General features: G+C 34.5%; 5 protein-coding genes and 1 pseudogene across 11 annotated transcripts in view; 1 reads left to right on the forward strand and 5 right to left on the reverse strand.

Moving 5' to 3' along the window:
• LOC140883536 (cell division control protein 48 homolog C-like) overlaps window positions 1-2,530 on the forward strand; it is a 3,950-nt gene extending 1,420 nt beyond the window's left edge. For both annotated transcript variants that reach the window (XM_073290047.1, XM_073290048.1), the window contains exons 4-11: window positions 270-419; window positions 730-846; window positions 933-1,031; window positions 1,250-1,318; window positions 1,431-1,492; window positions 1,587-1,785; window positions 1,882-1,995; window positions 2,099-2,530. In XM_073290047.1, coding sequence (XP_073146148.1) covers window positions 270-419; window positions 730-846; window positions 933-1,031; window positions 1,250-1,318; window positions 1,431-1,492; window positions 1,587-1,785; window positions 1,882-1,995; window positions 2,099-2,146 — 858 coding nt within the window. In that variant the 3' untranslated portion in view covers window positions 2,147-2,530. The remainder of the gene's footprint in view (window positions 1-269; window positions 420-729; window positions 847-932; window positions 1,032-1,249; window positions 1,319-1,430; window positions 1,493-1,586; window positions 1,786-1,881; window positions 1,996-2,098) is intronic.
• Window positions 2,531-15,536: 13,006 nt separating this feature from the next.
• LOC140883439 (probable protein phosphatase 2C 10) lies at window positions 15,537-23,298 on the reverse strand (annotated as a pseudogene).
• Window positions 23,299-24,602: 1,304 nt separating this feature from the next.
• LOC140879849 (probable protein phosphatase 2C 10) lies at window positions 24,603-28,372 on the reverse strand. Of its 3 annotated transcripts, none has more exons than XM_073283780.1 (6): window positions 28,120-28,372; window positions 27,704-27,807; window positions 26,320-26,547; window positions 25,645-25,921; window positions 25,146-25,300; window positions 24,603-25,059 (listed from the first exon to the last, which is right to left on the reverse strand). In XM_073283780.1, exons 2-6 carry the CDS (start codon window positions 27,731-27,733, stop codon window positions 24,925-24,927), a joined length of 825 nt encoding a protein of 274 aa, XP_073139881.1. In that variant the 5' UTR covers window positions 27,734-27,807; window positions 28,120-28,372; the 3' UTR covers window positions 24,603-24,924. The 3 variants fall into 3 exon arrangements, with proteins under 3 accessions (XP_073139881.1, XP_073139880.1, XP_073139882.1); XM_073283779.1 differs by having other exon boundaries at window positions 28,035-28,372; XM_073283781.1 differs by lacking the exons at window positions 27,704-27,807; window positions 28,120-28,372 and adding an exon at window positions 27,515-27,593.
• Window positions 28,373-30,161: 1,789 nt separating this feature from the next.
• LOC140880183 (calmodulin-binding transcription activator 2) lies at window positions 30,162-40,779 on the reverse strand. Of its 3 annotated transcripts, none has more exons than XM_073284389.1 (14): window positions 40,631-40,779; window positions 39,782-39,901; window positions 38,931-39,046; window positions 38,702-38,790; window positions 38,018-38,060; window positions 36,686-36,815; window positions 36,373-36,480; window positions 36,127-36,273; window positions 35,978-36,036; window positions 34,625-35,185; window positions 33,662-34,344; window positions 32,650-33,229; window positions 31,662-31,985; window positions 30,162-30,698 (listed from the first exon to the last, which is right to left on the reverse strand). In XM_073284389.1, exons 1-14 carry the CDS (start codon window positions 40,671-40,673, stop codon window positions 30,582-30,584), a joined length of 3,120 nt encoding a protein of 1,039 aa, XP_073140490.1. In that variant the 5' UTR covers window positions 40,674-40,779; the 3' UTR covers window positions 30,162-30,581. The 3 variants fall into 3 exon arrangements, with proteins under 3 accessions (XP_073140490.1, XP_073140492.1, XP_073140491.1); XM_073284391.1 differs by lacking the exon at window positions 30,162-30,698 and adding an exon at window positions 30,832-31,176; XM_073284390.1 differs by lacking the exon at window positions 30,162-30,698 and adding an exon at window positions 30,832-31,488.
• Window positions 40,780-41,371: 592 nt separating this feature from the next.
• Window positions 41,372-45,450, reverse strand: LOC140880699 (uncharacterized). 2 transcript variants are annotated; one of them, XM_073285367.1, is made up of 10 exons: window positions 45,239-45,450; window positions 44,464-44,674; window positions 44,071-44,196; window positions 43,827-43,973; window positions 43,272-43,401; window positions 43,121-43,162; window positions 42,448-42,615; window positions 42,323-42,365; window positions 41,794-41,871; window positions 41,372-41,655 (listed from the first exon to the last, which is right to left on the reverse strand). In XM_073285367.1, exons 1-10 carry the CDS (start codon window positions 45,307-45,309, stop codon window positions 41,583-41,585), a joined length of 1,089 nt encoding a protein of 362 aa, XP_073141468.1. In that variant the 5' UTR covers window positions 45,310-45,450; the 3' UTR covers window positions 41,372-41,582. The 2 variants fall into 2 exon arrangements, with proteins under 2 accessions (XP_073141468.1, XP_073141469.1); XM_073285368.1 differs by lacking the exon at window positions 45,239-45,450 and adding an exon at window positions 44,783-45,210.
• A 618-nt stretch (window positions 45,451-46,068) lies between these two features.
• Window positions 46,069-48,529, reverse strand: LOC140884783 (uncharacterized). Its single transcript, XM_073291642.1, has 3 exons — window positions 48,321-48,529; window positions 46,963-47,119; window positions 46,069-46,422 (listed from the first exon to the last, which is right to left on the reverse strand). Exons 1-3 carry the CDS (start codon window positions 48,510-48,512, stop codon window positions 46,289-46,291), a joined length of 483 nt encoding a protein of 160 aa, XP_073147743.1. The 5' UTR covers window positions 48,513-48,529; the 3' UTR covers window positions 46,069-46,288.
• Between the last annotated feature and the right edge of the window lie 11,499 nt (window positions 48,530-60,028).

The raw sequence follows: 60,028 nt of genomic DNA on the forward strand, positions 1-60,028 counted from the left end.
AACTCCAAACTTGCGTGCTTTCCTGCCCTGCCGTCTTTCTTTGGTACGAAAAGAGAAGGAAGTACAAAATGCTGTGAAATTCGACGATTTGTGATTGGGCCTCGTTATCTTTTAGCTTTCTGTTTTTCTTTGTTGGAGTGATTGCCTGTAATTATATGCCCTCGTCCTGTTTACACATCATGTATTATTATTATTATTTTTTTACGTTTATAATAGTTTCACTCACCTTGTTTCTCTTGTCATGTCGTATCCTTTTTTGTTTTCTGCAGAAAGCTGGTAAAATGGTACAACCTCTTATAAGAGAAGGTTTTTCTGTCTTGCCATGTTTGAACTGGGATGATGTTGGAGGTCTTGGTTATCTCAAAAGAGAACTAAGCATTGAGATAGTTGATCGATCAAAGCGTCCTGAAGTTTTTGAGGTGATTAATTTCATTGCAAGTGTGATTGAGGTGATTTAGATGGATGTTTGCTTTGAGCTCATGATGAGCTGATATTGGGCTTTGAGTTTCTCAGCAATATTCAAAATTTTTGAATTTTTATATGCATAGTTATCATGTTAATGCCATATCCGGCAGATTCAATTTTTCTCTTTCTTTTATGTGTTCCCAATGGGCTTATGTTGATTGCACGATGATATTTCACCTTCTTGACAGAAAATGCTCCAACTTGTCATATTTATTCTAGGACTTTGAGGAGTTTGATTCTTGAAATAGATTTGCTATTGTACAGGAGCATGGGCTTGATTTATGGGCTGGAATTCTGCTTTATGGCCCTCCAGGAATTGGGAAGGCACTGGTTGCCAAGGCTGCGGCAAACGAAGCTGGCGCGACCTTTATTCACATTAAGGTTCCTTCAATTTCGTCTCCCATGGTATAGCTATGAGTGCATAAATTTTGGTTCCTTGCAGTAATATTTTCTTGGTGTATATCAAGGGCCTGGAACTGCCAAAAAACTATTATGGGGGAAGTGGTTTGGCAGAAATTTTCCGTCGTGCAAGAATATGTTCTCCATGCGTAATTTTCTTTGAAGAGGTACACTCTCTCTCTTCTTTACTTCCATCTACACTCCTCCATCTTGGCCAAGTTTATGCCTTTGGGTTCCTTTCTGCATGTTGGGCGTGCTTTGTGTGTGTGTATATATATATGTATATTAATTGTTTTGGCCGATCTTCATTTCTTCCCTTGATAAGTGAGTTTGAACTTTTATGGATATGTATGTTTTCTTATATACCTAATTCTTCTTTTACTAGGTACATACATTATTATCAAAAGACCGCGGCAAAGAAAGGGGACTTGTTGCCAAGCAACTGTATTATACGGTCAATAACGCACACCTTTACAAACAACACCCCTTTCCTTTGAGTATAATCTCCATTTATTTGCCTACACTTAAATTATGGGTTTGTAAACCAGTTGCCTGTATCATTTCAGCTACTGCAGGAGTTCGACGAAGGAAAGAACCAGGGTCTCTTCTTGATTGGTTCCACAGATAGGTAGGGATTTGTCTTGGATCATTTTTGTGGATGAGAAATATATATTTTCTTAGGTCTCTCGTCTAAAATGCCTAATCTTACGACATGTTGATAGGCTTGAAGCTATGGACCCATCAGTTCTTAGATATGGAAGATTTGGGAAGAGATATTATATCCCACTTCCTAGTCCCGGCGATCGTGGAAAGATCATGGCTGTGCTTGCTCGGAAGAACAATATACATACCGATGCTGATCTTGTAGGTCTTGGGATGCACAGTCTTGTAAATTTCAGCGGAGCTGATATATCCAAATTGGTATGACAATTATTTTTCAGCAAACATTTTTCTTGTTTCTTGATTAGTCCTTCATGATTTTTTTTAAATATGATTAATTGCTTCCGGAAATGACAGTTGAATCAAGCTTTCGTTGCTGCATCAAAAAGAGGTTCGGCTGACTCGCGTATCGTGAACAATGAGGATTTTGTAACAGCATTGAAGAAGATCTCACCCACCATTTCTAAAGAGGTGTGTCTGCTTGACTTTATCATTTAAATTATCAACGGTATAATTTCTTATTAAAAATTTGTGTTTTTATTTTATTATTATTATTATTATTTTTATGATGTAGGAAAATCAGCACTATGAGAGTGTAGCAAAAGAATTCAAATTGCTGTGAAAAGGAAATCAATATACCGACATTCATCTACCGAGGCCAGGAGGAGATCTACCTCGTACATACGCAAATCTGACATTCCTTGAAGCATTAGCCTGCACCAAAACTAGTGGTTTCCTTAATATTTGTGGGTCAAATCCTTCCTTCACCTCCAGTTTTAGTCCATCGAAGAAACAATTGAAATACTAAATAGAACAATTGAGAAGCTAATCATTATGGTCAACTTTACTACTGTGTTAATTTCCATATCTACTTGCTGATAAAACACAAAATTGTTTGTTTTACAAGTGGCCCTCTTCATATTTGTGGGACAATCCCGACTTATTTTACTCGTGTTTGTTTTTGGGATCAATCTCCTAAAGCATAGTTCCAAGCAAGTTTGATTTTTATATTGTCTTTAATGTATTACTTATATTTAATTCAAAAAGTTGTTATGGAAAAAAGTTTCATTTTATTCTTAAATTTAGCTCACATCTTTTTTAATTTAAATTCTAAATGATTAAATAATCTTCATATTTCTAAAATATCTGTCATTTTCTCTCCATCTAATTTTTTTTTTGAAAATTATACACATACTCTACAAATTGTAACAACTCCTCTGTACTTTATTTCAAAAAATATACTAAATAGTCATATTTATTATATTTTACGGCCCAATTTTTTTTTAAGAGTAAATTATGGTAAAAATAAAGAAGCTAAATAACAGCACATCTATAATATAACATATATATGTTACTTATATAGATGAATAAAAAATTATATTAATTTTGTAAATAAATTATTAGCTCAAATAAAACTTTGATAATTTTGATTTCTTTAATATTAATGTAAGAATATTGTTATGATTTTTTTTAAAAGATAATATTACTAGAACTTTCAAACTTACTAAAATTACAATGTTAGCATTTGCTTACTTTTAAAATACAAGATAATTTATTTTTTGTTTAATTTTCATTTTCAAATTGGGGATTTTTTTTTTTGGAAAACTAAAATAAAAAATAGATTTTCAAAATTAATTTTGATCCCTAGAATTTAATGAATATCATAAATTAACCCTCACAAATATATTAAACCATAAAATAAATGACAATGACTAATTGTGTTGTAATTTCCAAATTTTATCATCCTTGTTTTTTTGTTTTGTGATGTAGAAAAAGGACACTACGAGAATGTGACGGAGCTTCAAATTGAAATGATACTTTGTTGGATCATATAATGCGTACGGAGGGAGATGGATACATAGTTCGAAATTTTCTTCTTTTTTCAACGATTCAGTTGAAGTATCAACTGACCTTTTTTTCCTTTTTTTGGCTGTCAAATATCAATCAACATAGTATGTGTGGACTAAAGTTGACTGACATATTGAACAAAAGATGAATACATCGATTGAAAATGGAAGTAACACATAATGTTTCTGAATGTTCGGAGATTAAAAACTCCTACGTCACTCCTTCTTTTTTTTGGAAAAGATTCGCTAAAAGATTTGAGTATTACAATAAAATTGCAAGACTCCGATTTAGTTAAGGACTTAACACTGTCTTGACTGAAACTTCTAGTACATAACTTAATTCAGTACATAGTCCTCGACTGCTTTACAAATACAAAGTGTATATGTAAGGCCCGAGATTATTTGATTTTGTAACGTCCGAAAATTTGCTACGTAAATCCGCATGCATAACTAAGAGATTTAATAAGTTTAAAATAATGTGAAAATGTGTTAAATTGTTTTTATGAGTGATTATTTAAATTATGTGATTTATTTTCATGTTTTAAATATTTTTTCGGCATTTAAATTTGTTTTCTGTGGTTTATGAATTTATTTGAGAAAGTTTATTTTATGATCGCGTAGGCGGGGCCGTGGATGGACGAGATGTTTGTTTTCACCCAAAATATTTTCGGAGATTTTTAGGAGCCTTAAAATATTATTTTAAGGTATAATTTGAAGAAAATTATGGTATTTATATATATGTATATTTAGATGTCCGTTTTTACCCAAAATAAATCATTTTAATGACTTTTATTAAGTTTTAAAAATCACCTATTTTATTATTTCGGGATTTTTAAGTTTTTAGCAAATTATCATGTATTTTTTTAGTTTAAATTTTAGTAATTATCTACCCAAAGTATTTATTTAAATATTTAACCTAGACTACCCAAATATTATCCTAAGATTTTCTACCCTATCTCACGCCTCAACTCCCTAGCCGCCTCCCTCAACCTTTCTCCATCATCTTCATCGTTCCAGCAAGATTTTCACAGCCCCGTAGCCGAGCTTTTAAGATTTTATATTGGTTGGAGATCTGTTCGTCCCGGAGAGCCGTACGACGCGACATAAACGTTATTTCTTGCAAATATTCATCAAGGCACGTTTGAATCCCTTCTTGAACATCATTTAAGTCATATTATTCTGATTTTAGCATGAAAATTATGATCTTGCATGATATATGTGGTTTTAATGAAGAACATTCATGAACATGCATAGAACCTACGTTTTTAAAGCTTATGAATCAATTTTATCACATTTTTCTGTCATGGATTGTTCTAGCTTGCTGACCAACGGGTTGAGGGTTGATATAGGGTCCCTAGGGTCGTGTTTGGATGACGGTTCAGTGGCTTTAATCGTTGGTTTGGGCTAGGTTCATGCTGGACGCAGGTTTAGACGCAAACTAAGCGGTTTGCGTGCGAGGGCTCGTTCTTGGTCCACAGGACGAGTTTTAGGTTGGTTCTAGTTGAGTTATAATCCCAAGACCTTTGGAAAGTTTTTCCAGGTGGTTCTCCGGCCGGTGGTGGCCGGAGATTGGCGGCCGAATGGCCGGAATCAGCGGTCGCGTTCTGCACGAACAGCAGCAGAGGGGCTCTGTTGTTTTGGTTCGTTCTCCTTCTACAGGGCTCGGTTTAAGGTCAAATTTGTTGGGTTAGAACCGTCTGGGTGTTGGCTAAGTATGGGAGGTGGTTTCACATCCAAAGGTGGCCTGAGCAGGCAGCACGATCAGATTTTCGGAAGCCGCTCAGGGCTGCCTCGAGTTGGGCTTAGGGAGAGGTAAGCTAGGGTTGTGTCTGGTGTTTTGGTAGGCCGGGCTCGGCTTTTCGGGTCCGGGTTGGGTCTAAAATATAATGGGTCAAGTTAGTTTGGTTCGGGTTTGGTTTATATTAGTTGGACTCGGGTATTTTTATTTTGAATTAAATAAGAGATTAAGTTAATAATAAATGAGTTTGAGTTCGAGTTAATTAATTAATTAGACTAGTTTGATTTTAATTATGGGCTTAATTAATTAATGAAGTGAGCCCACTAATTTGTCATGGGCCGTGTGATCCATGAAAATTATTGGACCAAGTTGTGGCGGGTTTAGTAATTTTATCGGTCAAATTTATAAGTTAATGGTTAGTTAATAATTTTATTAATTTAACTTTAAGTTAATAAGTTGATGGGCCTAAATTATGTTTTTAGTAAGCCCATTAGTTTTCCATGGGCCTGGGGGCCCATGAAGCTTAATGGGCCTTTCAGGTCGGGCTTTTGGGTTTTTGAGTCAGTCTAAAAATTTATGGGTTTAAGTTAAGTGGTCAGCAGCTCAAACAAGTCCTTGGAAAAATAAACGTCCGTAAATATATATTTAATTCATGCATGCATTTTTATTAGATATATAAGTATGATTTTTAAGAAAATAAATTAAATATATATTTACGGACAAATTTTCATGAAATAAAGAAATAAATGATATTTTTTTAAGTTCATGCATCATGTAAGAATTTTTATGATAAATTTAAATGTATGTTAAGAAAAATATATTTGTATGGAAGTTGAAGTGAAGGTGGAAAGTGATGTGGTTGGAGGCCGGGATACCTGGGCCCGGTGACCTTCCTAATGATGTATAAGTATGATGAGCTTATGAATCCAGCTGAGAGGGCTGGTGAAGTGGCAGCACAGAGGTGAAAACCCCACCGCCGCGTACGTTGGTTTATAGATTGATCAATCGCTCAGTATGATGCCACCGACATGGATACGACCTGTTGAGAACTAAAAAATTATGATAAGACATTTTATGAGATTTATTAAATATGATGTTTATGTTTAGCATGATGATGAAGCATTATAATTATTTATTCATGTTTATATGCATAATATTTTAAGAGCATGCACGTATAATTATTATTCACGTATTTTATATGATGTGTGCTTGTGTGTGGTTTTATTTTGTTATATAAGGATAGAACGTGCTGAGCCTCTAGGCTCACTAGATTTAAATGGTGCAGGTGAGCAGAATGTTAATGAAGTTAATGTGTTCCCGACTGGTGGCGAGGACATATGAGTATCCAGGCGGCTAGAACCCGTGACCATTGCTCTAAGATGATTTTTATGTTGAGACTAGAACATATATTTCCGCATATGTATTATTATTATAGATTTTTAGTATATGCATGGATTTTACATTTAAGTAATTATTTTCTAAGTTTTCATGAATTTTTGTGAAAGAAATATTATTTAGGAATTTTATTATGACATTCTTATAAATTATTATTTAGTAATTAGTTTTAAGTATTTAATTGCATGCGTGTACCTTTATTGTATTTTTTGTGTATTTTTATTTTAAATTAAGTAAAGTTATTTTTAAGTACGATATATATATGTATGGGCATATATATATTTATATTCATTATTTTATAATAAGAGATTTAAAAAAAAAATTCAGTAGTAGTTTTAGGATGTTTCATTTGGTATCAGAGCAATGGTCCTTGGAGGGTTACTAGTCTGCTACACGGAGCTCAGAAGCCGCACTGCCAGTTTGTAAGTTTTAAATGTTTTAAATTATGTTTATGCATGGGACACATGATTTTTGTTTTAATGATTTATGAAAATGATAATTTTAAGTTATGAAAGTCTTAAAGTTAAAAAAAAAAAAAAATTAGTTATGCAATGCGGTTATGTAGAGAATTTATGGAAATTACAGTATGTTTCTGAGACACGTTACACACCAGGATGACTAGAATGATATTTGTTTAAAAAATTAAGTTTGATAATTTATGAGACGTAAGTTTGACATTTAGATTTGTAGATTAAGTTATGATTTTAGATTTTAAGTTTGACAAGTTAGGAATTTTTTTTTTCTTTTTGAGATTTAAGTTGAATTTTAGATATATAAATTAAGTTATGTTTTTGGGATTTAAGTTTAAAAAATTAGTTTTGAAACATTTTAGTCATGTGTTATTAGACGACTAAGTTAAATCAAATTTCGAGGACGAAATTCCATTTAAGGGGGAGAGAATTGTAACGTCCGAAAATTTGCTACGTAAATCCGCATGCATAACTAAGAGATTTAATAAGTTTAAAATAATGTGAAAATGTGTTAAATTGTTTTTATGAGTGATTATTTAAATTATGTGATTTATTTTCATGTTTTAAATATTTTTTCGGCATTTAAATTTGTTTTCTGTGGTTTATGAATTTATTTGAGAAAGTTTATTTTATGATCGCGTAGGCGGGGCCGTGGATGGACGAGATGTTTGTTTTCACCCAAAATATTTTCGGAGATTTTTAGGAGCCTTAAATATTATTTTAAGGTATAATTTGAAGAAAATTATGGTATTTATATATATGTATATTTAGATGTCCGTTTTTACCCAAAATAAATCATTTTAATGACTTTTATTAAGTTTTAAAAATCACCTATTTTATTATTTCGGGATTTTTAAGTTTTTAGCAAATTATCATGTATTTTTTTAGTTTAAATTTTAGTAATTATCTACCCAAAGTATTTATTTAAATATTTAAACTAGACTACCCAAATATTATCCTAAAATTTTCTACCCTATCTCACGCCTCAACTCCCTAGCCGCCTCCCTCAACCTTTCTCCGTCATCTTCATCGTTCCAGCAAGATTTTCACAGCCCCGTAGCCGAGCTTTTAAGATTTTATATTGGTTGGAGATCTGTTCGTCCCGGAGAGCCGTACGACGCGACATAAACGTTATTTCTTGCAAATATTCATCAAGGCACGTTTGAATCCCTTCTTGAACACCATTTAAGTCATATTATTCTGATTTTAGCATGAAAATTATGATCTTGCATGATATATGTGGTTTTAATGAAGAACATTCATGAACATGCATAGAACCTACGTTTTTAAAGCTTATGAATCAATTTTATCACGTTTTTCTGTCATGGATTGTTCTAGCTTGCTGACCAACGGGTTGAGGGTTGATATAGGGTCCCTAGGGTCGTGTTTGGATGACGGTTCAGTGGCTTTAGTCGTTGGTTTGGGCTAGGTTCATGCTGGACGCAGGTTTAGACGCAAACTGAGCGGTTTGCGTGCGAGGGCTCGTTCTTGGTCCACAGGACGAGTTTTAGGTTGGTTCTAGTTGAGTTATAATCCCAAGACCTTTGGAAAGTTTTTCCAGGTGGTTCTCCGGCCGGTGGTGGCCGGAGATTGGCGGCCGAACGGCCGGAATCAGCGGTCGCGTTCTGCACGAACAGCAGCAGAGGGGCTCTGTTGTTTTGGTTCGTTCTCCTTCTACAGGGCTCGGTTTAAGGTCAAATTTGTTGGGTTAGAACTGTCTGGGTGTTGGCTAAGTATGGGAGGTGGTTTCACATCCAAAGGTGGCCTGAGCAGGCGGCACGATCAGATTTTCGGAAGCCGCTCAGGGCTGCCTCGAGTTGGGCTTAGGGAGAGGTAAGCTAGGGTTGTGTCTGGTGTTTTGGCAGGCCGGGCTCGGTTTTTCGGGTCCGGGTTGGGTCTAAAATATAATGGGTCAAGTTAGTTTGGTTCGGGTTTGGTTTATATTAGTTGGACTCGGGTATTTTTATTTTGAATTAAATAAGAGATTAAGTTAATAATAAATGAGTTTGGGTTCGAGTTAATTAATTAATTAGACTAGTTTAATTTTAATTATGGGCTTAATTAATTAATGAAGTGAGCCCACTAATTTGTCATGGGCCGTGTGATCCATGAAAATTATTGGACCAAGTTGTGGTGGGTTTAGTAATTTTATCGGTCAAATTTATAAGTTAATGGTTAGTTAATAATTTTATTAATTTAACTTTAAGTTAATAAGTTGATGGGCCTAAATTATGTTTTTAGTAAGCCCATTAGTTTTCCATGGGCCTGGGGGCCCATGAAGCTTAATGGGCCTTTCAGGTCGGGCTTTTGGGTTTTTGAGTCAGTCTAAAAATTTATGGATTTAAGTTAAGTGGTCAGCAGCTCGAACAAGTCCTTGAAAAAATAAACGTCCGTAAATATATATTTAATTCATGCATGCATTTTTATTAGATATATAAGTATGATTTTTAAGAAAATAAATTAAATATATATTTACGGACAAATTTTCATGAAATAAAGAAATAAATGATATTTTTTTAAGTTCATGCATCATGTAAGAATTTTTATGATAAGTTTAAATGTATGTTAAGAAAAATATATTTGTATGAAAGTTGAAGTGAAGGTGGAAAGTGATGTGGTTGGAGGCCGGGATACCTGGGCCCGGTGACCTTTCTAATGATGTATAAGTATGATGAGCTTATGGATCCAGCTGAGAGGGCTGGTGAGGTGACAGCACAGAGGTGAAAACCCCACCGCCGCGTACGTTAGTTTATAGATTGATCAATCGCTCAGTATGATGCCACCGACATGGATACGACCTGTTGAGAACTAAAAAATTATGATAAGACATTTTATGAGATTTATTAAATATGATGTTTATGTTTAGCATGATGATGAAGCATTATAATTATTTATTCATGTTTATATGCATAATATTTTAAGAGCATGCACGTATAATTATTATTCATGTATTTTATATGATGTGTGCTTGTGTGTGGTTTCATTTTGTTATATAAGGATAGAACGTGCTGAGCCTCTAGGCTCACTAGATTTAAATGGTGCAGGTGAGCAGAATGTTAATGAAGTTAATGTGTTCCCGACTGGTGGCGAGGGCATATGAGTATCCAGGCGGCTAGAACCCGTGACCATTGCTCTAAGATGATTTTTATGTTGAGACTAGAACATATATTTCCGCATATGTATTATTATTATAGATTTTTAGTATATGCATGGATTTTACATTTAAGTAATTATTTTCTAAGTTTTCATGAATTTTTGTGAAAGAAATATTATTTAGGAATTTTATTATGACATTCTTATAAATTATTATTTAGTAATTAGTTTTAAGTATTTAATTGCATGCGTGTACCTTTATTGTATTTTTTGTGTATTTTTATTTTAAATTAAGTAAAGTTATTTTTAAGTACGATATATATATGTATGAGCATATATATATTTATATTCATTATTTTATAATAAGAGATTTAAAAAAAAAATTCAGTAGTAGTTTTAGGATGTTTCAGATTTAATCCAAAATTATTTAATTTTAATACGAGAATATTTAATTTGGAAATATTTAGAGTTTTGATTTAAATTCTAATATTCTTAACTTATTTAGGATTGAAATTAAATTAAAAAAGAGCCGAGAACTGAATTGTAATTTTTGAAGTTTTAGGGGTTAAGTTTTAATTTTACTTGAACATATCCGATTAGTAGTTGGATTATCAGCATGTAAACATGTAAAAGTTATATTCAATTCAGAAAACAGAGCAGGAGTCGAGACCTTCTTCATTTTCAATTGATTTTCAATTTTCAAAACTCCGTAACTTTTGATCCGATTGTCCGATTTTGATTCTGAAACTAGTTTTGGAATCCTTGCGACGAGGTATTCGATCTAGTGTAAGTCTTTATTGATTCATCATGTTTTGAAGATTGAAATATGTTAGAGATCAAAATTTGCTGCTATGCACGTGTTTTTGAGATTATATATTGTATCGTATAGAAACCTAATCGAAGAACGAGTGTTGTATGAGGTTAATATGCGTTCCAGCAAATGTTTCGAAAGTTAGGCATCTGATTTTGCCGAGTTTTGATGTTATTTAGCTGGTATATGATGGTTACAGATGATTAGAATTGATTTCGATATTGTGTTGGTTATCGATTTTCAATCGCTACGCCGTCGGTTTATGATTTGAGGTTGTTTCGGTGTCCTATGATTGAGCTGAGGATTTAATAATGTTATAACTGATGTTTCTTGGTTATAATCATTATATTTCAGATTAGTAAGAGCTTGATCAATTCATGAAGTCCACCTTCGACCCGAAGAAGATTTGCTTGAGGTTTGAGGTTGTGGAATAATGAAAGCGAGCAGATTTTCATGTGAAGTTGAATAGATTATGATATATGAGCTATTGTTATTATGTTTCAGATTTGAAGCTTCAAGAACCGATACAAAACGAGAAGGTGTAAGACGACATCGCAAGTCAGAGATTTGTAACTCAAGAAAGAAGCTTCTTGAGTTGTCCCGCCAAAATCACATACTTGTTTATTGTTTTGATTATGTTTTGTTGTTGTCGATCAATCTCAGGTAATGGATCTTTAATTCGATATGATATGATATGATGATATAAGATATGAATTGATTTTTATGCCAACGTTAGATGAACCTTATTTTCGAGTCTAATGAGACGACGATAGATTGATATCCATGTCAAGATCGTATACGAATCTTGATGGCAAAGAGTGTGATATGAATCAATTATTTATATATATGCATTTACTCTAATCTCGAGTTGAAATGTTTAGAGTCGATATGATTTTATTTAATGCGTATATATGTTGATTATACTGAGATTGTATTTTCACCGGATGTTTCCGGCTGTTGTCTTATTTTGTATGTGTGCATGACAACAGATGGGGCAGGAGGTGGCCAAAGTCAACGAGGGTAGCTCATGAGAGAGTCTAGAGATGTGGACTCGGGTTGTTTGTTGTATAAATGATGTATTACCTCCTAGAAAGCATGTTAGGAAACACTTATGAATGTTGTTCTTGAGAAGTTGATGAACACCTTGTATAGTTTCATGCTTTTTTTGGATTCCAAATGATTGGTTTGATGTATCAACTTGTTATAAACATGTTTAGATCTTGTTCTATATATGTCTACATGTTTTGGGATATCATTATGTTGGATTGGAGTGCTTAAAAGGATCAAATTTTGCTGTAAGAAACCAGAGCAAAAGACTGCTCAGAGTTGAGCTCGGTCTGCTTTTTTTAGCAGACCGGGCGCAACTCAATTTTCCCCAACCCAAGAGTTGGGTTAGGGGGGGGTGCTCGGTCTGCTGTTTTTGACCGACCTTGCGCACCACTCTGTGCTCGGTCTGCTGTTTTTGACCGACCCCGCGCACCCCCCTTTGAAAAAAAAATTTGTTTGATCTTATTCCTTCATTGTTTAATTAATGATATTTAATTACTAATTGCCCTAAGAATGAGATTAGCAACTCAAGGCCCCACAACAGGTGGTATCCGAGCTGATGTTGCTCTTGGACCTAGATTGATTGAAGTGACTGAGCGGGGTAGATCGAGTCTTCTATTCTGATTTATTTATTCTTGAAACAGGTTTATTATCTGAACTGATTTACAGCTTTAAGAATTGCATGCTATCTGTTTATCTGATGTAATTGGAAGCATGTCTTGATTGCGACTGAATCAGAACTCGATCTCTTGAGATGACATTATCGTGCTAATCAGAGGATGACTGAAGCAGGTGACTAGACAGACTGGCCCAATCAGAGATTGAATTATGTACTAATCTGTTTGATAATCAGATATGCCTCGAAGACCGGTGACTAGACAGACTGGCCCAACTCCGTTTCCAGAACAGGCAGTGATGAAACCGACAGTGCCACAAGCAACTGAAGCACCGAGAGTAGAACCGATAGTGCCACCGATAACAGAAATGCCTAAAACTAAACAGAGTAGTACTTCGAGAGGTATGTGGGATATGACTGCTACTCCAATGGAAACTCTGCTGAAACGCTTTCAGTCGTTTAAACCACCAACATTGAAAAGAACTGAAAACTCTGTGGAATGTGAGAGTTGGCTTGAGAATATTGAAGAGTTGTTTGAACTCTTGACTATGCCGACGATCGTCAAGTCAAACTTGTTATACACCAACTACATGAAGTTGCCAAAGGTTGGTGGATAGCAACACGAAGAGCACTAGAGCATCGAGATACGATCATTACATGGTCTATTTTTAAAACTGATTCTTCCAGTATCTTATAGGAAGGAGAAAGGAGCGGAATTCGCTAGCTTGCATTAAGGGCAACTGAATATTGAACAATATGTTGCTAAATTCACGAGTCTGTTGAAATTTGCTCCCCATATAGCAGACAGTGATGAAGCTCAAGATGATCAATTCATTAACAGGTTGAATCCAGATGTTTTTACTCTCGTGAATGTGGGACGATCGAACAACTTTGCCGATACTCTTGATCATGCAAAGGGGGCTGAAGCTGGGTTGTTTAGGCAACGAGGAGCACTGTTTGTGCCAGCACCAGCTATACATGTACCAATTGCTGATCAGCCACAGATTCGAACACTGCCTCGATTTGAAGGAGGAGGTTCTAGCAGTGATAAGAATAATTTCTTCAAGGGAAAGAGTAAGCAGTTAAGCGTTCAGGAGGTAGTTCATCAAGTTCGAGTGGATCTAAAGCGTTTAGAGCTGGACATAAGTCTAGTGGTTCTGAGGTATATTGCGCCAAGTGTGGAGGTCGTCATGCCAGCGACCAATGTCGAGGAGTGTTTGGCAGTTGTCACATCTGTAATCAAACCGGTTTTTTGACTGATATAAGCCCTCCAACTTCATCCCATTTGACATTTGGACAAACAGAAAATGGTCCTCTAGCCACAGGATAAAACTTTGCAGTTCCGTCCTGCAAGCATACCAATAGAAATATTATCATCACCAAAAAAAGGGGTAAGTACATGATAATTAATGAATTGGATGTAAATCATGATAACCTCAAAAGGATCCAGATCCATGGTAATTCTTCAATTTCCTGCATAGGATGAAAGCATCAATTGAGAGACAATAAAAGAAGAAAAAGCAGGAAAAAAAAACTTGTGTTTGGATGAATTTATTTTAAACAACTTATGTGTTTGACTTTATAAGATTTTTTTATTGTCATAAACCAAAATGATATAATAATATGAAAGTGATGTAAATATTATATATATATACAAAAATAATTTTAAAATTGTATGATAAATGTTAAAATTAAATAAAAACTATTTTATATTTTAATTTATAAAAATTGTATGCTATGAATATTTAAAAAAAATATGTAATAGTTTTAAAATTACTCAATAATATGTTAATAGTTTATTTTTTTAATTAAAAAAATGATGGAATAAAACATTATTTTAAATTATATATATACTATTTTATAATTAAATTTATAAAAAATCGTATGTTTTGAATTTTTTTAAATATTTGATATTATAATATTTTTAAAATTACACTATACTATCTTGATAGTTTAATTTTTTTTAAAAATTATAAGAATATTATAGAACAAAACATTATTTTAAAATTTACATATATCCACTCTTCTCTCCCAGAACAACTATCTCCGGTACGCCCTTCTATCTTCTCTTCCCAGGCACGAATTTTCTCCGAATCGATTAGAATTTTATTTTGGTTAATTTAATTTCTTTTGATATCATCTATTACAATTTATAACAGTGCTGTAAAAAAATTAAACATTGATTCATAACATGGAGGGAGCCATATAATATGAGTATATGAAATAATTGCCTAATTTATCAACACAAAATGTAGCCGCGTGCTTCTCTTTTCGTCCATCAATTTTGTGATGTCTCTTTCCATATAATTAACTAAAATATTATTTAAAATTTTCGTTTTTCAATCAATTAATTGATAATATTTTGATTGGAATTACCGACAAAGTTAATGCAAAAGAAATACAACCAATATATATGTATCAATTCCAAAATATTAATAAAAAGTTTGTCTATTAACTTGTCATTTTACTAATATTTCATGTATAATAAAAATTATTTTTTACTCCATAATTTGACGATATATAAATGACAGTCCATTTTATGATGTTCCGTGGCCAAATAGCACAAACAAGCAAATATTTTAGTTTTACCGCTAAAATTGAAGTTCTCCCATGTTGAGAGAGTCTGAACTAATATTATATACTGAAACTTATGGATACCATTTTCTTAAAGGGTATGAAAATAAATCAAAATAAGATTAAAAAATTAAAAAAGAGCTTGAAATTAATCATGTAACCATATTATTTTTAAAACTTATAATTACAGAAAATACACTCAACTTTCAAATTCGACTAATAATCTTGAAATCTACACATGAACCATGAAAAGCAAGACAACATCACAAACACCTTTCAATACAGAAGCCGATCGTTTCTGTCCAATCCCGACATACATACAATCCGATCGAGACCTTTGCGGTTTCTGTGACAGTTCAAACATTAGTCTTATCGTATTCCATGCCAATAATATACAAAAATTAAAGCTTATGTTTCCAATCTAGAACCAGACAACGATGCAGGAGATATCATCTTTACTGTCTCGATTCAGTGCTTCTACGGCCAATTGTTTGGCAGCCTTGTGCGGATCTTTGATCTTCTTCGCAATATCTACGGCTTCTTGATTCGACATCACCTGTAAATGGGGTGAAATGTGTGTTTTGAGGATGAATAAAACAAAAATTTCAAAGAGGATAATAGACTAGAGGGTGGGGATAAGCCATCACTGGCAAGAATGAGGAGCTCGGTGTCATCATCAATATCAGCATTGGTGACGTCAGGGTCAGATCGAAGGTGAGTTCTTGTCTCCAAATGCACGGGAAACGGCTAACTGCCCGTTTACTCTTGCAACATCTCCTGTTAGAGTGAGTTTCGAGTCTTAGTTATGCAAAGAATCAAGCTACATTATTACATGACACATGCTTGACAAATGAGCAACACATGCATGGTTGAGTTGGCCATCATTATTGAGTTTATTATGTAAGCAATGATGTAATTTTCTTTTGTTTTCTACCCCAAACTTCACCTATAAATACCCATCCATTCTTCATTTCTCAAACACACCAAAACACAAAATCCTCTCTTCTATAAACTCAAAGTATAGAAGTGTTGAAGAGGATTTAGTGTGATATTTCTTAAAGAGAGTTTATCCTTGGAAGGAATAGGATTAGTTGTGAGAAAGTGAGTTTGTAATCTCAATTCTCTTGTCTTATTTGTCATCAATAAAGAAGTGATCTCTTTGAGTGTTGAGTGGACGTAGCCCAATTGGGTGAACCACTATAAATATCGGTGTCCATCTTGTTCGAGTTGTTAATTATTTACTTGTAATATTCCGTTGCAATATTACCTCAAGTTTATGCTATTCGTTGATATCCCCAACAACTGGTATCAGAGCAAGGTTTTCAAATACTATTGAAAGTTCTCGTATGCTCTGTGGTTGCAGCTGAGTCTGACCTTCCACATCAGAAAAGACTTTCAAGATAGTATTACGAAAGCGAGGTTCTCAAATACTATAGGAAGTTCTTGTATGCTCTGTGGTTGCAGCTTAGTCTGAACTTCCACATCAGAAAAGGCTTTCTAGACAGTATTAGGGAAGTAACTCTTTTGTGTTCGTGCTTAACGAATTAATTCGTTGGTAGCAGTCATAAAAGATGGAGGTACGTACAAGTAAGATGATTAATCTTAATGGCTCCAACTATCAACTTTGGAAGAGCAAGATGAAAGATCTTCTATTTGTCACCAAGATGCATCTACCGGTGTTCAGCGAGTCTAAACCAGATGATAAATCAGATGCCGACTGGACCTTTGAGCACGAGCAAGTCTGCGGTTACATCAGACAATTTGTCGATGATAACGTGTACAATCATATTTGTAATGAGACTCATGCTCGTACACTTTGGATAAAGTTGGAGACATTATATGCCTCCAAAAGCGGCAACAATAAATTGTTCTACCTGACAAAGCTAGTTCAGGTTCGATACAAAGAAGGAACTCTGGTGGCTGATCATCTAAACAAAATTCAAGGGTTCGTGCAGCAGTTATCAAGTATGGGCATAAAACTTGATGACGAGGTGATTGCCCTGCTTGTGCTAGCTTCATTACCAAAGTCGTGGGAGACATTGAAGATATCACTCACGAACACAGCCCCAGGTGGAGTTGTGAGCATGGACTTCATCAAGAGTGGCATCTTGAATGAAGAAATGAGGCGGAGATCCCAGGGAGCTTCTACCTCACAGTCAGATGTTCTGGCTGCGGAGTCAAGGGGAAGAAGCAAGTTCAAAGGAAGCACACATCAAAAGCCAAGAAGGAGTAAATCCTCGGGGAGATACGCCCACATAAAGTGTCATCGTTGTGGAGAAAAGGGGCATATTAAGAAATACTGCCCACAATCGAAGGACAAGAACAAACATGAATCCAGTGATGAACAAACAAACGCCATTGATGAATTCAATGTCGTTCATGAGACGGAACAAGAGTCGGTAAATCTGGCAACTCAAGAGACTACCTGGATAATCGACAGTGGAGCAACCGTCCACGTCACATCCCAAAGACAATGCTTTACATCCTACACACAAGGGGATTATGGTGTGGTCAGGATGGGGAACAACGACATATCAAAAGTCGTTGGAAAAGGAGATGTGAACTTGACTACCGTGGATGGCTCTACACTGATTTTGAAAGACGTCAAGCATGTGCCAGATATGCGCCTGAGTCTTATATCAGTTGAAAGACTCGATGAGGAAGGTTTCTGCACCACCTTCCGAAACGGGGTATGCAAGATTTCAAAAGGATCACTTGTTGTAGCAAAAGGATCAAAGATGTCGAAGCTCTACGTAGTACAAGAGAAACATTCTGAAAGCATGTACTACACAACAGAAGAAAACTCAACAGAATTGTGGCACCGACGTCTTGGCCACATAAGTGAAAAGAATCTTACACGCCTTGTGAGCAAGCAAGTTCTACCCGGTATAAAGCAGGTTCATATGAAACAATGCACTAACTGCTTGGCCGAAAAACAGAACAGGATATCATTCAAGAGTTCACCTCCTAGCAGAGCCGATAAAATCTTAGATCTGGTGCACTCAGATCTATGTGGCCCAATGCCATCATCTCTCGGAGGAGCAAGGTACTGGGTAACTTTTATCGACGATCATTCTCGGAAAATTTGGGTATGGACACTCAAAACAAAGGACCAAGTTGTAGAAACATTCAACAAATTTCTAAACTTGGTTGAACGGCAAACAGGCACAAAACTCAAATGTATTTGAACAGATAATGGAGGAGAATACATTGGATCTTTTGATGAGTTATGCAAAAAGAATGGAATCCGACACCAAATGACACCACCAAAAACTCCACAACTCAATGGATTAGCTGAAAGGATGAACAGAACCTTAGCGGAAAGAGTCAGAAGCATGCTCTCACATGCAAAGCTATCTAAGGAGTTTTGGGGTGAGGCCGTGGTTGCATCCGCATACATATTGAATCGTTCACCCTGTGTTCCTCTCAATTATGATGTTCCGGAGCAGGTGTGGCAAGGCAAGGATGTTTGCTATGATCATTTGCGGGTCTTTGGCTGTGTTGCTTATGTTCATGTACCGAAGGATGAAAGACATAAGTTGGATGCCAAAACAAGAAAGTGCATATTTATAGGCTATGGCGAAGATCAACTCGGTTACAAGTTTTACAACATAGATCTCAAAAAGCCTATAAGAAGTCGTGATGCCGTATTTCAGGAGAATGAATTCTTGGAGAAAACTGGAGATCAGAATTCCAAATCTGATACAGATCTTGAATGGTGGCCTTCAACAGTTAATCCACCACGAGTTGAAGATGAAGTGCAGAATGATCAGGAGGAAATTCAACCTGAGGTTAGATCATCAAATGATGATGATCGTGTTCACATTGATCCACCAGCAGAGAGTTCTCGTGGTGCCATGACCACACGTTCTGGAAGAACCGTGCGATCCTCAACCAGATATTCCCCAAATGAATATATTCTGCTAACTGACGGGGGAGAACCAGAGAGCTTCCAAGAAGTTATTACCAGTGAACACAAGGATAATTGGATGGAAGCCATGCAAGATGAAATGCAATCTTTGCATGAAAATGATACGTTTGAGCTGGTGATTTTGCCGAAAGGCAAGAAAGCTTTGAAAAATAAGTGGGTGTTCAAGTTGAAGCACGAAGAGCACAGTAGTCAACCAAGATTCAAAGCGAGGATTGTCGTCAAAGGTTTCGGGCAGAAACATGGGGTCGACTTTGACAAAATATTTTCACCTGTGGTGAAAATGACATCCATCCGGATTGTGCTAGGGTTAGCAGCTGAGCATAATTTGGAGGTGGAACAAATGGATGTCAAGACCGCATTCCTTCATGGGGATTTGGAGGAAGAGATCTACATGGAGCAACCAGAGGGTTTTGCAGAGAAGGGAAAAGAGGATCTTGTCTGCAGATTGAAAAAGAGTCTATACGGTCTTAAGCAAGCACCGAGACAATGGTACAAAAAGTTTGAATCTGTAATCACTCAACAGGGATTCATGAAGACAATTGCGGACCATTGTGTGTTTGTCAAGAAAACCTCTGATGATGATTTGATGGTGCTTCTGCTCTATGTAGATGACATGTTGATTGTTGGCAAAGATGTTTCTGAAATCAAAGGCCTAAAGAAACAACTAAGCAAGACCTTTGCGATGAAGGACTTGGGGCCAGCAAAAAGGATTATTGGCATGGAAATCCATCGAGATAGGTATGCCAAGAAGACCTGGTTATCGCAGGAGAAGTATATTGAAAAGGTACTTCAAAGGTTCAACATGGACCAGGCTAAAGCGGTTGGATGTCCTCTTGCCAATCACTTCAAGTTGAACTCAATGCAGAGTCCTACAGAGGATGAGGAAGAAGAAATGAAAAAGGTTCCATATGCTTCAGCAGTTGGAAGTCTGATGTATGCCATGGTATGTACTCGGCCGGATTTAGCTCACTCTGTCGGTGTAGTGAGTAGATTTCTTTCAAAACCAGGGAAAGAACATTGGGCTGCAGTAAAATGGATATTGAGATATCTACGAGGCACCTCTAAACACGGACTAAGGTTTGGAGGATCTAAACTTGAGCTTGTAGGCTACACAGATGCAGACATGGCAGGAGATATTGACTCTCGGAAGTCAACATCAGGATATTTGATTACATTTGCAGGGGGAGCTGTGTCGTGGCAGTCAAAATTGCAAAAGTGTGTAGCATTGTCAACCACCGAAGCAGAGTTCATTGCAGCAACTGAAGCATGTAAGGAATTGTTATGGATGAAAGGGTTCTTGGAGGAGTTAAGTTTTGTGCAAGATCAATATAAGATGTTCTGTGACAGTCAGAGTGCAATTCATCTTGGAAAGAATCCTTCAATGCATTCAAGGTCAAAACATATTGACGTTCGTTATCACTGGATACGAGATGTATTGGAGAATCCTTCAATGCATTCAAGCCTTGTGCGGATCTTTGATCTTCTTCGCAATATCTACGGCTTCTTGATTCGACATCACCTGTAAATGGGGTGAAATGTGTGTTTTGAGGATGAATAAAACAAAAATTTCAAAGAGGATAATAGACTAGAGGGTGGGGATAAGCCATCACTGGCAAGAATGAGGAGCTCGGTGTCATCATCAATATCAGCATTGGTGACGTCAGGGTCAGATCAAAGGTGAGTTCTTGTCTCCAAATGCACGGGAAACGGCTAACTGCCCGTTTACTCTTGCAACATCTCCTGTTAGAGTGAGTTTCGAGTCTTAGTTATGCAAAGAATCAAGCTACATTATTACATGACACATGCTTGACAAATGAGCAACACATGCATGGTTGAGTTGGCCATCATTATTGAGTTTATTATGTAAGCAATGATGTAATTTTCTTTTGTTTTCTACCCCAAACTTCACCTATAAATACCCATCCATTCTTCATTTCTCAAACACACCAAAACACAAAATCCTCTCTTCTATAAACTCAAAGTATAGAAGTGTTGAAGAGGATTTAGTGTGATATTTCTTAAAGAGAGTTTATCCTTGGAAGGAATAGGATTAGTTGTGAGAAAGTGAGTTTGTAATCTCAATTCTCTTGTCTTCTTTGTCATCAATAAAGAAGTGATCTCTTTGAGTGTTGAGTGGACGTAGCCCAATTGGGTGAACCACTATAAATATCGGTGTCCATCTTGTTCGAGTTGTTAATTATTTACTTGTAATATTTCGTTGCAATATTACCTCAAGTTTATGCTATTCGTTGATATCCCCAACAAGTTACACTATTGATATGGAATGTACAGAAATGGAGAACACACTCATAGAAAATCTGTAAATTTCAGGAGAAGAGGAGATCGCGTGTCTACTTTTTTTCTCTTCACAAGGAAATTCAAATTTCTGGGCAACTAGAGCATAGTTCTACATGCACTCAAAATTTGTACAAGTATGATTACTTCAGCGATCTAGAACTAAAACATTTAGGTCGGGAAATTAAATTTCTAATAAAATTAGCAAGAATAAAAAATTGTTCAAAGCAAGAATTGGTTTCCAAGATTCTCCTGTCCACTCTGAAAGCATGATGGCGAAATAGGTACTCAGGACAAAAAAATGAAGTAGCCAGTAGTACCAGGCATGTTAGAGACAAATCCGCCTCTGTTCTCGATTTCGTCTCTCTCGCTCGTGATCAATAAACATCTGTATAGCTTGTCCCCTCCGAGAGAGAACAGCTCGGGAATCTCCAACATTGGCCACCCAAAGCCGTCGGCAATTGATGAGAATAGCAGTAGACCCCCCTCTACCCATTGTGCGAGAGAATTGCCTGATCCGTTCTTTCATATGCTTTTGCAATAGACCTGCAGTATCAGCCCAAAACTCCTCCTGGAACCATGCGACACACGTCCATTAGACATTTTATACGACTTGAATAAGTTAGTGGCAACAAAAACCAACTATTTAAAATATTGGTGTATAGTCAACAGTAAGAGACCAAATGCAAGTTTTATAGAACAGGAGCCTCTGAAAAACAAAATTTTAAAGGCTAATTTATTTTGAAATAAAATTTGGCCTGCCATAGTACATAAATTATCAATCTTCCCCACACGCCATCTTGAACAACTAATGCCACTCACACACCTAGCAAGCTTGGATTTGAGCATGTTAGAACAAGTTTTTCTAGTCTTTCTAAAATCAACCCCAACTAATACTTATAATTACAGATGGAAATCCCAAAAATCCGACAGTTTCTTTGACAAATTAGCTAACCTCTTTCAAGATGTTTGAAAACAAATGCTTCTGCAAGCACGCTATCACCAAGATGGCCATCAAAAATAGCGAATAGTTCAAGCTCACGACGTTGAAACTGAACAAATTTAGCAACGGATGATTTGCCTTCCCTTTTACTAAACTGACTCCATACTTGACAGGCCCAAGATTGCTTCTTCCCTTGCCAGAGCCAAATGAAGAACTCTGCAGAATGAAAAGAATTTTTTAAGTAAAATAATTCCAAACAATACAATATCTAGAAACCAAATGATGGGAATACTTTTATTTTAGTTAAATTCTTGTGACTGTCTAGTTAGTTCAAGTTAATATATTTGTACCAGATCTAACACATTAAGTATTTAAATATCACTTATGAATACCATATTTTTAATGTTTTGTAATGATTTCCATCCAAATAAGATAAATGTGTTATTAATATCAATATTTTTTTAGTACTCGAAAATCATATATTTATACTATATCTAACACAATTTATACTCAAAATTTCGTATATTAGTACTGTATATCTTATATTTTGTACCGATGGTCATCTAAAAAAACAAATGTGTCGTTATATCAATATTTGATTACATATTTGAGTACTTAAAAATCATAAATTAGTACCAAGATTTGAGTCGATACTCAAATATTATGTAATTGTACCATATTTTTCATGTTTTGTATCAAATTTCATCCAAAACAAAATATATGAGCTCAGAGAATTTAAACAAAGTTTTTTTCTAACAGTAACCGATCACCGGTTTAGGTTTAGGTTTGGATCACTTGTTTAGGTTTAGGTTTGGAGACTAAATCATAAATTGCCGATCTTTTATTCTCAGATGTATACGGAGCCAATAACACAAGCACTAAATTTTATTTTTTTTTGAGGAAATACAAGCACTAAATTAGCAGCAACCGTAAAAAAATATAAAAGGAAAAAATACTAGATGGATAATCTTAAATTCATAGAAAACCAAGCAAATTCCAAATAATTACAGTCATTCAACTATTCCAAACAATTTCCACAATCCACAATCCACAATCCATTTTGAGTTATTATATAGAATCACACTGCCAAATATTGCTATAATAATAATTATTTAAAACAAAAACAAAAAAAAAAATCACTATGCTAAAGTGATGAATATGAGCATATTTTTATATAATTAAGTATATAAATAGAGTAAGTAGCTCAATTTGTATGAGTCGAATTTTAAAAGGATCAATTCTCAATTTTTAAACCTTAGAAGGGTTAATTTGCATTTTTAAATCCTAGAAGGTTAAATATCATTTTTAATCCCTAGAGGAGTTAATTTGCAATTAATCACGTTTTTTGCCTATAAATACCAATCAATTTTTTCATTTCAAGGTAATTAATTTTTCATTTCCAAAGCTCTCAACTTTTGTTATTGCGGAGCAGGTCGTTGACTTAATGTCGGAGGGTTATCACCGAGTGATCATCCGACGCCTCTAACGTTTGTTTGTGAAGCAAGTGACAAGTTCAAAAGGGATCATTCAACTTATTCAAACGACTCAAGAAGCAGGAGATCATTCTGACTTATTCAAATGACCCATTGAAGCAGGAGATTACTTAATGTCATACCTTCTGATTTCAAGGATCATCCGATTCTTTTCTGATTAAGGGAAATGATTATTCTTCCGCATCATAAAGGAATCTTTCGAGTTAAGATTTTTTTTCAGTTTTAAATTTTAACTCAGAAATGTGATTTGAATTAATGTAATCAAAATGTAGTCTAGGCATTACACAATATAAATTTTGTGGTTTCTCTTCGACTAAACATGGAAATGGATGTGACTTCTCACGTTAATTTAATCTATATTTTTATTTCATATAATCTATTGAAATAATTTTATACTAAAATACATAACTATAATTTTTGTTTTGTTATAAGTTGAATGTATCTTTCCATCTAATTAATTAAAATATTATTTTAATTTTTATCTTCTATTCGATTAATTGAAAAAGATTTTAGTTGGAAAATTTTTTTTTGCTTGAATTAGTGACAAAGTTAATGAAAAAGAAATGCAACCAATATACATGAATCAATCAGAATATTAAGAAAAAGTATGCATACCAATTTACAATTTAACTAACATTTCACGTATCAACAAATTAATTTTTTACTCTATTCCCCGCTTTATTATATGATTTCACGATAAATGACAGTCCGTTTTATGATGTTCCGCTGCCAAAGAAATATATTCATGCCCTTTTTTTAAAGGTTATGAAAAATAAATCAAAATAATAAGATAAAAATGTGCTTGAAATTAATCACATAACCATATTCTATTTAAAACTTATGACAGAACATACACTCAACTTTCAAATTCTTCATGCAAATTACAGACGAATGATCTTGAAATCTACACATAAGAAATAAACCATGAAAAGCAAAACAGCATCACAACATCTTTTAATACTTACCATTACAGAAGCCGATACCGATCGTTTCTGTCAAATCGTGACATACATACAATCCGATCGATCAAGATCTTCGCGGCATTTTCAAGATCGATGGTTTCTGTGACATTTCAACATCTGTAGTCTTATCATATTCCATTCACAACACCAATAATATACAAAAAAAAAAGCTTCTGTTTCATCCTCTAGAACCGGACAACGATGCAGGAGATATCGTCTTTACTGTCTCGGTTCAGAGCTTCCACGGCCAATTGTTTGGCCGCCTTCTGTGGATCTTTGATCTTCTTTGCAATATCTACGGCTTCCTGATTCGACATCACCTGGAAATGGGGTGAAATATGTGTTTTGAGGATCAATAAACAAAAATTGCAAAGAGGGTATATGACTAGAGGGTGGGGGCGGAGACCTTCCATAAGCCGTCACTGGCAAGAATGAGGAGCTCAGTGTCGTCATCAATATCAGCATTGGTGACATCAGGGTCGGATCGTAGGTGAGACTTTAAGTTCTTGTCTCCAAATGCACGAGAAACGGCTAACTGCCCGTTTACTCTTGCAACGTCTCCTGTTAGTATAAGTCCTGAGTTTTAGCTACATGATTGATATGGAGCGTACAGAAATGGAGAACACACTCATACAAAATCTGTAAATTCTGGAGAGGAAGGAATTCAAATTTCTGGGCAACTAGAGCATAGTTCTACATGTACTCATAATTTGTACTAGTATGATTAATTCAGCGACAAAGAACTAAAGCATTTAGGTCGGGAAATTAAATTTTGATCAAACTACCAAGAAACAAATAATGTTTGAAAATATGATTCAGTTTCCAAGATCCTCCTATCCACTCTGAAAGCATGATGGCGAAATAGATACTTGGCGCAAAAAAGTTGGTATAGCCAGTGCATGTACCAGGCATGTTAGAGACAAATCCACCTCTGTTCTCGATGTCGTCTCTCTCCGTGTTCGGTTCATGATCAATAGACATCTGTATAGTTTCTCCCCTCCTAAAAAGAACAGCTCGGGAATCTCCAACATTGGCCACCCAAAGCCGTCGGCAATTGATGAGAATAGCAGTTACTGCAGTGGACCCCCCTCTACCCAGCTCGGGATTGTGCGAGAGAATTGCCTGATCCGTTCTTTCATATGCTTTTGCAATAGACCTGCCAGGATCGGCCCAAAACTCCTCCTGGAACCATGCGACACACGTGGAAATAAAACCATTAGACATTTTATACAACTTGAATAAGTTAGCAGCAACAAAAACCAACTATTTAATATATTGGTGTATAGGCAACAGAAAGAGACCAAATGCAAGTTTTATAGAACAGGCGCCTCTAAAAACAAATTTTTAAAGGGTAATTATCTTGAAATTAAATTTTGCCTGCCATAGTAGATAAATGATAAATCTTCCCCACACACCATCTTGAACAACTAATGCCACTCACCCACCTAGCAAGCTTGGATTCGAGCATGTTAGAATCAAGTTTCTGCGATAGAGTCTTTCTAAAATCAACCGCAACTAATACTTATAATTACGGATGGAAATCCCAAAGATCCGACAGTTTCTTTGACAAATTAGCTAACCTCCTTCAAAATGTTTGAAAACAAGTGCTTCTGCAAGTATGCTGGCACGCTATCTCCAAGATGGCCATCGAAAATAGCGAATAGCCCTAGCTCACGACGTTGAAACTGCACAAATTTAGCAACATGGTAATCCTCCATAGGATGATTTGCCTTCCCTTTTACTAAACTGACTCCATACTTTACAGGCCCAAGATTGCTTCTTCCCTTGGCAGAGCCAAATGAAGAACTCTGCAGAATGAAAAGAAGTTTTTAAGTAAAATAATTCCAAACAATACAATATCTAGAAACCATATGATGGGGATACTTTTATATTAGTTAAATTCTTGTGACTGTTTAGCTCAAGTTTAAAACTCCTTCGCTGCCGCATTAATGTTTTCTGTAAAACACTAAGGTTTATATTTGGTGTTCTGAGTAACCACATCTGTGTCTCGGTTAAACTTTTGTTGTTGCCATAAAATCAGTAAATGAAGTGCAAATTTATTACAGATTCAAGTTAAATTTCAGAGAAAACCACTGGTGCTGTACTTGAAGATTCTCTCACAAATTAACATTTAATTAGATTTGTAATCATAAATGTTGGATCGCAAGCAAACTTGAACCAAGCATCAGATCTCAGAATGAAATCAACAGATGTTTCCTCCAATTTGTGTCCTACATGATTACAGGTCCACAATTTTGTGGCTATACATGAACTCAAAAGCAAAACTATTAAATCCTTGATCATGTCAACATGTCGAAGGCACGCCATATTAATTAAAATCCATAATAAGGCGTGCATGTAGCCTAAAGCTGCAGTAAGGCTCAGCCGTTGTGATTAGACACAAGCCAAGGCGCAAACCTGCAATAAAGCAAATGTGTTGGATGTAAAGTACGAGCCTTGGCCGCTTTAAAGGCTCAAAGTGCAGCACAGGCGCGCCTTGAAAAGGTAGGGAAGGAGAACTCGATCTGAATGGAAAGGAATAGTGCTTCAATTTGGCTAATAGGCTAGTGATTAATATTTATTATCGTTAAATAACTCGTAAATTACATAATGAAATGATATTTTATTCCTTATATAGCTTAGCTTCGATAAATCACGTGCCTCGCCTGACACGTTGCTCTATGCTACTTGATCTCTACGTGCCTTTTTAACTCTCTAATAACTACAAGGCAAGTGTAAGCACATAATCCATCACGACTCGGTTCATGCGTAGACCTGCAAGGGCAGTCAATCCTTGAACAAAATAGATCCCCAAACATAAAGTTGCCTCCTAAATTAAATATCTGATTCACCTTAGCGCTTTGAATTCACTAAAATCGACAAAATATGCAAGTAAACATCAATTCCAAGATCATCAATCCTTTAAAAAAGCTTAAAAAACAGAAAAAAATAAAGAGACCTTACCTGTGAGGTGAAGCAGCACAAACTATCCATGAATAAGTGAAATCCTCACCCTTCTCTCAAAATCAAACATGCACCATCTAATTACAGGAGTAAAAATCCACACCCTGCAAACATGATTGAAGAAATATTGATCATCAACAATCACACACCCAAAAACAGCAACAAATTCAAGATTAGCTAAATCTTCAACAAGAACGAAATAATAAGACAAAATCTTTACAAGGGCATTCCAGAAAAAAGATTCAACATAAAAATCCTTACAAGGGTATTCCAGAAAAAGATTCAACATAAAAATCTTTACAAGAGCATTCCAGAAAAAGATTCAACATACCGATCCACCGGTCTCCAAGCCAAGAAGTCAAAAGGGATCGAAGTATGTGGGAACTATTTAAATGAATTACAGAATTACTTTAAACCTGATCCTCCAAGAAAATCCTCTGAGCTTTTCAACAAGACATATCCCTATGCCAAAAAAAAAACTATACGGGGACTGAAAATTCAAGAAAAACAATAAATGATAGGTGGAGTTGTGGATATGCGCTGAAAATGGGTCATGGATTAGCTGGTGCAGAGGCAAGAAATGGCTGCCGAAAGACCAAAGCTTTGGGCTTTGGGCTCCCCCACGTTGACTTTGTTGTCTTTACTGTTTCCTTTTTATTATTTCTTGTAAGCAAAATGTTACGAGCGGCAAGGGACATTGTTTGTTTGTTTCTTGATGTCATATTTTTGAGATGAAAAGGGCTCCGCTGTTGTACTTTTTTCAACGTGGAACCTTGCTTTTAATCCTGTTTTACAACCATTATCAAATTTTATATAAACCCTTTTTGAAATTATATTTGTATTAATATTTCTTGGTTTAGCTGGAGAATTTCTCAATCCCAATGGAAGAATAACCTTTTACTTTCTTCGTGTCCATCTTTCTTTTCTCTTTATAATATAATATAAAGTGTATAATAAAACTTTAAATTTTGATTTTTGGAAGAAGAAAGATGAACTAAAAGTTTGGAATAAATTGATAGACAAAAAAAAATATCGCATGCTTGTGAGCGATGCTTGTATTTTAGAAAAAAATAAGAAGCTTCACTTATCTCATTTGTTTTAACAATATGATATTAATAGTCAATGTATATGTATCAAATCAAATTATATGAATACATTTAGATAATAGTTCATCGTTAATTTTTTTTAATCAGAATTACATACTTTTTTTAGAATAACATACGCTTTTTATCCGTATTAAATATATAATCCATTTTTCTTATTTAGTATTAATACGAAAATAAATATATATATAAATCATTTTCTTATTTAATATTGTTTTATTTATTTTTTTATTAATTTAAATTTATATTACATACGTTAACTATTTTTTATTATATTAGAATATTTAAAATTGAATTTTTTTAAAAAAATTTACTTTTCTAATAACTTTCATAATTTGGGTAGGAACATGCATAAACTTAAACGTAGAGAGAGAATATAATAATATAATAATAAATGTTTTTCAAGTGGATCCATTACATGAAAGTCAAATTAGTTTTTTCCCCATTAATGTCATAATGATGAGTGCAGATAGAAAGTTGGCAATCCTTAAATGCATAATAATAATAATAATAATAATAATAATAATAATAATAATAATAATTGGAAAAAAAAGGAGTTTAGAATCTCTAGGGATCGTTAAAAATTCACAATTTAAAAATTCACAAATGTTTATAAAGCATAATAATATGTTTTGGACTGTAAATTGGGAAAATTTCTAAAAGCACTTTGGGCTTGATGAAGTTCGATAGAGATTAGAGTCAACAATTGATCCAATTTGCAAGTACCCATGTCTTTAATTAATTAACTAATTTAATTATTTTATATTTTATTATATAGAAATAGATGGGAATGCTTGCAACGGCATATACATAGATACTTAAATGCATATCTCATTATCTCTACTATATTATTAAAAAAATTAAAATAGAGACCTTGTAAGTAAATTTTCACCAATTGGTGAAACTTTTAAAAAATTACTCTTTCTTATAAATTAAGTAAAAAGATTTTATTGGCGAAATCTTTTCTTGATAATTTTTTAAAAACAATCTTTCTCAATCTTATTGATGAGGACAAGAGGGGTAATTGTCCTTGAAATTATTCTATTAATCATCTTTTAAATTTGTTTCTAATCTATAGTACCTACCACCCCCCCCCCCCACCCCCCCTTCTTTTAATTAGGGTTGTAAAATACTAAATATTATATTATCACATGTGAACTTATATTTTATTTATTATTTTGTGTTAAGTGTTGTGAATAACTAGCATACCTGCGGTAATCGACAAGCTATTGCATTTTTGGTAATCGAGTTTTTAGATAATTTCATTTTCACCCATTATACATAAATCAAAACAAGAAAATTGTTGCATATGTAATTTAAAAAAACAAAAACAAAAAAAAAAAAAACAAAAATCATCTAATAAAAAACATCGAACTTTATCTATACTAGAATTTGCAATACAAACCAAATATTTCCTCTAGATTACAGGATGAATAAAGGGCGAAAACAAACCAAAGGGAAATGCTAACAGAAATATCAGCGAAATACATATGCACAAAAATATTATCATACACAATCAATAAAGTAGGTCCAAATCTCTGGTTCCAAATGATTTTTCATCTCCCCCTTCATGTATAAAGACAAGTGATACGCGTCCGCAACAACAGAGATATCATTTATCTTGTACATGAGACGTAAAATGAAACAGTGAAACCAAGAGAGATGGAGCGCTACAAGGTTAGCCGTTATGCCCCTCACTATACATATATACAAAGAGAATGAAAAACAGCAGCAGACGGGCAGGCAGACGCAATGTTGGTAATTTAAGAGCACGTTCATTCGAAGGCAAGAGACATGAAACTATCATCATCCAACAGAGTCTCCAAGTCGAATAGATCGTCTTCAGGATAAATTGTATCTACAATGTTGTCTGGAATCCTATCTGAAGCTTCCTGTACAAGTTTGGGGATGAGTTCAGAGAAATGGTGAGAGAATAGTCTTCCGTGATTGAATATGTAACAAAAATTATTCAAAAAATTTGAAAACTAAAGAGAATAGAAAAGCTGAAGGCAAATAAAATGAGAGTTTCCGCATCAACACCTCCTCATATCACTTCTAAGTATTTTGTTGCATAATTTGGTTTCATGTCATGTTCTTTGCTATACATGAATGATATGCGCCAACTCACATTTAAGATACAAAAATTTTAAGCACGTGTTATGCATACATATGCATAGAAATAAACACGAAATGACATTTGAAACAAAAGATCGGAAGTACTTCCTAAACAATCACTTCATCTCCGTCATACTTCAAGCCAAGATACACCAGGAATACTCAAAATTCTAATCACATGTGAACAGCACGTGGCATGACTTTCAAATCCTTCTCTCAAGGAGACAAAGAACAGGTTCATGCAGTAACGAAATCCTTGGGATAAAGAAAAGCCATCGTGAGAAAAGCTGTTAGTAGGGGTTAAGACTTTATTCTTCAGTACTGGATTTCCTATCAATATTTATTCATAATACCTCCTCAAATACCATCTTTAACATTCTTAATGCTTTACACACCTCTCTAATCATGAACAAAATCGATTTCATCCCGAAGCCTTAAAGATGCTAGATATGAAAAAGTTGGGAAAACTGTCTAAAAAACTTGTGAATAGGAAGAGAGTTTTCAAGCACTCAAAATAATTGTGGCGGCTAGTGTTTTCTTCCCAAGTGATTGCAAACCAAGCATCCTCTGGAACAGCCATAAAAAAAAATTTGCTTAGGACAATATCCCAGAAATTTAAGCTCAAAAGTCTATGGAAAGCACGTTTACAAATAGAAGAGCTGGGAAACAAATGGGTTCAAACACATGGAACCACCACATAGTTGGGTGTACATTGGTTTTATAAAAACAAAAATGGTTACCTTATTTTCACGGAAAACTTCAGCTGAAGTCAGCAACCTACGGTACTGAGCTCGTGCTTCGGGATATTGAACCATGGACTTCACCCTGTCAAGTGCTTTGTGCGTCCTTTCTTCAGCTTGCTTTCTTCCTTCCTTCAGAAAGTCATAATTATCTTCATGGAGCAAGCTGGCTAGTGTATTCTGCTCTTTCAACATTGCATCAGATCGGAATCCACGCAGTCCCTTCCCTTTGCGTCTCCATCGTAAAATCACCTTCTCCATAATTCCCACTGACCATATAATAGGCTTAAATTTTTTCCTTGCTTGATGCCCCCTTACATGAGCCTATGCCACCAAGGAGAGTCAGTTTTAGAGTAGTTGATTTCACTTTTACACAACATAAGGCAAATGGTTCATGCTAGACTATTGGATCTATATTACATTCAGAAAAGCTGGAAAATCATGCTCGATGTTTGGTCTAATTTGGGAGTCTTAAGGGAAGAGTTCAGAGAAATATTTTGGAAGAATGTTTTGAGAAACTGAACTGTGTATTTGCTTTGCATCAGAGAACTAAAGTTTTTAATTTAGATTTCAAATCATACTATGATTGGTTGGATAAATCTTTGTAAAAATTTTAAATAGTATATTTTAGATTAAAACATAATATAATTATGAAATACTTAAAAGTGATAAAATAATTAAAAGTACTATTATATTGGAAGATGTGAAAACGAACGAAATTTTGGAATTAGGAAAAGAAAAGAAAAATTAATGATAAGTATGTTTCATTTTGGGAGATAATAAATTGATTACGAAAAATGAAAACAATCATAAGCTGTTTTTCTGCAGTGGCTTTTATTTTTAAATGTCTAAACATTGAAACCATTTCCCATATTTCCTCGAATATTGTCATATTTAATAGATGTGGAAAGCAATTCCTGAGAAAATATTTTAACATTATTATAGAAATTGAAACATATTGTCTCTATAAATGAGAACAGAAAAGCACCTGGATTTTGACAATTTTCTGTCTTAGTAGCAAAAATTCTTTTCGCATCCTCCAACCACGAAACTTTTTCTGAATGCGTGTAGCAGCAGTATTGGCCACACCAGCAGAATGACCTAACCTGCTTGTTTTAGCTGTTACAAGGGAAACAGCCTTTTCATCTGGAGACAACTCTTCAGATCCCTGTCTGTTAAGCTGTTTCCTCTGAAATGATTGAATGCGGTAAATTTGATGGATCCGAGAGGCAGCTTGAGTAGCATTACATACAGCAGCAAGTGAATCCTTCAATGAGAGTGTATCCGGTACATCTTTTTCAGAATCAGGAACAGCCACCCGCTCCGCATGCGTCTGTATAGCTTTCACTGCCGAAAAATTGACACTGCCATCTTTCTGTCCATCAGTCACACCAAGAGATGATAGGTGTTGAGTCAAGGAAGTCTCAGCTAGGAAACCAGATATCCCCTTGTGTCCACTGGCAGCAGCCAAATCTGCAGGAGCTCTACCCAGTGGATATTCAGATGAAGGATCTGTCAGAGCTCCAGGAGATGCACCCAAAGAAACAAGGGCTGCAACTGTGTCCTCCCTATTACAGCAGGAACATATTAAAGCGAAACAAAAATTTATTTTTTTTAGAAAAATGAGTAGGAAATATCATTCCGAGGTAAATCCAGCACATGAGTAGGACATATCATTCACATTACCTTTTTTACAAATATTTTATTTCTGATAGTCTTCTAATCAGCAAAGAAATAATGACTTTTGAATTTGTCATTGGACAAGCATTCAAACCTCATGTAACTAAAATTTTGCAATAGAAACTGTAACTGTTTTCGATGGTAGAACCAATGTTCCTATACATACGCAAATGCAACAGCAAAAGCCAGCTACATGAGTTCTACACTTTCACAGAGCACAAACAATTCAATCAACATAAAAAGCTTCTGCTGTACTGGCCTGTTTCTACTCAAACGGCATAAGCAAGCAAACCAAAGAAAAATGACTTCAACCACTCTACCTGCCATAGAATGAAGCCCAATGTAGTGCTGTCCATCCATTCACATCACGAAAATCTATACTCACTCCTGAAACTATAATTGGTTGGAGGGCCCAATCAAAACCAAGAGCAGCCGCTAAATGCAATACACCTTGACCCCTTTCATCGACAAATGTTAGCCCCCTACCTTCCATTACTTGTTGGAGAAGCCAATCATAAAATTTCTCTTTAAGAGACTTTTCAAGGAGCTGTTTCCCAATCATTTTCAGCTGCGACATGCCATTTATTGACTCCAGCTTGGCATCCATTCGCTTTTCGTTCTCCACAGAAGAAATGACAGCCTTAACTAATCGCTGCTTTTCAAAAACATCATCCACTGAATTGACCAGGCTTTCAACAGGTCCCACACAGAGTAACTTCTCAAACCGTTGCTGGAGATGCATTACGGTTGCATCATGTCCGCTGACATCACTATTTCGGTCTGACCCAAACCTAAATTCAAATTCTCTTATTTCACTACAAGCCAACCTGTTCGAAGAAGTTACATAGAAAGGAACAGGTCCAGGATTGTGCGGCGGAGCATAGCAAGTGAGAAACCCATCTGCTAAAACCACCGCTGGCACCTCCACTGCTCCAAACATAATCGACCATCTGCATTTTGCCAACTCCTGTTTGCTTTTGAGAAAAGTTCCGGCAACCAAAACCTGCTTGGCAGTAAAACAAAATTTTAATAGCACAGTAGGTGCTACTGTAAATATGCACCTCAAAATGACATTTTTACTGCAAATAATTCCAGGTAATTCAAAAATAGAGAAATAAAAGTATAATGAAAACAGAAGAGAATGATGATATCAAAAACCAAAAAGATAGCAAGTCTGAACCATAATTTCTATTTCTAGTGGTTAAAAGAAGATATGTTCTTGGTCAATAAACTTTCAGTTTGCTACTAAGATTGATGTAAGAGATAAAAACTATCACAAATACCTTGGTCTCTGAGTTTGAATATGCCCAGTTCGGCAAAAAATCAATAATGCTAAAAAGCTGATCCTGGGAAATAGAAGGGTTCAGTGTTTCTATGTATTCCTGCAATTGACCTTGCATATTGGAGTCATCCTCGCTTCCCATAAGACTCCATGAACTTCCAGTAGTTGACTTCAATTGCAATTCATCAGCTTCTCCAAGTTCTTTATCAACCCAACGGGAGAAGCTATCAACTTTCTTCAAGCTTTCTTCAGCTTGTAATCCATTCATTATTGGGATTTTCAGCGAGAATGAGTAGTTATGATTCCCATGGATACTCCCAACATTATCCAAATTTGAGTTTATTGCATTTCCATATTCAGCATCTGAAATCAGCATTTGAAGATTACTTTGCTCAGACTGCTCCTTATGCTCATCAGGATATGTGTAAATCTCGTTCTTTTGATTTGGTAGAAGAGATTTCTCCTCAAACAAAGTACTTCCAGGAACATGAGCTAAATTCAACATCAAATCCTGGTTAACATTTGTACTGTTCAAATGAAATGAACGGTCCTCATAGGAGGGCTGCAAAAAAATGTAAAATAAAAAACAATCATGAACAGTAAAGCAAATTACATCCGATAAAATACAAAGCACAGAAAGGAACACGTGCATGTAGCAGTCAAAAAATATCATCGGTGGAACGCAAGACAACTGCTTGTGTTTACATTTCCAGAACTGAAACCATATATGTTAGCGACACTACTAAGGTTATTTACTAATTACTGTCATTTTCAATACCGGCGACACCTAGAAAGAAACTTTACAAAGAAATGAAAAGCAGAAGGGTTGACCACTGAATGTATATGTAATGATGCATAAGCACAATTTGTTTTCAATATTTATAGGGAGTCCAGCAGTGTATTATTACTAGCAAGCAATGGTATCACATTACCTAACAATGCAAGAGAAAGCATGTTCAATGGCCTCTTCTAGCTTAAAGAGGGCCCATGGTAACGATTGGTCGATTAGGTTTAAAGTTTGAGGGTGTTTTTCATGTTTGAGAAATTGTTCACTCGAATGTCATCATGACCAGCCTGAATCTCCATAGAACAGAAGCAGTATAAACCAAAATTAAATTGAGAAGAATGAGCATAAGAGTGCATCTATTTTTGTAAGGTTCGAACAAAATAAATGCAGAATTTGCATTTCAGGAAGGTTCTTCCACACGAAAAATCAATTTAATCAGACCAGGGAGACAATTAGAGATGATTTAGCAAAAGTTCGTGATGGTGAGTGCTGAGGCCTACCTATTTACATATTTGATTATAGGTGGTTTACCAAAGTCCAAAAACACACAGTATATGGGTAGTGTACCTGCCAATTGGCTTGGATAGGCAGAGAACACCCAGATACCTGCTCATTAACATCTTTGCCTGTCCAAAACAAGCACATGATCAAACTACTGCACTTGGAAATGTCCGAAACTTGATGAAAACGGTTAGACTAGATATACAACACCAAACCTGTGATAGGGAGTCCGTAAACCTGTTGCCATGATGCCAAATCAGGTATTGTTTGAGATCCAGATATAAAACTGCCTCCACTAAATTCTCCCTCCCCAGTCCCCTGGGAAAGTAACTTGTAATTTCCGGCAGCAAATTGCTGATTTCCTTTTAACAGAATATTTGCTACAAATTTTAGCATCTGGCTTGCTGAAAATGTATGACAATGAAAAGCGCTTAATATGTATGATATAAACAATCAGATACCTGAATGCTGTAGCAGATCATTAAAGCTTGAGATACCAGAATGGCTGTCATCTGTCAATGGTGACTCTGAATATGAATGAAATCTGGAACTTGCTTGGTGATTATCCTCTGTGGTAGATTATAAATTGCATATGAATCCATAAGAGCAAAAAGGAACAATTAGTTAATGAGAAAGTTGTAGGTATCAATCTCAATCACAACTAAACAGAACAATTAGTTGATGAGCGGTTGTTGATATTAATCACAATGACAATCAAAGAGTGACTATTCAAAAAGACTCCCAGGAAACAATAGAGTGGGGAAGCATAACTACCAGATTCAGCATCTTCGTATGCTGAGGACATGGTGCTGGTGGGACTTGTTCCACGAAATGACATTCCATTGTCAGAATAGGATGTCTCTGCCTCTATGTTTCTAACATAGCTGTTATTTGTCTTATTACTCTGAATAAGGAAAAGACACGAGACCACAAAATTTCATTAACCATCCGATATATAATACCCAACTTTGCAGCTACAATATCTTAGAGTTCACAACAAATTAACTGCTTCATAGTTCACATCAAGCCATCGAGTTCAAAATGATAATGAAAGATTATTTACACCTTTAAAATCTCAATCCATGCAATTTATGTATGCTTTCTTTTAAGTGGTTAAAGGCTTCAAGAGAAATTTGTAAATTATTTGCTCAATGGTAATGTAATTTCACATTTTGGATGGAATTAACAAATAGGAATGTAAACGAATAAAGCCGGCTAGCGAGCTTTTAAAGTTGACTCGATAAATATTGATTTGTATTTGAAAGTATCGAATTCGAGTTGAACTCGAACATGTTCGAACTTTTTTTAAGTGAACTCGAGCCCAAATTATTTAATTCGATAGTATATGAATATTCTATTGCTATAACATAATTATATATTAAATAAATATATTTTAAGCCTTCATTTCCGAGTAGCTAGAGTATTTCGAGACAAATTCAAACTCGAGCCTTGATTTGAAGTTTAACCGAATTCAAACCAAAAAGATAAAAAAATTTAGCTTCAAATAGAACTCGAATGTCTCTTATCCCAATATCCGAGCCAAATTCGAGCCTTTGATTTGGTTCTTTTATACCCCGAGTGACAAATTCAGAAATTACAATTGATATTACCAAAATTGTGACAAATATTTAATATAAATGTATTGTGTTTTACTGAGGATGCTCTGATTCCTACCATGTTCGCCCATTAAATAGGAATTTCAGCCTTTCATTTTGTAATATCACTTTGTTCAGCATCGTATTTCTATATTCTATAAGTTGTCAAGATGGAGGTAAAAAGGAAGTGATGCGGTGTTGTTCTCTTGATCAAGTCTGCAGTTACAGGAATTATCTCACAAAAGGAAGCTGCACAAAGGTTTTGAAAGTTTCTTCTCTGGTGATTTGCGGCCATAAGCATAGAGCAAATTGAGCACAGAAGAATGACCAAACATCTAATTTGCCACATGAGGTGGGGATGTTTGGTATAAATAACACATTGAAAATACAAGAGTAGGTGTGGATGTGAAGTGTATGCAAATTGATGACCATATAGTATTTGAGGGAAACACTTAAGAAGGAATACAATACTGCTTAAACACAGCAAAATAAGAACCAAATAGAGCCTGACCTTAACTTCCAGATAATGGACAAAAACTATGTGCATGAGATCCCTGCACCACCATAAAACTTGGTAAGAAACAACAAATGCTTCTGAGATGTTTAAAATGATAAGATCGTCTGAAAGGACTAGGTGTGTCTTACACTACCATCAACTAAAATGAAAAAATAAAGCAAAATATATATCAGCATCAGAAGAGACAAAAATCTCTGCAGAATTGACTATAAGAAATAAAAACAAATAAGGTGCCAAGGAACTAATTGAAATTTTATGGCATCTGATACACATAGCTAGATTCATTCCCCCCCCCCCTCCGAAAGGGCATTACACTTATTCTGAGATTGAATAAAGCTTGCAAGAACTCATGCAGCTTCAAGGTTGATAATTTCCAAACATAGAGATGCAATTTCTCAACAATTATAAATCATTAGAAAATATTTCAGGATTTAAAATTAAACCAATCAAGATGTTGTAATAAATGTCCCATAGTTCAGATTGGAAAACCAATGTTGAAATTGATTTTGAAGCAAATGTTCGCAGAATAAAAAGCGTGGGGCAAAAAGATAAACAATTGGTAAAATTTGTGGCACAATCCATGAAAAATAGGTCAAGAACCCTGTGCAGTGAGAAAAACCGCCAGAGTTTGTTAGATCACAGAAATTTAGTGAGAAATAGTTAGAAGTCAAGACTTACTGCTCAAGTAACCAGTAGCTTCGCCTCTGAAAATGTTCGTTATCCTCTCCATGGGCGTAGTAGCAGTGTAACATATCAACACTTCCAACCTGAAGTTGGGAATATCCGGAAAGGTTACCAAGTTTTCTAACTTGCTTGACCAACCGTCTATGTGTTTCAACACACAGTCACAAACTAGTCTGGATAGGCAAGGTATGCTAAAACAAAATGATCATCTATCTCTGCTTACCTTCAGTTTTTCATGGGCTTCCTTAACAGTTTTCCCATCTTTTTTCTTTCTCCAGTTATGACCATCCTTCCGGAAGTACCTTAATACCTTCCGATTAAAAAGAAAAACAGAACCGCCTGACAAGAAGCATGCATCAAGGTAAATAAATGCTTGGCTATTGATTCTTCAATAAAAGATGGAAAATTACATACTTACACATTAACAATTGAAGACAAATAATGAAAACAAAAGCAAATTTATTGGCATAAAATAGAAGCTTGGCTACAAGAATCTATTTTATGTTCTTATTCTTTCATGCTGCACATGTAAAACATAGATACCATGCACAAATGCAGTAGCGCCAGTTATCAAGTATCTTCTTAAAGCACTTGAATATTCAAAACGATTTTTCACACATCTCAACATTATCTGGAAGCACTTGGCAAAATCCTAGATCAGATAGGAAAAACTAATTTTGGGGAAAAAGGAAAATGCCTAGCAGATGACTTGTCCATTTTGTACCTCTCAGTAAATGCTTTGTGATCAGCATTTTCAATAGTTGTGCACCTCTAATGTAAAGCAAAACAAAGTCTTCAGTAATGATAATTGGGGATTACAGATTACAATAATTTTTTTATGGCAGTAAGAAAAGGCTCCAATTGATGTTAGGACTGTCCCGGTAAGATTTCTTATGCCCCTTCAAAATACATAAGGGACGTTCTCAGCTTTCTTGTTGTTTAAAGAAAAATAGATTTTAAAAAATTTCCATTATCAATGGGTATCCATATGCTTATAAAGATACTACTCTGCTAGCTTTATTCACACAAACAATACAATGAAAGAACGTTTCTGAGATGTTTAAAAAGACTTACTAACTGGCTTATTTGGAGGCTGTGGAGAGACTTTGTATTTTTCATAGCATCTCAGTATTTCACAAATCTCAGCAGGTCTCAGCCACCGGTGTCGGGCTTCTGACAATATCTGCTGAACGTCTGCAAAACAAAGACAAGAAATCACACGTGCTTCCCAATTATCAATCACCACAATGCACCAAAACAATTTTTGATGGATCAAAACCAGCAATGCTTCAACAGCTTGTTTTATTTGGCGCATTTCTGACTGGTAGACAATATTTGTCCACTAAAATAGACTTGAAATGGGGAGGAATTGAACAGGTGGGAACAGGAAAGGAAAGGAAGTCAAAACATTAAATAGGGGTCTGTGGACAAATTTAAAGTCAGTCCCTTGGTTCTCCGGCACTAAGCAAAAATGTGACCTTGGCTCAAAATATTGAGAATTCTCAGACATCAAATTCTTCCCATTTCACATGAAAGAAAAATAATCGATCAACTCCTGAAACAAAAGCATTCCGATGCAGTTATAGCATGCAGAAACTCGCTTCAGACCGATCAGCCTGAAGTCGAGTTGTGATTTTAATCGATAATAACTCAGCGTTCATTCTTGCAGCACCCATTTCCAAGCCACTTAACGTTAACGTGTAGTGATAAAATTTTAATCGAATAACAAAACCCTTTTTTCTATAATCTAAAATTAAATCTAATACACTTGTCGCCCTTTTCTCCAATTCGAAAGTTGAACCCACCCACACCACTGGTTTCAAAGCTCGTATAACAACCCTATAAAAACTCATTTCGACCGACATCTAGAAGCTACTCTCACCAAAATGAAAAAAAAAGGTCGGGTTTTAGGTAAAATCTTACCCAAACGGTGCCCTAGACTGTAGGACGATCCGGTTTCGGCCATTGATGAGTCGATGAGAGTGGTCCGCGACGAATATATAGTTGCACGCGCACACGGTGAGAAGAGAGAGAAAACGCGTAGGGGCGAAGACGGGAGGAATGCGATGAATTTGCTTTGACTTTCAACTTATTTTGTACGTTACCGTTTACGCCGTCACTTCTCACTCCTAGTTCTCTGCCGCCAATTATTGGACCCCAAGTGGCAACCCTTTTTTTTTTTTTTGAAAAAAGTTTAAAGCTAAGCTACTTATTAAAAAAAATTATATTTTTTATAATGACCTCGTGCTGATAAATAAATTTTTTTCTTGAATAATAAATCGTTTTAACATTTGATATTTAATAACATAATGGATCATAACATTAAAGGGTTTTATATTCAATAAATAACATTGATAGCATAATTATTTTTTTGCTTTTGCTTCAAAACAAAAGTGAAGATGTTTGCTTTTGCTTCTACGATCTATAAGATGCGAAAAGTTTTGGATATGAAGATGTTTTAAGGTAAAGATGTAATTTTTTGTAAGATTAAAAAATTTTGTGCTTCTTTGCCTATACTTTCTTTTTCCGATGGCTTCTACTAGTTTTTTTTTTTATCTACGAAATTTATTTACCACTTTAAAAAAAATAAGGAAATTATTTATTTTACTGTTGAAAGAGATGATCCTTCTCAACACAGATAAATTATTGTAATAACTAATAAAGTAAGGTTTGAATTCGATAGAATCTATAAATGATGCTGCTGGCCAAAGAACAGTTAACCAACTATTCATCACATCCTAAAGTTACTTTGGAGGAAAGCAAATTACACAGCACACATTGCATTATGTTCATCCCAACATGTCTTCAGCCTCTGGTTTCATACATAGTAATCGAACATTATGCGTAAGTTGTATTCAAAACACGCTCATCTTTTTCAACTCTCTGTGATCACATCAGTTTCTTGAGGGATCTCTTCATATGTCCCTGATTCTTCGATATACGAATACCTGTATGCAAACATATGAGCGCACCACATTACAAGGTTGGGCACTTGAAGCCTCTGCCATCACAGCACAGCAAAAAGCTAGCACACAGAAGCAGTGGCGATATAGAAGCCAAAGAAAAGCAGATATTGTGGCACTAACCATTTCCCCGAAGCAGCACTGCAATAATACCCTGAAGATGGATCGTAATAATAACCCGAACTGCTGCTATAATAATATCTGCGTATAAGAGAGATCGTGATGACAAAGCTAAAAGCACAAAAGATCTCCATATTACAATTAACAATACAATTTCAAGCCACTAATTATGAAGTTGGAATAAGAAATCTTAATGACTCCCAGTATTAAAGTATGGGTATGGTATGCAACGTGATACATCATGCGGGCAGTTGGCAAATGGAACGTTCAAAGATTTTACAGTTTCTTTATGAGCCAACACCACTTTAGTAGACAGAGTGGCATAGACTCGTCTATACTTAAAACGCAATAATAAGCGCTAGCAATAATTGATTAAAGTATTCCTTCCAAATAAAGCCGCGACTTAAGCTTGCATAAGGAAACAGTTACGGTTTAACAACCAGACAAGTAACAAATTTTTCATGTGATATCATGCAGGCTGCAGACAAATGACAAGTGTGCCCGGATGAATAGTTTTAAGATGCAGACATACCCAGAAGACTCATCGTATACATAATCATTTTGCAGGGCTCCACCTGCAATCCAGACTAGCAATGAGCAACAAAATACAGCTTGGTTTCTCAGCTATGTGCTTCTAGATATGAATCATTAGCATACTCTCATACGACTGAACAGAAACTGATGCACTTCCTGCAGAGGCTGAATTTTCAGCAACAGCAGTTCCATCATCGTCCACAAACATGTCAAAAAGATCATCAGATTTCTCCCGGCCCAGGTCTCCTGAAACTCCGTTATTCCTTGCCGCAGCTAATTTCTCATAGCCCTCTGGAAATAGTCAACAGGATATAATAGAAGCCAATGCTATATATAGCTGAGTAATAGAGAAATGTCACCGGAAACGCTGAAGTTGCTATGAAGTATGAATGCTAACAACACTCGAAAATTAAATAATTAATAAAAAAAGTTAGCTTAGTAAAAAAAATCCTCACTAATTACTGGTATCTCAGCCTTAGCCATGGAACTGCCATGTGTCTAACAGCCAACTGTCATTATAGACTTCAGTTGTTTACCTTCTAAAGTGGAATACACAAATTTTCTTTTAATATATTTTTCTTGGGGAGGGATCGGAGGTTCAAAGCTCATGCATAAAAAAATTTAGATAAAACAGCTCTTCTTAAAAATAAAGAAATAAACAACCTCAAATACCGCAATCATATAACTGGAAACCAACCAAATCTATGAAAAAATATAACATACATCTGAATCCTGATTTGGAGGAGAATTATTTCCAGGAAATTTGCAATTAAATGAGTTGAGCAACAATATATACCTGCTTCCCGCTGGAAACTTTCTTGTTTTTCCTCATACACGTCTGCACAAACAAAAGGGCCAGCAATTACACATAAATATGAAAACAATATAATCTTCAGCTGCATATTTCTCACAATATTCTATTAGAAAATTTAAAGAACAAAACTAACTGTAATCCCCATTGTCCATCAATTTAGCAGCATCGTCAGTAAGCTGATCAAACAGCTGTTTAGTTTCTGCAGACATTTTCAGCTTCTTATCAGTTGAGGTCCCCTTTAATCTCCTCAAACCTCGCAGAACCTATCAAGAGTATGGCTGACATTGAGATTAACAAAGAATATTTAATAACTTTAAACACGTTGAACTCAACCACGACATTATGAATCATCACTAAATTTCAAATTCTCATTCTAAGAAACAATGTAAAGAAATAGTCAAAAACAGGCATCTCCATTGTCATGCTATCTGTAACACTTATATTCGACAACTTCCTCATAGCTCTACATTTGACATCACCCCAAACAAAAGAAACAGAAAGAAAGGGACTAAGTATTATAATACCCAAAAAAAGAGTATGAAGTGAAAAATGGAAAATTTTGTCTGGTGGTCTACAAACTCGTCTGGAAAGGAATGACACTCATAAATTTATGTTCAACATGATCTGCTACCTATCAATAGCATGATATGTTATCAGTAAACAAAATGGAAGGATGGTAAAAGATCACCGTTTCTCCAGGCTCGAGAACATCAGAAATTCTCCTATTTACTGCTGCGAGCTCATCTGTTGTAAGATCACGGGCGTCATTACTTTCTGGAATAGATGTCTTTCCAGTATATTTTTCGTAAACATCGACGCTATCAAGCCACGCATCCTGCAAATATTTGCACAAGAACCATGAACAAGTACAACCAGGTGACTGAATATGATAAGTTACTGCCTTGATTTCAAATTTTTAACAAGAACATTACCTTGATCTCATTCTGATCTATGTATTCAACGTAATTTCCGTTTTCATCAAAGTATCCATCTTCTCTTTCTTTATCCAGATTGAAAGGCTCGATTGATACTCCCTCGTCAACAAATGCTTCATCGTCCTGCCAAAAATAACTTCCTGTCATTCACACATTTTATGAAGCCAAACACACTTATGATAACCAAAATCAATCTAGAAGATCTTGTATGAGACCGGTATATATTATCGGGGTGAAAATGTCAGGATGTAAATGCATGGTAAAAATAGCTAATAGCATTTAACAGCTGCAAGAGAGTAAACAAAGTCAGCAACCACGAGATGTAAAAAGCCAATTGCAACACTTTAGCATAACATTAATTAATTTTAAAAGAAAAATAGAAATCCATACCTTGTATTGAACTTCGGCTTTTCTTATGTCAGGGACTAAATCATTGTTTTCATCGTTGAGAAGTTCAGCATTAATTTTGGTTCGCCGCATTGCACGATCTTTGGCAGCAAGACGTGCCTCTTTTCCACTATGAACATCTTCAACAACCGGATCTACCACATAATCTCCCTGCTTGATCTTCTTACCTTTTGGAAACCTCACTCTTTTCTCCCTGAATAAACAAACACCAACAAAAAAACACACGAAATTTACCAGAATCTGAAAAGGGAACGGAGAAAAAATGGTCGAAAATCAAAAAGAAAGATTCAGTGAACATTACACTTGTAAATAAACAATCAAATAGCATTATAACAACTATCAATTGTCTCAGTCAACGAATTTCCCGTTTCGGAGCAGGACCAACAACATACAGATCATCACACTTAAATCATGTATTTGTCTCTTATCCATCCATGCAAAGAAGAGGTTAACACCGTGGGCCCAGCAAGAGCCAACCCCAAACGGAAAAAATATTTCCATTTTCGAAAAAAATAAGCTGAAACACCAGACACCTCACTTTACCCTCGAGCAGATTCTGCCAACCCTAAGAAACAAAGAACCCTAACGCCAAATAAGGGAAATTAGGATTGAGAATTCTTTTACACGTTATAAAAAAAATAGAATATTTCTGCTCCCACACTAGAACCGCTACCACTCAATAGTTAACCTAAAAATACAAGCTTGATGCACATATATGAAGGAGAATACACTGCATAAAAGGCAGGGAGTTGCTTACGCGGGTTTCTCGGATTCATCGTCTTCCAAAAACGAGCGCTTCAGGCTGCCGCGCGACGTCTCTTCCGCCATTTTTCTTCCTGGTTTCGGTGAGAGGGAGAGAAAAAGTAGGATTCGATGCTTAATTTTTACGAAGAATCCACGGATACTTCACACGCATATATATACCGTATACGTGCGTGTGTGTGTGGCTTTTCTGGGACGCAATCGATTTGTGAATCCGAACAATTGGAATTTCAAGCCTTTTCTATAAGTTTTAATTTTAATTAATTTTAATTCACCATATATATATATTGTGTATTATTTCTATGTTGATTAATTTAATTTTAAATAAAATTATATTTTTTCTTCTCAAAAAATAAATAAAATTATATTTTAAGATCAAATATTTTTTAATAATTTAGAAAATATTTATAAAATAAAGAAATCGAATCCATTGAAGATGGCCTATTCAACAAAGTATAATAAGTGCTTGATTAGTAAATTAGGTGAATATTTAGTCAATTGTATTTGTATGAACTTCAATTCCCTCTATCAAAATTTAACAAACGAGTTTGTTGCATAGAATTTTTTCAGTGTGGTTTATATGATTAACGTGACTTATATGTTATTATGTTGACCCGTATTTTTATCAACACGCATCCAAGTGTAACAACTATAAGTTCATGTACCACAAAAAAAAATTGCCATGAAACAATGTTTGGGAAAAAAAAATGTTAGTATGACATTGTGATCGATGTAATTATTTCGAAAATTTATATTTAAGAATATAATTGTTGTTAGATTTTATTCTTTATTTTTAAACTTTACTGTAGTTAATTTTTGTCCTAGATATGATCTAAGAATTACTGAATCAGCCATATTACATCATATATATCGAACAAGTATCTAAAAATGGTTTCGTGTAAATGTGAACTTTAAAAGATTGACAATACAACACTTGGATTCTCGAATAAAAAACACGCGTAGCCTCGGTAAACGATTCTTGAATGCGACCATGAAATTTCCATATGCATAAATACACAAACTTCTTCAAGGCAACTGGGCAGGCTCAGCTGTTTCTTGGATGTGATTCTCTGCCTCCAAGTGTTTGAATTATGGCCTCTAGAAGTTTTATCTCTTTATCTCGCTTTAATATCTCTTCTTGCTTCGTGCGCAACTCTTCCATGTGCAGTTCAAATACCTCTGCAGCAGAACACAACCATATCAATGTGAAGTTCGTTTTTCATTAATCTCAGTTCCCTAAGACCTGAGTGAGAATTACACGACCACTTTATATATTTACTTATCTGGGATCAGGACCAGATGTAAGTGTACAGAAATTATATTGGACACATAATGCAGACAGCTGTAAAGGCATATACCAAGACTGACAGATTTTTTCTGATCTCTAGGGTAGCATTGCACCATTTCACAATGGACAAAAGAAAATAAGCAGTCTAAGTTTGCATAACAAAAAACTAAAGAATCTGTGGAGTTTACTAGTCCAATTCATAACAGCCCAAATAGTGACTTTTTCTAATTACTCTTGAAGTTATAGTAGACCAAAAATAATACACCTGAGGACGTAAAAATCATTATCTTTATCTTGCATAAAATCCTCGTACAGATTTCAATGTTTCGCTGCTGACCAAAAATTTATTGAGTAAACTGTTAACCTCAACAAAGAATTATATAAAAGGATTCCCTTTGTGTAGCCACAATGAAGGAGATAAAGAAACATACTCGTAGTGTTTTCAAGTTCTTTTGTAATCTCTTGTTCACGTATTTCAGCAGCTCTCTGTGCTGCCTCGACATGACGCTTTTCCATACGTGCACGAGCAGCAGCTGAAATCGAAGCATCAAGTTCCCTTTCTAAAGTCTCTACTCTTTGCTCAAGAACCTACAGTAATTCGAGAATCTGCATCAAGCAATCGTAAAACAATGTTTCTATCCTCAAAAGGGTCAATATACATCATTTTGATAACAACATGAAGTTGCGAAATTGCGTTTTGAATGAGCACTTTCATTTAAAAAGTGTTAAGTAAATTGAGAACAAGAAGCTTCTCAGACAGACTGACCACAATCCCATGCACACGTTCTAATAGAAAACTCATTAATTGACTAGAGAGGAGGTTTTAAGTCCATGGTTTTGTTATATCCGTCGATTATCATAACAGAATTTTATAAACATCTATTTGAGATAACCATGTACCACATTGGATCATAGAACGAGTGTTAAAAGGATTAGTGGATTTATAAGAAACTTGGTTTAGGCATTTTCATAAAACAAAAACAATTGCATATCAGTTGCATGCAAAACCCATCAAAGAGAATCTCACAGGCATTAATCCATGGTCAACATATGATACTGTGCCCACAAAAACAAAAGGTACAACCATCAAACAAAAGTGTGATCGCAAGCTTGTCCCTCTCCAAACCAAACCATCAACCACATTCTAGATATCAAAGCATTCGCCAAAGGGTCTAGCTTACTTGAAATATAACGTGATTATAATCTGGTTACCAGCAGCATGCACAAGCTTGAGAGAGACGGACAACATTGCTTAAGTTTGTATGTGCTGAACTAGATGAACAAATCCGGTAGGCCTTATTAAAAATCTAAATTATACTAAGCTAAAAAATAAAGTAACAAGTGCAACAGTGCTTCCAATTGGAAACTCTGGAACGAACAATACGATCCCGAATTTAATAAACATCTGTGAAGTCATAGGAAGCATCTTCACCGACGGCATCTACGGACACCCCTCAAATGACAAAAAGATAAAATCAATCATTTGTAATCATTTTCTGAAAGTAAGGGTTTTGCCATCTCAACTCCTCGAACTCTCACTAAAACATTAAACCCTCAGATTCCGCTTCACACAAGAATTAACACCTCAACAACAATTCAGTCAGCATCGAATAACTTTAAATCAACAATATATAAACAACAATTACAGGAGCAATCGGCCATCAACACAATCCAAAAAAACCTCATAAAACGAAATCAAACCAAAATCGATTGAAACACGAAAACAAAGTTCAATTGAAATGAAATATTGTAAGATCAATCGAAACCATTAGTAATTAGTAAACGCTACCTTGATATTTCGAGCTTGTTCGGAGCAGAGGGAGGCTTTGGCGAAGGTTTCATCGTCAACGTAAACAGCTTTCTTGATGAGTAGCTTCTGCAGAGAGTCAAGATTTGACGACATCTCCGCGAGATTGCTGATCGCAGCCGTCCATCTTTCGCCCCCTTTCCCCTTCTCCTTCTCTCTCTCCTCCATTGCCATTTTTTTTCCTCGTGTTTTCGTTTCGTTCCTCAGCTATCATATTATTTATTTATATATTTTTATTTTTGTCATTTTCTTATACTAAATATTTCATTGATATGACTTTAGATTTTTTTATTTTTTTTCCTGCTTATCAATGAATTTTAAAGTTTATAGACTAGTAAATGATAATTTATGTTTTGTTAGGTACCGTTTGTAGATAATACATGTGATGGAATAAATAATACATAGATAAATAATATAGTAATAAAAAATAAATAAATAATGATATTGAATATATTATCTAATTAGATTCATAGATTATAGTTTATTTGATTTGAAATATTAAATTTTATATAAAAATGATAAATTATCATTTTGTCTTTTTAACAATAAATAAAATATGAATAATATTATTTAAAAGGGAGAAATATAGTAATTTAAACTAAATGATCTGATTGGTAAAAGAGAAATAATTAATGATTTAATTGATGTAAAATAAATAATTAATAGATTGATAAATAATATGACGAGAAGAACTCGAGATTGGATAAGATAAGTTATACACAGATTAATAATATATGCTACCAAACGAAGCCTATAATATTATATAATTTAAAGTTTTAAACTAATAAATGATTATTTATTTTTTGTTAGAATATTATAGTTGTCGAGCTAATCAAAGATTTAGGTGATTAAATAAAATTGTAATCAAATTTTTTGATAAAGAGTTTTTATCATATCAATTCATTGACCATTGTGATATCATAAGCATATAAATCAATACTTTGATTAATATTTTTATGCTTGAAGTTTCTTAAATTAAGCACCAAATATGTTACCTCCCAAAATATTAATTTATTCATTCAGTTGTTGTACCTACATAAATATCAGTCAGTTGATATTAAGGGTATGATTGGTATACTTGAATGGAATTGAGTTGGAATGAAATCAACTTTGGAATGGAATAAGAATAGGAATGAAATGATAAGTTTATTCCATTCAAATGATTGGTACCAGAAAAATAAAATCGGAATGGAATCGGATTATTTTTAATTATCAAATAATGTTTTCATTAAAATCCAAAATAGTAGATATTCAAAAATATTTATTGCAGGTTAAAAAATATTTATTATAATTATTATTTAAAAACAATTAAAAAATATAACTATTTATAGCCTATTAATCATTATAAAATTATCTTTATAATAAAACTAATATAATTATTAATCTGAATTTTAGTAATTATTATTATTATTATTTAATTTATTAAAAATAAATATTTTTTAATAAAATATAATTATAGTTATATATTTTATAATATACATTATTATGCCCTAATAATTTATGAATGAATGTTGTGATATAAATTTTTTGTATCCAGATAAATATAGTAAGTTTAGGTAATATTAAATTTTGTTCTAATCGTGTACTCGATTTTTTTAATATTAGATTCGAAACAATTAATACGGTTTGTTTACATCGTGAAACAAAAATGTGTGAATTAAATTGTTTAGATTGATTTCTTTGTGGATCAGACAGTGTTTTTCTTTACGTACGGACGGTGTGGAAATCTAAGAACAATTTATTATTATTTAGGTTATTTGAGTACTTAATTGTTTTTTAATTATCATTTCTTGTGGTAATTATTGTAACAGATGTATTATTTCAAAAGTTTGACATCTTGGTTATTTTAGTACGATGTGATTATCGTTAACAGAAATTATGTTTGGATCATCACAAGATTCACAATGATCAAGTATGTTTGGCAAAATATTACTATATTTTGTTGGACGTGAATGATTTTTATATTATGAAAAAATGAGGTAGTGTTTGAAAATAAAGTTAGAAGTTGATTTTTTTTATATTAAAAAAAAACAATGTTTGAAAAATTAATAATAAGGATTGTCATATCCATTTTTTGTAAATAAAACAACAGAATTATTCTTACTAGATAACTCATATCTCTCTTCATTTATCATTTCAATACATATTATTTATTTATATATATATATATATAATGAGTTCTTTGATGGTGCCCAACTCCATGTCCACCATGTACAATATGTCAGTTGACCAACACGTACAATTGATGAGTTGACTTATCACATATTGTACATGGTGGACATGGAGTTGAGCATTGGAGTTGGGCACCATAAAATAACTATATATATATATATATATATTATTTGAATTAATGTATGCATAAGTTTGGATTATATAAAAATTTTGGGGTAAGGGTGTCAAAAAAATAAATATCAAAATTACGTTTGAATAATTAAAATCAAAATCAGCATCTACATGTAACCCAATTTTAAGATTTTACTTAAATTGAGCATAAATAGAATAAAATATGATGTTAAGAAATAGCAAACATTGAATTTTTTAAAAAAATTAATTAATATTCCATCAAAAAAATTAATTAATATACATGAAAAATCATTTATTTTCAGTTAATTACTGCAAACACACCATTGACAATCTAACACAATATAATATCAAAATTAATTATTTTATCGCCTATACAGTAGAGTTCAACCTACCTTAAATGTATTAACCTAATCATAAATTCAATGTCTTATGATTCGTCACATCAACAATATACCATTAATTATGTTCATATGTAAAGATATTGATCATCAGATACATGATTTGGGTTGTATGGACTTGTCGCGGTTTAACTAATCCTATTGATGTATATACACGATGTCTCATGTCTAAAAAATAAATAAACTCATGTAAATTTTTGCATTTTTTAGGTTGTATTTATATTAAATGATCTGATTATGATAAATCGGGTTGGTAATTGATTTTAAAAATAATATTACTTTATGGCAAATTAATATCAATCACCATTAAAATCATCTAAAATTATCTGATATAAATTCACTCAAACAATCTAATGCAAATTCGTCTTAAAGTGATCACGTATACAACAAATTACGGATTTAAATAAAAAAAATATATGATTTACGACATTTTAAATTCCGATCTAATGTTGACGTGCATGTTTTTTAAAAAAATATAAACTTTCATAGCTTGATCTCCCAACAACTTGAAATTTGCATCCATTTGATCTGTCGCACCTAATAGTTTTTAAGTTCAATAAACATTCTCCTTGAGATCAAGGAGAACTCACAATGTCCACAAATTTCATTTCAAAATCACATGTACTACCTATTTGAAAAGAACATAAGCCTATCTCCAAATAAAGTATAAAATATAATACATGTCTTGTGTAGATTGTCAATCATCCAATGGGAAAAAAAAGAAATATAAAGTATAAGCATACATTTATCAAATCAACCTCTTTCGGAACTAAACCCAAAGTTCCACAAAATTCACAATGGCCTCTAACTTTGATTTTGACTCCAAATCACCCCAAATTATGCATGGATTGATTAATTTGATATGATGGATTTTCAGATCCATTGATTTAAAATTAGTTGACTTGCTTGAATGTATAAAACCAAAGTGAATTTTGTATCCACCTCATATCATGTAATTATACAGTTTCAATCATAATCGTTGTGAATTTCAACTATTCCAAATATTGATATCAATTCAATTTCCTCATGAAAATATTTCACAAATAAAAAACCATCAATTAAATTTCCAATACTATTTTATGGTTGTTTTCATTCTCAATCGATATTGTGTGGCTATCGTAAATATTAGTTATAGTGACGTGACCACTAGGTAGATAATTTTGCAAATCTATTCATAAAAATTGTACTTGACAAAAACCAAACCACAAAATCTTAGTTTAATATTATGTTTCCACAATTTCAATGCTAATTATTAGCATAGATACAAGTCAAACAAATTTTTTTCGAGAGTACAAATATAATCTTGTGTTTATCTCGAACAGAAGAATTACAATAAAAATTTACATAAATAAATTAGAAAAACTACCCGCAGTCAACGATCGAATGTTTCATAGCCTCAATCTTAACCATTGAGTTAAGGCCTCGTCGACATAAGTCAAACTTTTTTTTAAATAGAGTTAATGTTTTTATTTTCCACATTATAATTTTTCTTAAAGCGTGGAGAAATGAGAATAGCTTGTTGAAATATGTGTTTGATATATTTTTCTTTTAAAAAATGTGTTTGATATATGAGTCAATTGTGAATAAATCCCTAAACTCAAACCTAACTTTTTTTTAAATTCCTACAATAAAAATTCTTTCTTAAAACTCCCTAGGACCACCAAACTTGGTCAAATCTAATGTTTAATTCTTGTACCCAATTTATGCATTTATGTACTTCATTTATGCAATGTTTGTGCTCAATTATGGTATTTGAATCATCCGCAAAAAAATGGTATCAGAGCTTTAGGTTAAATATTCAGACTTAATATTATTCGTTAACTCATACTTTTCTTGTTGAGGAGAATATTTTTTACAAAAGATGACTTCAAACGAAGGTTTGAATCAAGAGGATTTTATTTATATGAAATCCTATAAACAAGTTAATATGTTCACAATAGATTACTTACGACAGAAAGATGATTTCTAACTATCAATTTTTAGAAATTACCCCAGATTCCTCTAAACTCTCCAGAGATCTTAGAGAAATTCAAAAGACGGTACAATATTACAGCAATCAGCTGTATGAAATACCTCGGCAGATTGAAGAAATCCTTAAAAAACAAGAAGAAATTCTTGTAACCCTAAAAGATCTTCAAACTAAAATCACAAATCTAGAACAAACTTCGGGTTCTAGAAAAGGAAATACAGGAGGAAGGTTACCACTCTCGTTTGGTACCGAACCGTTGTTAAATCAGAAAGGTAAAACCAAAATGGTTCAAAAACCTTTAACTGATGATGAAATGATGATTAATCTTATAAAAGCAGTATCAACGAAAACACTATCTGATGACTACTTTAGAGAGATTAAATCTCGAGGATCTACAAGATCTCGCGGATTTTTTTGCGAATCTCAAAGTAGTAGATCTAAAAATGAACTCCCCTGAGGGTGAACAACTCATAGGGAATCCCCCAAGATATGTGGTTAAAACAGAAGAACCACATAGTGAGTTTCAGGTTGGAGAAAATTCACATCCAGCAGGAACCATATCAAGAAGGAGTAAAATCTCACTCCATCAAACTCCTTACGGAAAAACTATTTTAGATCCAATACATCTTTACGGGGTTATGTTAAACCTTGATGTTTTGTACTTCAAAAACAGAGAAGATCTTATAGATGATTGGACGTCAGTTATGAGAATTGCAGCAGGGACATTAGATCTCAATAAAGAAGGATTCATTAAACTTCTAAAAATGAGTCTAATGGGATCTGTCAAGATTGCTTGGAAGATAACTATGCCAGATACGAAGGAATCAATCTTAGCAGGAGAATCCCTCAGCGAAATTGGAGAAAGAATGGTCACCCTATTTAAAGCACAATTCATAGGCGTAGACTATTTCAACAATCAAGATACAGAGAAAAAGAAAAGATATACTCAAGCTCTGTATAGCCTCGAGTTACATGATATCTGTTTAGTTGATGAATACATTATGTTATTCACTAAATACAGATGGAATTCAGGAGTCGAGGAAAATGTAGCTATTCAGTTATTTTTCGCAAAAATGTCAAGTCCCTGGAGAGAAATGCTGATTAAAGAATACGTTCCAGATCATCTTGACACTTTGGCAAGACGCGCGTCCTTTTTGAAAGGAAAATTGGCAGAATGGTGCCATATGGCAGCATTACAGAAGAACTACAAGAAAATAAGGGGTATAAATAAACGTACACCTTTATGTTGTAAAGATAATGATCTTCCAACGATCATTGGAAACAGATCACAGGGATTTAAAAGGAAGAAATTCAGAAGCAATCCCTACAATAAAAGAATAAGAAGTTCTTGGAAACCAAGAACATTTTGATCCAAACAAAAGGCCAGATCTTATAGGTCAGGATGAAGAAGTGGACCTACAAGAACATCTCCAGTAACAAGCTCATCACAAAGTAGGGGAAGAACACCATCAAGAAAAACTTTCTGAAGAACTCATACAAGAGCAAGTGAAAGTTTCAAGGATTGCAACTGCTGGACATGTGGAGCAAGAGGACATATATCTACAAATTGTCCAGAAAACGAGAAAAAAAGAGTTAAACTCTTTGAAGCAATACCAGATATAGATGATGCGGTCTTCTTTTAAGATATAGTCCAAGTATATCAATTTGAGGATATCCCCTCAGATAAAAGCATATACGAAGAAGAGATATTGTTTAGTCAAGAAGATTCTGAGGATGGATCAGAATCAGAATCAAAATAAAGAAGAAGTGTTTCGGCATGAAACACATGAAAGTTTGGCTGGATTCTTTAGCCAAACCACGATATCTCATAATATGGTCCAAAGGATTATGAGAGAAAATCCAACGTTACAAAAGTACCAGGGATTTTCGGCAGGACAAGTAGAAAGAGTCTTAGGCAACCTAGGTCTTAGACAAAGAAGACATAATTTAATTTACAAAGTATCCAGAAGGGAAATGGCAATCCCCATGGAGTTAACAAGTAATCAAATAGAGATGCAGTTAATTTTTTTTGAAAAAATAAGAGAGGAATTGCAAAATTTGAAAGGTGAGATAGCAAGGACGATGTCTTGGATTCATATTGGAGCAATCCAAATAATGATCAAGGCAACTTTTAAAGAAGGAATAGATTCACCCATAGATATTGTAGTATGCGATAAAAGAATGAAGAATATTCAAGATGCTGTCCTGGGTACTATCTCAAGAAATCTTTGTGCAGGAAAAATTGTAGGAGTTATCTATCCAAGAATAGCCTACAATTTAGCTGACAGGGACTTTAGTCGAGCCTTGACGTTGCATCAAAACTTTAAGAAAAAAAGACTAATGAAGAAAAGTAATAGACCATATTCTATTACATATCAAATTTCATATGCTCTTTCTAATACTCATCATTCTGAATTATTTATTAGAAATGAGTTCATTGAAATTCCAGAGATCTTTGGAAAAGTTTCTCATGCAATATACCCAGAAAGAATCGAGTTTTCTTTAATTCAGGAAACAGACATTCAAATTCAAAACAGACCGGTTCTATACAGAGACCTTAAAATAGAACCTCAAAGGTTATCTTTTCAAGGAAACCGAATGACAAGTAGGAGATGAGACAAATCTCCTATTCAAAAAATTCCACCAGAATAAAAAGAGTTTTCTATAATAGAAAAACTTAGATCTCCAGAATGATGGAAAGAAGTGAAAATAGTATTCGATATTACAAGTCATCGGAACCAGTTCCCTTGTAACTCGATTTACTATTTGGAACAACATGAAAAAGGAACTTACCAAGGATTGATAAATATTGGAGAATTGAAAGTTCAAATTTGTGGAATTCCAGGAAAAGAAGTGGATCAGCTCATTCTTGGCCTAGAGTTTCTGGAGGACCATAAACCATGGAAACGCCTTGAAAAAGGAATAGAGTTCATGGCAAAAGAAAATACTTGGAGGATTCAATAAGAATTCTACGAAATGGAAAATCAAGAGAATTGGATAAGAGACAATCCCTTAATCAGATTCGAAAACTCTGTTTACAAACAGAGGAAGAAGCAACTGATGAAATTAGTAAGTCATGAACATGATTTACTAGAACGCATTGAAGAGGTAGAAAAGAGTAACCATACTCTACCTTCTGAAGCCTTAGAAAGACTAAAGGTGAATAGTCTTAATCGGATTACTGAGTTACAACACAGTCTGTTAAAAATGGTAGGGCCATTTAGTAATCCCTTTAAAAAATGACAACAAGCCCTTTCTTCATATACATTCCAATAGGGATGTTGTATGAACAATATAAGGTTGAATACTTTGCAGCTTATATTGATTCGGGAGCAGGAATTTGTACAGCAAAAAGAGGAGTCTTCCCTGAAGAATGTGAAGAAGATTTGCCAAAAATTGCTGGACGAGATTTCTCTCGAAGAATTTTAATTCTTTGCAAAGGAATAAAACAAGCAGAGATCCTTATGGGAGGAGCATGTCAGACACCTTGGTACAAGGTAAAGACACCACCAATCTATTTCCATGATACAGGAGCTGATATCCTGTTAGGAAATAACTTCTTACAAATGTTTAAGAAGTACACACAAGACAATGAGTCAAGAAGACTTATGTTCACTACAATTTGTGATAATAAAATTAGCGTTCAAAGACTCAAAGTTGCTTTTTATCGACAATTGCCGATAATATTTCGCAGCCAGCGTGGTGATAAAGGACAATTTTTTCACCAAAAAATGAAAGATCCAAGGAGGTTTGGAGAAACCATGTTGAAAATAAAAACAGAACAAGAACTCCAAACAGAGGATATGGAGTTTCTCAAGGTAACTCTACATCACAGAGATATAGAGTTAGAAAATAAGGTATCCCTTGAAGATGTCAAAAAGAGGCTCAAAGAAAGTTACAACGAGCACCATTTGGCATGGTGGGATAGAAATCAACTCAAAGCCAGTCTTACTCTAAAGGAAGACAAAGAGTATGAATTCGTCAGATATAAGTCTATCCCGATGAACATAACAGATCAAAGGGATATGAGAATGATTATCAAGGAACATTTGGACCTTGGTCTAATCAAAGAAGGAGTTTCACCATATAGCAGCCCAGGATTTCTGGTCAGAAATCATGGTGAAATAAAAAAAGGAAAACTCAGGTTAGTTATTAATTACCAAGGTATTAATAAAATCCTGGAGTTTGATGGGTACTTCATACCCAGTAGAGAACATCTAATTAACTGTGTACGAAATGCTAGAGTGTTCTCAAAATTTGATTGTAAGTCTGGATTTTACCAGATACGAATGGAAGAAGGCAGTAAGAAATTCACAGTCTTCTCTACTCCGCAAGGACACTATATTTGGGAAGTTATGCCTATGAGATTGGCTAATGCACCGCAGATATTTCAAAGAAAGATGGATAACCTTTTTAAGGATTATTTCAACTTTATGTTTGTGTATATTGATGATATTCTTATAGCATCAAAAAATATCGACGAACATGTTAAACACTTAGAGATTTTTTCTAAAATTTGTAAATAAGAAGGACTGATTTTATCTGAAAAGAAAGCAGTCATAGCAACAAGAAAAATTGAATTCCTTGGTATTGAGATTGATGAAACTGGAATAATTCTGTAACCCCATATTGTGGAAAAGGTAAAGAATTTTCCAGATAAACTCAAAGATGTAAAACAAATCCAGAGTTTTCTAGGAATAGTTAATTTTGCAGGGATGTTCATAAACAACCTAGCAATGTACAGAAAGGTGTTCAGTCCTTTGTTAAAAAAGGATGCCAGGTTTATATGGACCGATGACCATACTAAAAGGGTAAACCAATTAAAAGAGATATGTAAGAATCTCCCAAAAATGGCTATACCCGTAGATGAAGATGATCTGGTATTATTCACGGATGCCAGTGACGAATGGTGGGCTGCAGTCCTTACCAAAATCACCCCGGATGGAGAAATACCATGCAGATATTGTAGCGGTTTTTTTTCAGAATCTGAGGCCATCAGATGGCATATCAACGAAAAGGAGTTTTATGCAATTAAAAGGGCTTTTGAAAAATGACCATTATTTTTACTTGCTAAAAAATTCACGTTGAAGGTTGACAACACCCAGGTAAAAGCTTTCTTAAGAAATAAGATTGAATCCAAACCTGAGAAAGCTAGGTTATTAAAATGGCAAGCATTATGTCAAAATTATATTTTTGATATTGTTATTATTAAATCTCATGAAAATATTCTTGCAGATTTCTTAACAAGAGATGGAAGGCAGTGAAGTAGATTCCATCATGAAAATGCAGAGGCATATCAGGGAACACCTTGAGTTGCTTCAAACCGAGTTCAACTAGTTAGCCATTAATGCTGAAATGGCCGGTCAGGTTACAACAAGCTGATCGGATCAAAGTATCCAATCGAATTACAGGATGTATGCAAGCTCAAACACAACTATGGGCTGCTATTCAAGGGCAAATTGTGAAAGCTATAGAGAAACCATTGGTTTTTTCATAAACAAGATATGCTAAAACCATTGGTTTTACAAAAATAAGAAATACAACCACCGGTTGTGAAACAAGATATTGAGGAAACAAAACCTCAAGAAACAAGTGATACTCTATCATCAGCCTTTGATGATCTAGATGAAGCAACAATTGATGAGGATTACTCATCAAGTCAACCCTCCGCCTCTGAGGTAAAAGAGGAAGAGATCAATCTTAGGCCCAACACTGACAAGGGCAAATCTAAGATTGATACTAACCCGGCTATTATTTCTCCATTTCAGGTTTATCAACAGAGGTGGGAGAAATTAAGTACAATTAGTGAAATTAACCCTAACACTTGCAGGGTTGATGTTGCAGGAATTTATCCAAGGGTTTGGCTAAAAAACAATGTCAATCCTAAGGATGTAAAGCTCTGGTATGAATTTGGAGCTTTGGCCTCAGTTTATACAACGTCACCAAGCTTCCCGGAGATATCACAGTTACCAAATTGGATTCAGGAAGCAGTTCAAGAAACATGGGCAAATAACGATCATTTGTCCAGAGGAGATGTGCTTGAATTATATTTCTTTAGTGCAGCTCCTGAACCAACAGGGAAAGGATCACACAAGCCTTTCATTTCAGCAAGCTAAGGAGACCTGACATAAATAATCAAAGATTCATCAAGGACCCTCTATCTGAAGAAATACCATTAGTATCCACTTTTGGAGAAAATGAAATTTCAACCAAAAAGGCATGGGGTATTTGGGTTTGTCTCACCGAGATGGACAAGGTCAAGTTTTCGTTCAAATTTTATCAGAATTCTGTGAACGGATCATTCCTGTTAAACACAATGACAGGAAAAACTACGGCTTTTGCGGAAGAACTCTTCGAAAAGAAGAGAAACTTTCTGTGGAACAACAAGCTGCCGGGGAGTAAAGAGACTCGTCGAAAATTTTGTAACATGGCTCATATCGAAAGATGGTCAGAGAACATCTGCCCAGATTGTCCAAACCAAAAGGAGCCAGAATTCGAAAAAAACTTCAGACCCCGGACGGACCGAAAGGAATTTTCCGAGACAAGCAAAAGTGGACATGGACCACCAAAGATGCGTTTTCCCAGGGGACCACTGCAAAAGCAGAAGATGCCCCGACAACAATAAAGAAGACATGTGAGGAGGATAGAGCCAAAAGAAAAAGGACGGCATGTGACTCCTCCAACAAACGATGCCATCAATAACGACATAACAGGACAAAGTGGATAACGGGTGAATCATCCACTAGCTAAAGATGCCATTAATAATGACATAGAAGGACAAGACAAACAACTGTAAGATTCCCTGAAGTTTCTCGGTGAAACGAGTGGAACTTCCGCTATAAATACAAGCGTTCAAGGAAGCTGAAGACATCGATCATTCCCTTCAGTTTTCTTACAAATAAATTGTTGTAATATTTCTCTTTCTATTGATACAAGTTTTCGTTTATGTATTTCAAGAACAAGGCTACTATGAGTAGCTAAACAAGTTGTCTTCTCCTCTTCAAAGGAGTTGATTTATG

Source organism: Henckelia pumila, chromosome 2 (genome assembly GCF_033568475.1).
Source record: "Henckelia pumila isolate YLH828 chromosome 2, ASM3356847v2, whole genome shotgun sequence".
Lineage (NCBI taxonomy): Eukaryota > Viridiplantae > Streptophyta > Magnoliopsida > Lamiales > Gesneriaceae > Henckelia > Henckelia pumila.

Coding starts and splice junctions, on each gene's coding strand:
- LOC140879849 (XM_073283780.1), bottom strand. CDS start 27,733: ATGGATAGTTTGTGCTGCTTCACCTCACAG. Junction 25,922..26,319: donor TTTCAAACATTTTGAAGGAG/GTTAGCTAATTT, acceptor GCATGGTTCCAG/GAGGAGTTTTGGGCCGATCC. Junction 25,060..25,145: donor CCAGTGACGGCTTATGGAAG/GTCTCCGCCCCC, acceptor CCCCATTTCCAG/GTGATGTCGAATCAGGAAGC.
- LOC140880183 (XM_073284389.1), bottom strand. CDS start 40,673: ATGGCCGAAACCGGATCGTCCTACAGTCTAGGGCACCGTTTGG. Junction 38,791..38,930: donor AAGCCCATGAAAAACTGAAG/GTAAGCAGAGAT, acceptor TCCCAACTTCAG/GTTGGAAGTGTTGATATGTT. Junction 33,230..33,661: donor TGGGCTTCATTCTATGGCAG/GTAGAGTGGTTG, acceptor CTGCTGTAATAG/GGAGGACACAGTTGCAGCCC.
- LOC140880699 (XM_073285367.1), bottom strand. CDS start 45,309: ATGGCGGAAGAGACGTCGCGCGGCAGCCTGAAGCGCTCGTTTTTGGAA. Junction 44,197..44,463: donor AAGCCGAAGTTCAATACAAG/GTATGGATTTCT, acceptor TATTTTTGGCAG/GACGATGAAGCATTTGTTGA. Junction 43,163..43,271: donor GATGGACAATGGGGATTACA/GTTAGTTTTGTT, acceptor TTGTTTGTGCAG/ACGTGTATGAGGAAAAACAA.
- LOC140884783 (XM_073291642.1), bottom strand. CDS start 48,512: ATGGCAATGGAGGAGAGAGAGAAGGAGAAGGGGAAAGGGGGCGAAAGA. Junction 47,120..48,320: donor AACAAGCTCGAAATATCAAG/GTAGCGTTTACT, acceptor GAATTACTGTAG/GTTCTTGAGCAAAGAGTAGA. Junction 46,423..46,962: donor AGAACTTGAAAACACTACGA/GTATGTTTCTTT, acceptor GTTCTGCTGCAG/AGGTATTTGAACTGCACATG.